Source organism: Prosopis cineraria, unplaced genomic scaffold (assembly GCF_029017545.1).
Source record: "Prosopis cineraria cultivar Desert tree isolate PC_DT_omini unplaced genomic scaffold, ASM2901754v1 PC11, whole genome shotgun sequence".
In the NCBI taxonomy this organism is placed as follows: domain Eukaryota; kingdom Viridiplantae; phylum Streptophyta; class Magnoliopsida; order Fabales; family Fabaceae; genus Prosopis; species Prosopis cineraria.
Genome location: NW_026555342.1, coordinates 14,674,658 through 14,746,746, shown reverse-complemented (window position 1 = coordinate 14,746,746; position 72,089 = coordinate 14,674,658). Strand labels below are relative to the sequence as shown.

The 72,089-nt window shown below is 31.8% G+C and overlaps 6 protein-coding genes across 6 annotated transcripts; 1 reads left to right on the top strand and 5 right to left on the bottom strand.

Annotated features, from left to right (window-relative positions):
• Nucleotides 1-31,521: 31,521 nt before the first annotated feature.
• On the top strand, nt 31,522-33,523 carry LOC129286163 (B3 domain-containing protein Os01g0234100-like). Its single transcript, XM_054922178.1, has 5 exons — nt 31,522-31,595; nt 31,724-31,835; nt 32,354-32,560; nt 32,670-32,763; nt 32,847-33,523. Exons 1-5 carry the CDS (start codon nt 31,522-31,524, stop codon nt 33,521-33,523), a joined length of 1,164 nt encoding a protein of 387 aa, XP_054778153.1.
• A 3,138-nt stretch (nt 33,524-36,661) lies between these two features.
• Nucleotides 36,662-37,978, bottom strand: LOC129287085 (putative F-box protein At1g46840). Its single transcript, XM_054923240.1, has 2 exons — nt 37,816-37,978; nt 36,662-37,626 (listed from the first exon to the last, which is right to left on the bottom strand). The coding sequence occupies exons 1-2, from the start codon at nt 37,882-37,884 to the stop codon at nt 36,784-36,786; spliced, it is 912 nt and encodes a 303-aa protein (XP_054779215.1). The 5' UTR covers nt 37,885-37,978; the 3' UTR covers nt 36,662-36,783.
• Nucleotides 37,979-43,366: 5,388 nt separating this feature from the next.
• LOC129286162 (uncharacterized) lies at nt 43,367-44,857 on the bottom strand. Its single transcript, XM_054922177.1, has 3 exons — nt 44,688-44,857; nt 44,323-44,631; nt 43,367-44,227 (listed from the first exon to the last, which is right to left on the bottom strand). Exons 1-3 carry the CDS (start codon nt 44,855-44,857, stop codon nt 43,576-43,578), a joined length of 1,131 nt encoding a protein of 376 aa, XP_054778152.1. The 3' UTR covers nt 43,367-43,575.
• A 2,145-nt stretch (nt 44,858-47,002) lies between these two features.
• LOC129286585 (putative F-box protein At3g16210) lies at nt 47,003-48,453 on the bottom strand. The gene has a single exon (XM_054922530.1). The coding sequence runs from the start codon at nt 48,416-48,418 to the stop codon at nt 47,156-47,158; it is 1,263 nt and encodes a 420-aa protein (XP_054778505.1). The 5' UTR covers nt 48,419-48,453; the 3' UTR covers nt 47,003-47,155.
• Nucleotides 48,454-52,913: 4,460 nt separating this feature from the next.
• Nucleotides 52,914-53,798, bottom strand: LOC129286160 (probable F-box protein At5g47300). The gene has a single exon (XM_054922176.1). It carries the CDS (start codon nt 53,796-53,798, stop codon nt 52,914-52,916), a length of 885 nt encoding a protein of 294 aa, XP_054778151.1.
• A 2,441-nt stretch (nt 53,799-56,239) lies between these two features.
• On the bottom strand, nt 56,240-59,342 carry LOC129286626 (putative F-box/kelch-repeat protein At1g12870). The gene has a single exon (XM_054922587.1). It carries the CDS (start codon nt 59,216-59,218, stop codon nt 58,019-58,021), a length of 1,200 nt encoding a protein of 399 aa, XP_054778562.1. The 5' UTR covers nt 59,219-59,342; the 3' UTR covers nt 56,240-58,018.
• Between the last annotated feature and the right edge of the window lie 12,747 nt (nt 59,343-72,089).

Here is a 72,089-nt window from a genome sequence, read left to right as displayed (position 1 = left end):
AAAACACTGAACTAGATGAGGAGATAATTAAGCCGACGGCGAGATCAAAGAGGTCAACAGGGAGAAGACGAGGTGAAGAGAAGCGAGGAAGCTAGAGTTGAAGCTCGATGCTGGTCCAATGGCGCTGGTGAAAGTGGAGTTAGTTTGAAGGTGGCTAGGTGGGGCTCGGAGGAGTGAGACGACGATTCAGTTTTAGACTTCAGACTGGAGCGCCGAGATTAGTCTCTCAGATATCCTCCCCATAGAGCCGACGACTGAGAGCAAGACGAAGGAAGAGAGCAGTGCCGAGAGGGAGAAGGTTGGGTCTGAGGGTGTGAGGATGGAGAGCGTCGAGATCAGTCTCTCAGATATCCTCCCCATAGAGCCGACGATCGAGAATGAGACGAAGATATCAGTGCCGAGAGGGAGAGGGCAGCGTCTGAGGGTGTGAGGATGGATAATGATGCAGACGGTCAGGATCGCAACAAGAAATGAACGATGGAGATTTCACCACTAACCAAAACGATGTCGTTTTGAAGAAATGGAGAAGAAATGCACAGAATGGAAGTAGAGACACCCTTTACCCCCATGGAGAAGGCGAGACGTTGGTAGTAGTAGACTGAGTTCCTCAAGAGTGCAGGGAATTAATGTAGAAGGACTACGACTGTAATTGTTAATGTTTTGTGTTTGCTAGTAAGCTCTAGTTAATTGTATCTACCCAAGCTCTCAGCTTACCTTCTTGTATTCAAAAACAAAAATACAAAAATAAAAAGTTGTATCAATTACCAGTAATCCCAAAGCCTCTTTAAGTTAAATTATCATTTTTTTATCAAAAAAGTTAAATCATCATTAATGTATAAGATTTTTCAAATACAATTAGAGTGGTTGGTCCAAAAGAATACAATTAGAGTGGTAGGAGATTCAACTTTTTAATGACTGGAATTTGCCCTGTGATAACAGCATGTCTGCATTGCTCTCAAAGGAGATAGAAAATATGACATCATGAATATCTTGGGAGATTATAAAATGAAGCCAAAAAGCTTTTACTATTGAGATAATAATACATTCTCTCTATTAAAAAATATAAAATATTTTTAACCGAATCTCACTTTCAAATAAAACAGTTACTTATCTTCAACTAATATTATCTTTTTATATTTACCCTTATATAATAGAATGTTTCATTCTAAAATAAATAAATAAAGACACTTTAAAAAAATGCATTGATTTCAAATACTATTAAAAATGCCTTACATTTTTTAACATCTAACTCATCAAAAAATGTCATATTTTTTAAGGAAAGAAGTATAACTTAATCAAATTAATTTGGCATTAGCTTTGATAAATACAGACCAATTTTAACATGTCAAATAAGAAAAGCTACTGCTTTTGCAAACATTTTGTTCCATGAGTGGTTCAAAACTACGCAGATTGGCAACAAGGAAAGTTAACTTCAACTTTTAAGCAAGAATTGGATAGTCCGAAAAATCACGAAAAATATGATAAGCAAGAATTTTTAAGATAATGTTATAGATGTTGAGCTCTTTAAAAGTGATGTTCCACTGTATGCTGAATTCATTAGTTACATAATTCAGAGAATAACAAGCAAGCATGCCTTTTGAACAAAAGAAACCAAACTAAGATCTCGTAAGACAAAGAGACCCCAAAAAATTGAAATAAACCCACGAACTAAAGGAATTTAGTCTCATCTTTCTTCAAATCATGCATAAGGGTGCTTCTGACTGTGATTAGAAAAACATAAACATAACAGTTTTTTTTTTTTTGGCTGCACCAGATATACCACTAAACAATATAATTGTGAACCTCACATGACTCTCCGAAAAACTTTCTGTTTAATTCATCTTCTCCATTAGCAATGAAAAGAAAACGCAAACAACCCAAATTTGCTTCACTTTTATTCCTCGTCATATTATACATAAAACCATTGGCATATTGCATGAAGAAAATTTTCTACTCCATCATCCCCAATTTCACATTCAATGTAATTAACCAGTTTAAAGAAAAACATCTAATTTCTTCCACTCTCCACTGATATTAAACAAAACATAAAAGACAGAAGTTCAAATAAATAACATCTAACAAAAAAGTCACACACTTCAATAAGAATGTTACTAAAACGATGGCATAACATAATAGTTTAAATGCAGAGTTTATAATGGTGACTTCTTTTTAATTTAAGACAATTTGTTTGAAAATTATATCAGAGATAACTTTCTTATTGGAGCGTAGTTAAGTCCCTTTTTCATTGAATGGCCCATCCCTGTTGTGGATTATAAGATATTTTTCAACATCAAAATAGACAACCTATCACTGCAAATGAAATATTTCTTAAAAGCTACATGATAACCGCATTGCTCTCCAAAGGGACAGAAAACATAACATGAATACCCTAGGGAGTTATACAATGAAGCAAAAAAGCTTTTTACTGAGATACATACCTAAATAAAATTAATTTGGCATCAGCTTATATGAAGCAGTAAGATAAATACAGAACATTTAAACAGGTCAAAACAGAAAAGCTACTAATTTTGTAAACATTTGTTCCTTGAGTGGTTCAAAACTATGCACATTGGCAAATCATTGTCAGTAAATGACTTGAAGGCCACATGGAACGTACATAAAAATTAAGTTCTTCCATCATCCACTCAAGCTATAGCATTTTAAATATAAAATTCGTATTCATAGTCATTTAACAAACTCAACAGAGGGTAATCACCAATTCAGCTTCAAACCTCAATATAGTTTATGTTTTATGACAATGGCACTCCAGAAATGCATGCAGGCAAATATTTGCTTCTATTTAAAGTTCACTAAAAGTCCATAATGGGGAATATTAGGAATTCAACAAAAAACTCCGCCTATATTTATAGCCGGTCCCAAGCCCGGGTAAAGGAGGAGGGTTGTGTTAGGCCATCAACAGCCAATGTAAAAATTTGTTGAATCAATCATGAACATGGATAATAGACGTTATAATGTTAATGCTAGGTCGTTGCCCGTAAGTAACGCGCTGCATGGCTCGAGTACAGTGATAAGTGAGTTAGAGCAGCTGCATCGGCGCCCGGATGTAGTGTTAAATGAGCAAGGGCTACCGCGTCATTCTGGACGCACGCGGCTAAAGAAGTTAGTCCATAAGAGCAAAATTAGATTTGGTACTTGGAATGTTGGGACATTAAATTGTAAATCTGTAGAAGTTGTAGGGGTTATGATTCAAAGGAAAATTAATATCCTTTGCTTGCAAGAAACAAAATGGCGTGGAGAAGAAGCTAAGGACATTCAAGGTTTCAAACTTTAGTATACAGGAAAAGTAAGTGCACGCAATGGAGTAAGCATCATTATAGATAAGGAGTGAAAGAAGAACGTTGTAGAAGTTGGCAGAATTAGAGACAGAATTATTTCTTTAAAAATGATAATTGGACGTGAGACTGTTAATATTGTTAGCGCTTATGCGCCGCAAGTCGGAACAGAAGCCAGTCTTAAGGAATTATTTTGGGAGGATCTGGAGGGGTTGATTCGACACATACCACAGAGTGAAAAGATTTTTATTGGAGGAGACTTTAATGGGCATGTCGGGAGAGAAGCTGGTCAGTATGCGAGGGTGCATGGTGGTTTTGGTTTTAGAGAGCTAAACAATGAAAGACAAACTCTTCTTGATTTCTCATTGGCGTATGATTTTAAGATTGCCAACACTTGTTTCAAGAAGAGAGATGAGCATCTCATCACTTACAAAAGTGGAGCCTCAAGGTCACAGATTGATTTTCTTTTGGTTAGGAACACAGATAGAAAACTTTGTAAAAATTATAAGGTGATCCCCGGAGATGCTGTAACGACACAACATAGGGTCCTAGTCCTTGATGTGTGTATTATGAGTAAAACCCAAAAACGTCGACAAGTAGTAACACCAAGGATTAGGTGGTGGCAATTAAAAGGTGAGAAGCAAGATATTTTCAAGCGAAATCTTTTAGATAAAGGAATTTGGGATTCTCAGGGAAGTGCTAACATCATATGGGAGGATATGGCTAAAAAGATACGGGAGGTTGCAAAAGTAGTTTTGGGAGAATCGAAAGGTTCTGGTCCGAGAGATAAGGAGTCTTGGTGGTGGAATAATAGCGTACAGGACAAAATCAAGTATAAGAAGAACTGTTTTAAAGCCATACATTTGTGTAACAATGAGGAAAATTGAGAGAGGTACCGTATGGCTAAGAAGGAAACTAAGAGAGCTGTGGGTGAAGCTCGTTCTAAAGCTTTTGAAGAATTTTATACGAACCTTGAGACGAAGGAAGGAGAGCAAAATATTTATAAGATTGCCAAGAGTAGGGAAAGAAAATCAAGAGATCTAGAACAGGTAAGGTGTATTAAGGATGAAGAGGGAAGAATTTTAGTTACAGATGATGAAATTAAAAATAGATGGGAGACTTATTTTTCTAAACTTTTCAATGATGGAAAGGATTCATCTAGTAACTTGGAGGATTTAGTAACTGGTGAAGGAGAACAAAATTTGTCATTCTATCGAATAATACGTGATAAGGAGGTAAAGGAAGCTCTTAAAAAAATGGCAAATGGTAGAGCCAACGGACCTGATTGTATATCTATCGAAGCGTGAAAATGTTTAGGTGAAGAAGGGGTGAGATGGTTAACTAAGTTATTTAATGTGATTTTACGGTCCAAGAAAATACCTGATGAGTGGAGGAGAAGTACATTAATTCTTATTTATAAAAATAAAGGAGATATTCAGAATTGTACTAATTATAGAGGGATTAAACTCATGAGCCACACAATGAAATTGTAGGAGAAAGTAATTGAGCACAGGTTGAGATTGGAGACAAGTATTTCTAAGAATCACTTTGGTTTTATGCCAGGTAGATCAACTACAGAGGCGATTTATCTACTAAGGGGATTAATGGAAAAGTATCGTTGTAAAGATAAAGATCTACACATGATTTTTATTGATTTAGAAAAAGCTTATGACCGTATACCAAGAGAAGTGCTTTGGAAAGCGTTGGAAAGAAAGGGAGTACGGATTGCTTATATTAAAGCCATACAAGATATGTATGAGGGGGTAAAAACTAGTATAAGAACGCCTAGTGGTCAAACAAAGGATTTTCCTATAAAGATTGGACTACATCAGGGATCATCTCTGAGTCCTTATTTGTTCAACTTGATTTTAAATGTTTTGACAGAACATATTCAAGAGGAAATCCCGAAATGTATGCTCTTCGCGGATGATATAGTTCTTATAGCAGAGACAAGAGAAGAGGTTAATTACAAACTTAAGTTATGAAGGAGGACATTGGAGTCGAAAGGTTTTCGTCTGAGTAGAAGTAAGACGGAATATTTATATTGTAAATTTGGTAAAGGACTATTCGAAAATAATTTGAAAGTGAAATTGGGAGATCAAATTATACCTCAAGTGAAAAAGTTTAGATATTTGGGAGCCATTATTCAAAATGATGGCGAAATCAGTGGAGATATTTCACATAGAATTCAAGCTGGGTGGTTTAATTGAAAAAAAGCTAAAGGAGTTATTTGTGACCGTAAGGTGCTTAATAAACTTAAAGGAAAGTTTTATCGCACTGCTATCAGACCGGCAATGTTATATAGTAGTGAATGCTGGGCTCTAACGGGACAGCAAGAGCATAAAGTTGGAGTAGCAGAGATGAGAATGTTACGATGGATGTGCGGACATACACGTAAAGATAAAATTCGAAATGAGTACATACGCGAAAAAGTGAGAGTGGCACCTATTGAGGAAAAAATGGTAGAAAATCGGTTGAGATGGTTTGGGCATGTACAAAGAAGACCAAGGGAGGCACCAGTGAGAAGAGTGGAACATATAACTTTGAGTCCGACTAAGAGAGGTAGAGGAAGGCCTAAGAGAACACTCTTGGAAGTTGTTGAACGTGATCTCTTAATTAATAATATTCCTAAAAGCTTGATAAATGATAGAGCACAATGGCGTCTTGCAATCCATGTAGCCGACCCCACCTAGTGGGATAAAGGCTTGTTGTTGTTGTTGTTGTTGTTGTTGAAAATGAAACAAAAGGAACGCTTTATTACAAGAGTTGTTATTCACAACTGTTTTTACCTTGCCAATCCTTCAAGAATTGGATATGATTGTCGTTACCCTCAAATCAGTCAATATAGAAGTCTCATAAGGGTTCAAGTCAAAATAATATTAAAAAGAAATACAAGAATGGGAAGTTCAACAAAACTTAAATGTTTTAGATTATGTGGTTTACAATTCATAGTTCAAGAACTTGTTCAATTGAAGATACACAGCAGCTTGTAGCTCGTTTGTAAACCCACATATAGTATCTTTTGAAAAGACACAATGATGCGCTTCATGCCCACAACGGGGGAAAAAAGAAATCAAAACTATTGAAAGAAAAAGAAATTGTGATCGCTTTAATTTGGCAGAGTCATGTTAGTAGTATAATGATATGCATGTGTTCTGATATGATTCTCCTCTCCTATCAAGTCTAAATAAAGACTCAATCAGTCATTATAAGATTCTCCCGCAAATGATTTTCTATCAGGGTTAAAACCAACTATATAGAAATTTATGGGTGATACTGGCAACCAAAACATGTTAAGGCTGCAAAGCGGACCCCAACATCTATCTTTGCACCTTTCATTAGGCCACTGATAATTATGTTTATACAAAGCCTCAGGATTTGTGCATCGTGAATCAAAATATGACGCAAGAAGTTATGAATTCTCGGAAACATTCCACGTCAAGTAGAAAAGATATAATGATAAACAAAAGGCTGAACTAAAAATACAATAAAATCAAAGCAAAACTAAATAAAAAGAGAGAGAGAGAGAGAAACAGATATTTCTGCTGGAATTTCTAATTGGAAAGGTAAGGGAAAAAACCATATGAACTAAGACGCCCTATGCTAACCGGATGGCCACTAATGCTGAATCTAAGATGATTTTTCCAAACCTGATTCGTGTCCTCACCCTCAACGCAGCATAGCTCTGTTTGTCCTCGGACAATCTGGCACAGTCATGTATGTAGTATAGTAATATGCATGTGTTATGATATGATTCTCCTATCAAGTCTAAATAATGTCTCAATTTGTCACTATAAGATTCTTCCGAAACTGATTCACCTTCAGAGTTAAAACCAAACAATATAGAAATTTATGGGTGATACTGGCAACCAAAACATGTCAAGTTAAGGCTGCAAAGCGGTTCCCAACATCTATCTTTGCACTTTGCATTAGGCCGCTGATAAATAAGTTTATACAGAGCCTCAGGATTTGTGCATCGATGAATCAAAATATGATGCAGGAAGTTAAGAAGTCTCGGAAACATTCGACGTCAAGCAGAAAAAATATAAATATAAAACAAAAGGCTGCAATAAAAAATGCAATAAAATCAAAGAAAAATAAATTTAACGAGAAACATACCTTTCTGCTGGAATTTCTAATTGAAAAGGTAACGAAAAAGAATCACAAGAACTATTCGGTAGACTGGGCTTGAAGATTTTGTTTTCTTCTTTTTAATACTTCCGATGAGCCGTGGATTTGAAAAAAATTTGTTAGATCAGGTCTGGCCGCTAATGCTGAATCCAGCGATTTTTTTTGAACCTGATTCATGCCCTCAACGCAGCACAACTCTGTTTCTCCTCGAGAAGGCTACAGGGAACGATCCTTCAACCCTGCTTGGCTTGGAAGGCCGTGAGCGACGAGCGAAAAGCAATTTTATAGCCAGCGAAGGTCGGCGCTTGGAAATGACCGTTGGGATTAGGGTTTACAGAAGAGGAGCGCTTAAGTGCCTGTTTCGATAACGCATATAATCAAGAAGGAATTTCAGTTAAGGGCAACTGTAGAAATTTAATTTTAGGTGAGTTTAAAAAATTTTAAAATTTTAATTCATTTTAAAAAAAATTAAAAAAATTTTAATAATGAAAAAATTAAAATATACTTCACTTGTTATATATAATAATTAATTGTTATATTTATTAATTTATGATTATCACTTATAAACTACATCCAGCCATACAATCAGTAACATTAATTATCAATTTCTTAACTTTACTTATTAATTTATTAACATTAATTATTAATTATAACATCTATTAGTAATTTATAATTGATGTTAGTAAATTACAAAACATGTCAGTAATTTACAAGTAATTTTAAAAAATTAATAAATAAAGTTAGCAAATTAACAAATGATATTGCTACTTATAATCGCATAATTGATGTCAAGTTTTATATAATTATTGATATATCAACTCATGTAATTTAAAATTTATATTCATAAATTAATAAGTACAGTAATAAAATTAACAATTAGTAATTTTGCATAATAAATGAAAGATATTTTAACCCTTTCACAGTCAAAATTCTTTTGACTTTTTTCCTTGGACTAAAATAAAATTTAAATTATTTTCAGACTCACTTAAAATTAAATATCTACCGTGGTTCTTAATTGAAATTGTCCCTATAATCAATTTTAGATGTCAAAGCTATGGTTTTGCAAAAATATATCTAAACACTCCCATTACATGTTAAAATTAATTATAAACTTAAAATCATGTTTTTCCAAGAATATTCAAACACCCATTATACATGCCAAAATTAATTTTGATCCCAAAATTATATTTTTCTTTAAAATATCCAGACACCTCTATATATGTCAAAATTAATTATAAATCCAAAAATATGATTTGTAAAATAATTTATATGATTTTTGGATAAATTTTAAAAAAATTATATTTGAAAATATGAATTAAAAAACAGGTAATAGTAGCTTATTAAATAACCATAGTTTTTAGTTCATAATTAATTTTGACATATATAGGAGTGTTTGGATATTTTTAAAAAAATTATAATTTTGAGTTTATAATTGATTTTAGCATATACAATGGATGTATGGATATTTTTTGAAAAACATGATTTTAGATTTATAATTAATTTTCACATAGAATAAGGATATTTGGATATATTTTCACAAAATCACAGTTTTACTTAATTTTTAATTCTGCTTTCCAATTCTACTTTTCAGTTTTAATTAAAATCACTCTTACTAATTAATTTTATAAATCAATTATTTACCTTATAACATAATCAATTATATTCAAAATCAATTACATTAATTATACTCCAATTGAAATTCAAACACACCTCATTTAGTTAATCTGGTGGTTGCTTGATATTGAAATCACAAATTGTAATTTTTCTTTTCACTCAAAAATAATTTTTTTGTTGTATAAAAATGATTTTTTTAACAAATCATAATTATTAGAATGGAAAAATGACAATAAATTTCTTCCAATTATATAAGTGATAATCTGTTTATTATTTTAAAAACTTATTTTTTAATAATAGAAATTATAATTACCAAATTCTAATTTCTTGTTTAATTCTTACAATTCACAAAATAAAAATTATGATCAAAACTTGTATTTTAATAACAGAAATTCTATTTGATAAATTATAATTTTTTGTTCAACTCTTGTGATTTATATAACAAAATTTGAGCATCATTAAAAAGCATGAGAAATACTGCATTGAATCTATATTACATTGCCAACATAATTTTCAGTTTCACTGTTGAAAGGCATATATTTAAGCATTTAGTTTTAGTCGCATTCTTATAGTTTTGAGTCATCTACAAGCTATGACAAAAACATAAATGCAAATAACTTATCCATATAATTGAAAGAATAATATAAATTTAGTTCTTCATACACAGCGATGCATGATGCTCATAGCCCAAAAAGATCTCCATGTTAAATATGTTCACTGATAAGTCTGAATTCAAGTGATACAAGTCCAAGAAAATTTACTTGTCAACATCAAATTCAAATAGTACAAAGAAACAGAAAAATAAAAAATCAGCATATAGATGGAATTTCAAGTGCTTTTTTAAAAAAAAAAAATAATCAAGCAAACACATCATAAGAAACTCAAAGCAATTCAACAAATAGAAAAGGAGGATACTATGTTTTCATTGAACACCATCAAATATTGAAAGGAAAAAAATTGGAACTGAGAGAAAATATTAATCTTGAGCAGGGTGAGTTGGGCATGGTCTCATATCAAGCTTTAAAGCCAACAAAATAAAGCAACCTGCAAGAGAACCCAAACGTGCAAACATATCAATTAGAAGCTTATTACTATAAGAAACTACGGATAAACCACTCAGAGCTGCCAATTTGCTCTTCCTCCTTTAAACCATCGTTAGCTAGGCTCCCCAAAAGCTAATATCATGAAGACATTTCTATATATAAGGGACAACTAATTGCTCATGACTTGGAAATTGCATGAAGACATTTTGCCCTCCCACCTTTCAATTTTATTGTGCTTTAACCATCTGCATCTCCAGATTCAATTTGATAATCCCTTTTTGTCCCAAACTTAAAAAAATTCTGAACCCTTTGGGATCAAACACACGCAAAGTTGTAAAACAACATTTTTCATTAAAGCCCCTTTCTATGCGCATTCAATTCTTTCGATGTAAATCATGTCATGGTTTATAAATATTTAAAAACACCCCTGCAACTATGTTACAATAAATAATACAAAAGAATCATAATTTAAAATTTTCAACTGGCCACTCAAGATTGTAATGACCATCTTCCCCAATCCAATACACGGATGGCCAGAATAAAATTTGTAAGCTAATATAAACTGGAATTGTAGTGACTATTTTCCAGCAACGTACCAGGGATCTTGACAACCAAAAATCATCACTAAATAAATGATAGCACTTTCACAACCTCTTGTAACATGAATAATTCAACCAAAAGAACCTTCTCCTGTAATTCTCACCCTTTCCTTTTTTCAAATGCTACAAGTGAATTCGAGAGGCCACAACTAAAAGCTTCTATTGACTGTAAAGCAACAGTAATAAGCAAATGCACGATTCTTTTCTAGGTTTGAGCCTACAAAGAAGATACTGAGACATGAAAACTTTATGATAATATCAAAAGTTCAGGGAAAAAACAAGGTTTTTCTTTTATAGAGATATTGATATTAGAGTCGGCAAGGGGCGGCTGGCATTTTCCTTACCTAGCCTGCCAGATGACAAAAAACTGAAAAAATAAAGGGACATGTGGATAGATTAGGCGAGAAAACGAATATTTAACATTCCAACCAGTTCCATTTTGTTCCCATTTTTAATCGAAAACAGAACTGACCACCAAAAATTTTAATTCCTTTGAATGACCAGTACCAAACATCAGTATCTTAACTCAGTTCAAAATTAATGCAACCCAATCCAAAGTTTTACATCACATAACAGCAAAATATGCAACAATACTAATCATCAGGACTTTAAGTGACAGATAATTAAATCCAATATATAATAACAACATCATCTCCTAAGCTAATTCAACATCAAAACTCACATAGTTCAAGCTTTCCCCTAAGCTTTCAGAATGGCAGTGCCTTTGAGAAAGCAATGACATTTTAATATAACCACATTCTTCCTAATCAATATATCACAATTATACACAAAAAACACTTATCAGGTACCTTGTGAACTCTATATTATAAAGAAAATAAGATTTTGTTACAAACATAAATCAGCCATTTATTTCATCAAACCATCTCAATTAAAATCATTTATCAACCACAATCAATCAGACCAAATTCAATGCCAAACCCCTTTTACGAGCTATCCCAATGGTAGCCTACCCTGTACGATATAAGATATTAGTATCAGAAAGTTGTGCAGAGGAGTCAAACAGAACTGTTAATGAAAGATATTGTCGTTTCTTAATGTTTATGCTAATCTCTCTGGTTTCTACAGTATTTATTAGTACCTTTAAACTGCCATAGTGATTACAGTAGCCATAGATTCCAAAGTACTAGAATTTAGGCCATAGTGATTACAGTAGCCATAGCTTCCAAAGTAGTAGAATTTAGGACATGAATTCTTTTATGTGCCGTGTACAACTTGAAACTTAAACTAAACATTATAGCAGGAAAAGTTACAAGTAATAATCTTGTTCTAGCACCTTTTTGGCCAGAGGAGGTACATGCTATAACCTTCTTTCAAATTGTGTTCTCAAGAAAGAACTGGAATGGGAACTCCATTATGTAAATTGCAATTTTCTTTCACTGTCTTCTGGAGACAAGTCAACGATGGACCAATCCACAAGATCTCTCTATAAACGAAATGAAAAGGAAAGAAACTCAAATTTTCTTTGCTTACTTTTATTCCCTCTCATATAATGTAAAAAGATTGATATATAACGTGAACAAGAAGTCCCATATCATCCATGCGAGCAATTCAATTACATATGCATCTCTAAAAGAAAAATGAACAGCTTGATATTATCGATATGTCAAATAAAGCAAGAAATATCTAGTATCGAATGTCTGCATTTACATTCTAGATAAAAACTCTACAGACCATCATGCCTTGTAGATACAAAATGATCTAAACTGTTATCAGATCATTTCTATGAAAAGTGCTAAAATAAAGTAAATCTGCAACTTAGGATTTTGGATCAAGGCTCTTCGATGTAAAAGTTGCCAAGTGGTACAAGGCTTTCTGCATAATTGAAAATACATTGATGAGGGTCTTGACAGTGGATTTCAAACCCCTTAAATTCATCAGTATTTATATTGAACAGAGATAAAATAGTATTTCCTGAACGATTCCACACTTCATATTCAATATCAATAAAAGTGCCATTCATTAGATCAATTATGGAGACCACTTCATTCCTCCAAACAGTCACTGGAGTTATGAGGCTTACATAAGAGCTGCAAGTATATTTCTCAGTCCAACTCCATCTCTCTACAGATTCACCACTACCCTCCTCCATCACCCACAAACTAACAGAAAATGATTCAAATTCTCCGATCATAATATCCCAAAGCATAGCAAGTTTGCTCTCATAAACCACAAGCTTAGGATTACTGGCTTACTGCTATGATAAGAGTCACAGTTTAACTCAGAAACAAGCATTGCAGGCATTGGAATCAATGTAAACACTTCCATTGCTATGTCAAATGAAACTATCACCTTCGCACTAGTTTTAAGCCACACCAAAATAGAGCTCCATTAGCAGTGACAGTTTCAGGAAAATATTCAGGTAAAAGTTTTACGCCACTAACTCCCCCAAATATATTTCCTTCCATAATCCTGTGTTTAAAGAATACACCTCCACTCGATTGACCACATCATTAAACTTAGCATAAGTTCTCACTATCTTGTAATCATGAATAAATGGACTAAACCCAAAACCTAAATGACACCCACCCTCATGAACAGTTCTGGGCACTTGTCTGACCTCTCTTGTCGCTGGATTCCACAATAAAAGGGACCAAGGAAATGTATCACAATCGTCAAATTCAACACAGACCAGGCCATCGATGGAACCGATAATCCTAGCCTGCAAGGAACCAAACGAAGGAGCATTATGGACCTCATGAACTTGCATCCCGCAATCGAGCAAACATAACTGCAGAGGATCAACACCAGAATCTCGTTGGAAAAGAAGAAAAGGGTCTTAATGAGTAGAGTGGTGGAGGTGGTCTGCAATGAAAGATGGGAGCTTGATGAGATTTTTCCAACGTTTGCAAACACATTGAAATCGAATAAAGGACTTCACAGGAAGTCGTTTGAGAATGTTTTTGATGATTTCTTTGGGAAGAAAGAGTTTGTTGCCAGCGTGTGCCATCTCCATCATAGTGCTCGACTGCGAGGAACGGATCTCTCAGAGAAAAGCCTTAGGAGTAGGTTGCACAGTAAATAAAGAATGGTAGGAAGAAGATGCTCGGTCTGAGCATTATGTCACGGATGATATCTCTGTGACCGTGTAAAGACCAATATAATGAACGATCCACTAGTTAACCTCACACAATATGGGTAAAGGAGGCGACATTGACATTGGGTGCGTTCTGCCTTAGTCTTCGGGTTAAGTGCACAACTAGTTGGGGGCTAGTGCCGCCTCCCTGATGAGCCCATGGCAAGGCGAAATCAGTGTGATTTGTATGTGGTAAGGCTTGTCCTAAGGATTATGGGGTCCTCCAGGACGCCGCACGGGCACCGTGTACTGCACCAAACTCTCAGCCCGTGACAGAGTGGTATCAGAGCCAGGTTGTACTTTACTGCTGTGTGCCTGTGGAGTCCCACGTTGGGACTAGTCGATCTCGGCACCACTCCAGAAAGGCCTCCGAGTAGGTGGGTCCAAAATAGTGACTCGGGTGGGAAGGTTGGCCGTGGTCGACTCCACTCCTGTTGGCTCGCGGGTGCGAGTGGGTCCGAAGAGTGCAGGACTCGGATGGCCATTCAGCAGTAAGCTGATGTGTTTGTGGCAATACTGTACGTACGATCTTTGGGCGGAGTTTTTCTCCCCTAGCACGAGGGCGTGCTAGATTGGGTGTGGGAGAATGTCACGGATGATATCTCCGTGACCGTGTAAAGACCAATATAATGAACGATCCGCTAGTTAGCTTCGCACAATATGGGTAAAGGGGGCGACATTGGCATTGGATGCATTCTGACTTAGTCTTCGGGCTAAGTGCACAACTAGTTGGGGGCTAGTGTCGCCTCCCTGATGAGCCCATGGCAGGGCGAAACCAGTGTGATTCGTATGTGGTAAGGCTTGTCCTCAGGATTATGGGATCCTCTAAGACGCCGCACGGGCGCCGTGTGCTGCGCTAGACTCTCAGCCCGTGACAATTAGCTAGTAAAAAAATAAAGACGAAGAGTCATCATGTCATTGTTGTTATTATTATTATAGAATTATTTTAATTTTTAATCTAATTTCTAATCACCAATTAAAAACATTAATGATATTGTTTTTTGGAGAATGACAGATGGTCGAAGAGAACAATTAATTCAACCTAAAAGTTTTAAATCTAAATTATTCATAATAACCTTGCACAATCAATTTTAAAAAATAAATAATGAATTTACATTGTTCAAATTAAATACATGCTCCCAAAACTAGTAATATACATATTTATTAAAAATTATATAAATTTCTATTTTAACAAGTCTAAAGTATTGCTCAATGGTAATCAATTAGGATGAGCACTAAATGTGCTCCATAAGTTCCACATTCCCATCGTTTAGGTGTACGGGTGTGTTTGGCTTACTCTTTTCTATGAAGAAAGCGTAAATAAGTATATGTCTAATTTAAAAGAAATTGCATTAGATTAAAAATTTTCACGAAAACTATAACTATGTTTCCTTTTTTTTATACGGTAAGAGCTCTTTGAGTATGGAGACATACCTTAATCTTAGTGAATTATCGAGGAACCTAACTCACCTAAACTTTAATAAAAGATTAATGGAGGTAAGGAGAGGGGGAGGATAGGAGGAGAGAAGCTAAGTCCCTCAATCTTACAAATCGTTGAATGGTTTATTAAGAATCTTTCACTATCTCTTGGTTAAGTGTTAGAGAATCTAAGCGAGAAAGTGGAGATGCAAGGAAGAGAATTGGCAGAACTTAAGAGATAGAGGATGTGGGAGAATAGTAATTTGGGGCCAAAGAATAATATTCATGCTCATACTAAGAGGCTAGAAAATAATATCAATGCTTACACCAAGAGCCGAATAGGGAAAGGCAGTTTCTCACCCCCTAGACACATAATGACCATGCTTTTAGAGGAGACATTCCATGCCCCAAACAAGAGAGAGCTTCACTTCACCATCCATTACCTATACATGAGAGAGCTTAGTTCAACCCTCTCACATTTGATGGTAACCTTAGACTATCTATAGTGGAAGAGTAGGTGAAGAGGATTGAGACAATTTTCAAGGTAGTGAAGTGCACCATGAATAAGAAGATTCATTTGGCGTTTATGCTCCCAATGAAAGGACCAAGAGACTAGTGGGAGACAACTAAACCCTAAGATAAATCCACACTCACCTAGGATGACTTCAAGGAAAGATTGTTTAGACACTATTTCCTATCTGAGTTGAAGGCAAATAAGGAGCCAGAGTTCCATGCATTTAAGTAAGGGAACCTTCATAAGGATACATTCATTGCAAAGTTTTAGAAGTTATCCAAATACTCCTCTTACTTATAGCACCATAATGATATCAAATGGAAGGTAAAGTGATTATTGGAAAAGGCAAGAGTGAAACTAAGAGAGCAGTTGAACCACCTTAGAATTCGAGATTCTAATGAGATATGTGTGAAGCTATAGATTTTGGCCTATAATAAGAAGGAATCTCAGAGAGAGAAGTTTAGTAAACCCTCAATCTACTCTTAACCCATTGGAGGTATTGTGAAGAAGAACCATCAGGGTTCAAGAAACTCATAGAGCCAAGGAAAGAAGAGGGGCTTGTTTTAGAAGGGTTAAGGTTAAAGGAGCTAACAGAGGGCTACCAAGGGTCGCAAAATGGCTTAGCAGCACATACCCCTACCGCAAATGTAGAGAGTTCACAGCAATAAGCTAAGTATAAGCGTCATTAGCCGTATTGAGTCTGTTATATTTGTGGAAAGCCTAGACATATTGTGAAGTTATGTGGGATAACCAAGACTCGAATGTGAAGAATGTCATTCATTGTTACACTATATCCAACTGTGTGTTTACAATTTCTCAGGACACAATGAACTTCCCAAATGCTATAAAAGGTAATATCAAAATATTTCATCATAATATAGTTGCATTATTTGATTTAGATGCCACTCTTTTATATCTAAAACTTGTGTAAAAAGTTTAGATTTTCTTATTTATACTCTTTTTTAAATATAAATGTATCCACTCCTGTGAGAGCATATGTGAGAATTACTAAGACATGCCTTAACTTAGTGGTTGGGTTTGAGCATAAGAAGATGACTATGGATCTAATTGTCCTACCATTGAAGGGTATATATTTAATTATGGAGTGGATTGAATGTCTATAAATGGTGCTATTCTAGATTACATAGAGAAGAATGTGTCCTTATCTTCTTTGTGTATGACTCTGGTTAAGAGACAAGATTAGGTTTTCTTATCAGTGGCATAAGCTGACCAATATGTAAAGAAGGGTTACCAAGCTTATATAGTCTTCTTTTCCATCTAAGTTGAGGTAGAAAAAGGAGTGAAGAATATTCCTATTATGAAATATTACCCCAATGTATTCCTAGAAGAATTTTATAGTTTACCTTCGAAGTGTGAGGTAGAGTTCTCCATCGAGCTGGTTCCTAATATAAGCCCAATCTCTAAGGCTCCTTGCCAGATGTGCTCCTTAGAGTTGGCCAAGTTGAAGAAGCAAATTGAAGAATTGCTTTATAAGGGTTTCATCCGATCGAGCATTTCATCTTAGGGATCACCAGTTCTATTTATAAAGAAGAAAGATTAAAGCCTTTGATTATGCATTGATTATCGATAGTTGAATAAGGTAACCATTAAGAACAAATATACACTCCCGAGGATTGAAAATTTACTTGATTAGCTTGTGAGGTTAGCGGTGTTTTCAAAGATTGACCTAAGATCAAGGTATCATTAGTTGATGGTCAAAGCAGAGGACATTCCGAAGACCACCTTTTGAACTAAATATAGGCATTATGAATTCATGATAATGCTGTCTAGGCTTACCAACACCCCCGCAATGTTCATGGATTACATGAACAGGCCCATGTAAATCTTGATCTTTAAATAACAAACAAATTATGAAATTTGAGTTATTTTATTGAGGATTTAAAATTAGAAATTTATATTGTTTTAAGGTTTAAACTAAGAAATAAATTATATTCAAGTTTATTTGAGATCAATCATATATTTAGGCATTTAATTATAGAATAAATTAAGCTTAGGGTTATATAAAAGATATTTATTAGTTTAGCTTAAAATATAATTAAGAATAAAATATATAAAACAATAAAGTAATAATATATATATATATATATATTCAAAATAAAAGGGGGAGGAAGACAAACAAAAAGGAGAAAGACAAATCATTGAAAGGTGGTATGTCTCTAAATAAAATAAATAAATAAAAAAATAAAAAAATAAATAAATAAAAATTATGGTTGTAGAACTCACATTCATTCCATTTCCCCCTTTTGTCTTCATTTTTCTCTCCAACTTGCTCCAATTCCACCATTTTTAGGTAAGTTTCAACCATTTTAACTTATTTAGGTTTTCAAAATAACTCTTATTTTCTAAACTTTTTTCATAAATATTTTTCACTCATCAAAAACTATCTAATAACAGTATTATTTTGATGAATGAGCAAATTTTTAGATAAGATAGTTAATATGAAGTTATGATGATCTCAACATAAATGTTAAAGTTGTTGGGGATGTAATAACTACTATAGAACTTTTATTTGAGGTTAAATTTGAAAATTTTAGAGTTAAACTCAAGACCTATATGGTTGAGTTTATATTGGATCTGGGATGCTGAGATGAATTTCTAATTATTAGATCTTTATTTAAGTATAAATAAATATTTCTAACAATATAGAATGATAATTCGAGGCTTGAAGATAATTTTTAAATTTTTAATTTATTTTTGGATGAATTTTTGAAACATCAATTGATGATATTTTAATATTAGGAGTAATATGAGGTTTAAATATAGTTTATTGATGTATGAAAATTTTAGAAAGAAATTTAAAAAAAAAATTAAATGAGGTCCTAACATTGAATTAGTGTTAATATGAGTTTTAGGCCTTAACTTTATAACTCTTTAAATTAAAATTATTTATTAATTTCAATGTGAAATGAATATTTAGTATTACAAAATAATTTTGTAGATTGTGTAGATAAAGAGAGTTGTGAAAGAGGTATTGTAAAGGGAACCATGTTATTCAAGATACAAGGTAATAATTATTAATGTAGAGTAGTGTGTATGTGATTAATTTTGCATTTGTTTTGTTATTTGAAAAATCTTGATTTCTGTTGAGAAGTACTATGTATGTATATTTTTATCTAGAAATAATTGACAACTAGGTTAGATTTATATTTATGAATATTTTGTTAATATTGGCATTGTTGAAAAAATGAGATAAATTGTCTAGTTGATAGAAAGAATGTGCCAAATGATTTTTTCTAATTATTATAAATGCATGACTTGTTAGAGTATATTGAAAATTGTTCGATAGAGGTTTTAGTTTGGTTAAATTACTAAATGGTAAGCCCTCAATAGACCCAATGAGTAATTTGTAGCATGGTTTAACTCACCTTTGGTCAGGTGACTTGGCTTTAAAGCATGGTATAAGGAGGGGTATAAAGTGTAGTCATATAAATTAAATAATTATTCGGTTTGTTTGTAAATAATTGTTTGGATAAGTGTATTTTTTGCTTACTTAGCAATCATATAATTAACTGCTTCACATGCATTATTACATATTAATCTTAGTTGTTGAGACTTTTAAGTATTATTCCCCTTGGTTACTAATTTTTACTAAAACAAGCTCGGCCAAAGAAACACATAAGGCGTGATTTAGTGTATGAGAGATCGTTTTATAATATAGACTCTCTATTTTCATTTGATGATGTATATTTTTCCAACCTAGGAAGGACATATATGTATTTATATATTATTGAGCATATAGACTTTATTTAAGAATTATTATGTCTTATATGTCCAAAGGATTCTATTTATCCTTCTCGATCCTTAATTTGATTTGAATACTATGCCATAAGGATTCCGTCTGTTCCTCATGGCCTTGGTATTTGTGAAGTAATATTGTGATCAAGTGGATCCCTATGTGGTAGTTTGTTTGGGTGGTAACTAATGTTTGGGAAAATGATGTTTGGACTTGAGTTGGGTATGAATTGTAAAAATACAATTTGTAAAGTGTTAGTTACTCAACCATGGTTTTGAAATTGTAATAGGGGTGTGCAATTGAATTACTTAGTGAGTATTCTTTATAAAATGACTTTTTTATTAGGTCAATATGAAGTGATTATTTTCTAAATTATCATGACAGAGTAAATTTATTATGTTCAAATCTTTCTATCATGACAAATCCTTTCTACCATGGTAGACTATTTGTAAAATATTTTTATTATAGGGAAAACTCTTTTTCTACCATGGAAAAAGTTTAAAATTATTAAAATAGTTTATTAAACTATTAATTTGTAAAAAATAAGTTTGGAAATTTAGAGTGTTATGCCCTATCTGACAAGTTCGTGGTGGTTTTTATTGATAACATTTTCATTTATTCTAAGGATGAAGAGGAACATCCCAAATATTTAAAGATTGTTTTGCAACTCTTAAGGGAACATAACCTTTATGCCAAGTTGAGTAAATGTGAGTTTTAGCATGAACTTTTTAGGGAATGCTGTGTTTAAAGATGGTATAGTAGTAGATCCTAGTAAAATTGATGCAGTGATGAAGTGGAAACAACCCAAGTTAATGACAGAGATACAGAGTTTATTAGGTTTGGCTAATTACTACTTCTGATTTATCAAGGGATTTTCACAAATTGTTATGCCTTTGACCAAATTAACTAAGAAGGATACTCCATTTATTTAGATCAACAAGTACAATGCCACTTTTTAAGAGTTGAAAAGAGGTTGACCATTACCCTAATGTTGAATATCCTTAACCCAATAATGTTGTACAACTTTTATACCGATGCTTCTTTTAAGAGTTTGAGATGTGTATTGATGCAAAACAAGCGAGTAATCATATATTCCTCTAGGCAATTAAGATTGCATGAGGAGAACTACCCTATACATAACTTAGAGTTAGCCGTAGCTGTAGTCATGTTTGCCTTGAAGATGTGGAGGCATTATCTGTATGAATCCAAATTCAACATTTTCAATGGTCATGAAAGTCTCAAATATTTGTTTGTCTAGAAGGAACTTAATATAAGGCAACGTTGATGGATGAAATTCTTGAAGGATTATGACTTTGAGCTACATTACCATCTGAGTAAGGCAAATGTTATAGCTAATGAATTGAACAAGAAGATTGTACAAGTTACATGTGTAATGGTCCATAAACATTACCTTTGGAACATTTTTCATGATATTTTGATGGATGTAATTGAGCATAGGATGGTCGCACTCCTAATGGAAAACTTTGAGAGTCATTTTTGGGAAGATATCAGAGTTGTGCAGTGGAACAACGATCATTTGATAGGAATAAGGAAAGGAGTAGAAGCAGATAAGGCCTTAAAATTCTCAATTTTTGATGATAAGGTGTTAAGGTATAAAGGAAGAGTATAAGTGCCTAATGGTTCGAGACTAAGAAATATTCTTTTAAAGGAGGCTCATAGTAGTAAATACACTATCCATCTCGATATGACCAAGTTATACCATGATTTAAAAAAAGGTTAGTGGTGGCTGTGGAGAAATGTGATAGAGTTTGTCTCTAGATGTTTGATTTGCCAAAAAATCAAGATTGAACATTAGAAGCGAGCAAGGATGCTACAACTATTAAATATCCTAAAGTGGAAATGAGATGATATTTCTATAGGTTTCATTATCGGATTACCAATGACACCTTCAGGTAATGACATCATTTGCGTGATCATGGATTGACTTACCAAATTAACTCACTCTTTAGCTGTCAAATTCACCTACCCACCAAAGAAATTTGCTAAAATATACATAAGGAGATAGTCATGCTACATGGTATACCTTTCAAAATCATGTCATATCGTGACCTGAGCTTTACATTGAACTCCTAGGGTATATTATAGAAAGCTGTAGGTACTAGATTCAACTTTACACCAAAATTTACTAGTAAGGATGCTACAACTATTAAATATCCCAAAGTAGAAATAAAATGATATTTCCATAGGTTTTATTATCGAATTACCAATGATACCTTCAAGTAATGACATCATTTCGGTAATCATGGACTGACTTACCAAATTAACTCACTTTTTAGCCATCAAATTCACCTATCCACTAGAGAAATTTGCTAAAACATACATAAGGAGATAGTCATGCTACATGATATACCCTCCAAAATCATGTCAGATTGTGACCTGAGCTTTACATCAAACTCCTAGGATACACTATAGAAAGCTATGGGTACTAGATTAAATTTTAGTACCACATGTCATCCCCAAACCGATGAGAAAATAAAGAGGACAATCCAAACTCTATAGGATATGTTAAGGGCATGTGACATTGAATTATCAAATAATTGGGATAATCACCTACCATTGGTGAAAATTGCATACAATAATAGCTATCATGGGATGACGCATTATGAGGTATTATACAAGCGAAAGCGTGTATCACCTTTATGTTGGACAAAGTTGAGTGAGAGAAATATCATGGGTCCTAACATTGTGGAGCAGACTATACCAAAAATTGCATTAATTAGACAAAGTTACCTTATAGCTTAGAGTCGATAAAAGAGTTATTCCAATAAGAGGAGATGACCATTGGAATTTGAAGTAGGAGATCATGTATTTTTAAGGATTTCTTTAGTAACAGGCATTGGTAAAGCCATTAAGGTAAAGGAGTTGTTGCCTAAATTTATAGGCCCTTATAAGATTTTGAAATATTTGGGCTAGTAGCCTACAGAGTTTCCCTACTGTCATAAATTACGGGTATCTGTATTGTGTTCCATGTGTCCTAATTAAAGAAGTACAACCCAAATCCTTCTCATACTATTCAATTGGAAGAGATGGAACTTAAGGAGAACTTAACCTATATATCCGAACTGAAACATATTAAGGACTTTAAGGACAAGCAATTGCGTAATAAGACCATCCAACTCGTGAAGGTGATTTGGAAGGACGCAGCCCCATGTGATGCAACTTGGGAGATTGAGGAGAATTTAAAGTGGGATTATCTGTACTTGTTTACATAGGTATGTAGTTTTTAAGTTACTAACTCTAAATTTTGAGGACAACATTTCAAAAAGGGGGGAGAGTTGTAATATCCTAATCCTTAGATAATAATAAATTGTGAAATTTGGGTTTTATTAAGAATTTAAAATTAGACATTTATATTATTTTTATGTTTAAATTAAGAAATGAATTTGTATTTAAAATTATTTAGGATTAATCACGTGTTTAGACATTTAATTATAAATTAAATTGGCCCTAAAGCCATAAAAAAGCTTATGAACTTAATTTATATATATATATATATTAAATAAAAAGAGAGAGGGGGGAAGAGCATTGCTTATAAAATCAAGCCAGATCGATCAATCAGAAAAGCAACCCGATTATGTGTCTAGTCTAGTTTCCTATTTCAATGTGGAATTAGCTGACTCGAGTTAACTTAGGTGAACCTATCCAACCCCGCGGCTTAGGCGTTGAATTTTTTAGGCTAGAAAAATAAAAAAACTCAAAACTCAAAACTTTGTCATTTGCTTGTCCCTAGCCACTGCTCTCATCTTATCGTCTGTCATCCCTGAGTAATGAGCTCTCTTCAAGCTTTAGGCTTCTCTCCATTCTTGTGTATGAACTTTTTAAGTCTATGGCTCTTGCTCATCTTCGACCTTCGGTAGCTACTTTCTCTCTCTTCCTACTTGATTTATGTAGAGCTTTTCTCCCCCTTCCTTTGACCTTGTTTTGGTTTTCTTTACATCCTGCTTCATCCTTCCATCAAGGCTTACATAGAGATGAAATGATTGAGGCTAACTACACTCCACTGCTATTGAAAGTTTCGAATCATGAGGGGCCACAATAGTTTTATTAAATTTTTTATTGAAATGAGGTGTCAAATACGTCAGTTCATCCCATCCCCCTATATGCATTTTGTGGCTATCATTACTCCCTATGTACCTCACATATTTCAATTTTTTATTAATTGAAATTATATACTTTATTATTTTAACGTATTTTTGTTAATTTTTAACCTAAAACTTTTTTTATTTCATTTTTAATTCTATATTTATATCTTATTATTATTTTTGTCACTTTAAATTTATTATCATGCAAATTTTTTTATTGTTAATATTATTGTTGTATATTATATGAGATATTAAATCTTGGATATGGATGAGTGTATTGAGGATTAATGAGTTTTTATTTAAATTATATTCTCTAATTTGACTTCTGGTTAAATCCTTAACTCTTGATCTCAACCGGTTCAATGATTAGTTTGATGTTCAGTACTTTAGAGAAGAGACAAAGGACTTTTGGTGGTGAAGAAGAAAAGAAAGAAAAAGGTTGGGGAGTTATGGTGGTAGGACCCTCACTCTTTTTTTTTTTTATAAATATCATATCACTTCCTCCTCTTCTTCGTTTCACTTACCTTCAATATTTAAGCTCATTTTGATACTTAAAATAATCATATTCTCAAAATATTTCTTAAATAATAATAGATTTATAATAGGGGGAATATTTTGTAGAGTAGAGCAAAATTTAAAGATTAGAGTTTTTTATAAGATACTCCTTCTGTTAAAAAAATATAAGATATTTTTAATCAAATTTTACCCCTTAATAAAGTAGTTACCTACTTTTAAACTAATTCTATCTTTTCATATTTATTCCTATTAAACACCCTATAATAAATATGAAGTCATTTATTAATAGGAGCACTTTTGAAAAAAAAAAAAAGCAATGATTACACATCGAAAGACTAAAAATGTCTTATATTTTTTAACATCTAACTCTTCAAAAAATGCATTACATTTTTGAATGGAGGAAGTAGTTAATATAAAATTATAATGATTTTAAAATGCATATTGAGATTGTTGAGTGTGTAATAAATGTTATAGAACATTTTTTTGAGGTTGAAACTCAAATTTAAAAATTGTTGAGTTAAACTCTACACATATATAGTTAAGTTTATATTGGATTTGAGATATTGGGATGATTTTCTTATTATTAAATATTTATTTTAGCATGATTATTTGTGTGTTTGTTTTGTTTCTTGGAAAATCTTGATTTTTGTAAAGAAATAGTATATATGTATATTTTTGTTTAGAAATACTTGCTATATGGGTTAGATTTATATATATGAATATTTTGAAAATATTAGCACTGTTAAAAGCATGAAATAAATTGTATGATTGTGTTTTTCTCTAGTTGATACAAAGAATGTGCCAATTGAGTTTGTTTGGTAGTTATAAATACATGATTTGGCGGGGTGTATTGAAAATGGTTCTATAGGAGTTTTGTCTGGCTGAATTATCACATGGTAAGCCCTTGTTGAACCTAATAAATGACTATTAGCTTGGTCTGATCCACCTTTGGCTAAATGATGTGGTTTCTAGCATGGAGATGGAGGGAAATAAGATAATGTTATGCATTGATTGTTTTTGTATGGTTGGTTGAATATCATATGATTGGATATATGTTATAATATGCCTACTTAGCAATCACATGATTAACTATTTCATGTGCGTTATTACATATTAATCTTAATTACTAGAACTTTTAAATCTCATTCCCCATGGTTATTAACTTTTATAGGATCAAGTTCAACAAGAGAAGCACCTAAGGGATGATTCTATGTATAAGACACTATTTTCTAATGTAGTCTCTCTATTTTGATTTGATGATATATATTCTGCCAACCGAAGGTGAATATATATATATATATATATATTTGTTGATTACCATGTAGACTTAATTTATGAATTATACGATCTTATATGGCAAGGGGATTCTTTTTATCCCTTTTGATCTTTAATTTGATTTGAATATTTGCCATAAAGATTCTGTTTATCCTTTATGGCCTTAATATTTGTGAAATAATATTGTGATCAAATATACTCCTAATTGATATTTTTGTTTGGGTGGTAACTAGTATTTGAAAAGTTTTTGACCCGAGTAGGATACATATGGTAGAATTATTGTTTTGTATAGTGTTAATTGTCCAACCCAGAATTTGTACTTATGACAGGTACACTTGAGGCACATTGTGATCCTTTGATGACAATTTGTCACCCTGTGAGCCATGCTTTTTACTTGTTTGGTGATTTTAGAACTGTCAATAGTTTTCAAACATTGGATTTAAAAAGGAAATCCCAAGAATTAAATATTTATAAAATAAATTGTCTATTAAGTATACTTTTGAGTAATTGTTCTCTTTTCTACCTTGATAAAAGTTTCAAGTTAATGAAGAGGTTTATTAAACTATTAATTTGTAAAAAAAATAAGTTTTGAATGTTTAGATTGTTTAATTAAGAGAGACCATCCAGATTTAACACTTTATTTATATTTTTATTTGTTTAAAAAAATATAAAAATATCTAAAAATTTTAATAAATCCACTTCATCACTAACCTACATAGTACAAATTTAATATAGACAATGAAGATTAATATTAATTTTTTATTTTAATAAATATAATATTAAAAATAAATATATTCTTCTAACATGAACTTTCAAAAAAATATTTTTTAAAAAATATACAAGTTAAAAATTTTAAATTTAAAGTGTCCAAAGTCAGAATAAATTTGAATAGCTAATTTATAAAAATTAATATTAAATGTGAACCAGCTAAATTAAATATTGAATGGATTAGTGTTAAAGAATATTGATTAAAATTATAATTTTTTTACAATTTTTTAATAAATATGAAATAAAAAATATTAAATTTAGACCATTTAAAGCCACTATTCCTTAGTGGATTCCTTCAACAGAGGCAATCCAACTCTTAGAGATCATGGAAATTGTAAATGTGAACTATAAGTACCAAGCTATTGAAAATTGGACTGGTCATTGAACCGATCAAGATTAAAGGTCAGGGGTCAAGAGTTGAATTAGAGGTCAAACCAAATATAATAAAATAAAATAATTTAAAGAAAAATACATTAATTTATAAATTATTATATTAAAGACTTAATTTATCATATAAGGTACCATTAATATTTATGTGAAAGCTAAATATTTAAAAAAAGTAATATATAATTATATTTATATGAAAATTAAACATTTATTCAAACACATCAGCTACCTATTATTAAAGTTAAATAGAGTGACTGTTGCTTAGCCATGCAAGATAAATGGGCGTGGCAGCCGGTTAGATCTTACCAAAGTTCAAGTACCCGAAAGGTATAACAAAAATAAGGTTGTTGATCCATGTATATAGGTTAAGGGAAGAAATAGGGAAAGCATGAGAAAATAGAAAATACTTAAAAATTGATCGTAAGGGCTAAGAAATCATATTTACAGGATAAATATAGTGCGCCAATAAAAAGGTTTAATTGTAGGGTATAACAACAACGTTATAGCTCAGTTGAAAACCGAAAAAAAAAAAAAAGTTGTAGCTCAGTACTATCTTACCTTGTTGATAAGTAACTAAATAGAGACTTGTAAATACAAGTTTCAATACATGTTAATTAGGCAGATAGTAGATACCCGGTGAGAAATGAAAGCAAGACAAACAAATTTATTGTCAATAATGATAAGATTTGAACTAATTAATTTAATTACATAAAGATTGATTTGGTTAATGGTGGGTTCCTTAACCTTCCTCAATTTCCCCAACCTAAAAAATTATATAAATATATTGATAGAAAATTAATCTTAGGCTTAGCTCCTAATATTTTCAATACAAAATAAGACCAATAAAAAGATTCTATCCTGCCTTGATCCTTTAAACGTACGATACATATGATAACTAAAATCTTCTTTAAGGAACAACCACAAACCCTTAATTCTTATTTTAGTGACGAGGCTTGATGATTTCAATATTATAAGAAGCTAAGAATTATGTCTATTTATTATTAATATGCAGTTAAGTACTTTTCATCATATTATTTGATTTAACTGCTTAAAGAAAGAGATTTTATTTACCTCATAATTAAAGTATATTTTTAATCTTTAAATTTTATACGAGGTTTCATATTAATCCCTTAATTTATAAAATATCTTTTCAATCATTTAATCATAACATTGTTAATTTCATCACAAAAAGTTTTTTCATAAAATTTTAAGTATCAATAAAACATTATCAAATGTTGACATAATAATTTTATTTTTAAAAAAATAACAATGATTAGGGGCAAAAAAATAATCATATGAATTAAAGATATAAATATTAGATGATTGAAAGATAATTTATAAAATTAAAAAATTAAATTAAAATTTCATGTAAATTTAAAAGATTAAAAATATATTTAACTTTTACCTCATCATTATTGACAGAAAAAATATGTTTTAAATTATTGTTAATAGTGATAAATATAAAAAATATATATATCAGAAATAGGCAAGCTATAAATAGCTCATTCATCAAATTCTAGGTCTAGTCATTTTTTAATAGAAAGGTCTAGTCATTTTAAATATGGAGGAGTAAGTGCTTCGGAATGGATACACATTGGTGATAGAAGGCCCTATTCCCCTTCCTCATTTGTTTCTAAAAAACTTTACAATTATATTGTCCAAAAATTAATATTGGGCCGAGCCCTCAAATTTCGATACAATCGAGAAATCAAAAACTTTAAATAATTTTATTCTACCCTAATTCTTGAAATTCATCATCACCCTAGCCGCAATCTCCTGCTGCATCCTCCTTAAAAACGCTACAAACCCCTTATTATTATTATTATTTTCTTTTTTCTTTGCTCATATGGCTCAAGAATTGCAGCACTGTAAGCATTTGACTATTTTTCTTATTGATCTTCATATCTTTGTTTATGGATCTTTCTATTAGCTATTGATCATATAAGTAAAATAAAATATTTGAATTTATTTAATCTATATGCAATTTGGGTACCTGATTTCCTCAATTAATTTAACAATTTCTTCATCAATGGAAAGTTTTCATTTTAATTATAAGATGTTTTAGCAAATCTAAATAATCTATGCCATTATGACTAGATATTCAGGTGGGAAATTAGTCGCATGAATGATCACTTATCGACCGCTTATTGAAATATATTTTACAGATCTGATATATGCTACAAAACATCATCACCACTATTTCAAAATTTTTTTGGTAATAACTATTATATTTAATATTGAAAATCTAAAGTCTATATTTTGCACATTCGATATCTTTGCGGCTAGAAACATCAGCACCGCTATTTTTTTCTCAGCAGATTTAGATTGTCCTTATTTTATAAAGACAACCTATATTTTATATTTCAAATATATTTTTTTTAATATAACTATTATATTTTAAAGTTAACAATTAAAATTCTTCTCTATGCTTTAATTATTTTTAAGATGTAAGAAATTGTAGATACAATTCATCTACATGTCTTATTTCAAGTTAGTTCTCATCTATGAAGGTCTTGCTATAAAATTTTAAATATTTGTTATATATATATAAAATTTAGCAAGCTCCTTGTTGGGTTTAGCAAGTCTATCCTTCGTGGATCAAGCTTTAGTCCAAACTCAAGTCCACATTATTGAACAGGCTCATCTAGTTATTAATAAGATGCTAGGGTCCTTGAGTGTAATATTTCCATTTGTTTATGGGAATAGTTTTTCGGAAGAGGCACATTTGAAAAACTTTCCCCATTTGTGAATAGAAGTTATATAAGTGTTGGAGGCTATAGTTAAAGCTAGATGATTCACTCTAAATAGTTGCACTCTAATAATTCTTCATTCTCTCCTTTCTTCTTCTTTGTGGTAATATTGCTGTGAGCCAGAGTCAGAGTTTGTGTAATTCTATTCATCTGTGTAGAGGTATCATTAGGTTTAACAAAGCAATTATGTTTGCAGACTCCATATACTTCCATTGATATCAGAGACATGCCAGGCTTTGATACCAATGTAAAATTTTGGAAGCTTGAAAACATATCTTTGTTGATGATAGAATTTCTTAAGTCTCCTTCTAAATAGAATCTGGGTTATAGTCTCAAACCTCAAATATATCTTCATAATAGATATACTATCCCTTATGTGAGAGAGAGAGAGAGAGAGAGAGAGAAGAGAGTTTTTGGGAGAGGGAGTTATCGGAATGTACATGCCTTCATTTATCATATACCCAATATTACTCATTGTAACCCCATTGAATGACAAAAATAATTATTTAACTCAACCTGGCCTTCACTCACTTAGCCTAATTTATTAAGAGTGTAATCCAACACTTATTTTCTATGTCTCATAAGTAGTTCCATTTGTTACAAATTTTATTATATATAGATATACTGAGTAGATAATTAGATGTGTATCATGTACTGTGTGAAATTTGAAATATGAATGGTTTATGATTTATAAATAATTTAATTTATTAAAAATAAATATAATACTGGGATATTAATACAGATGAGATATTCATAATTAATAAATAGTTACTAAATGTCAATTTTATATATCATGGGATTGACAAAAAAAATTATATCTTAGGTTCTCTCTCCATGCCAAATTATAAAACAATTTGAGGCATACATACATACTTTTTCAAAATAAAACTATAAACTTTTAAAAATATTTTTATACATAAAATCATTTTGCTACAATATCATTTAAATTCTTTCTCCACTTAAAAAGTTATATTGAAAAAGTATTATTAATTAAATCTTATTTTTTTTAAAACTTATATTTTTATATTTTTGGGATAACAAAATTTCTTTAAATCTTATAATTTGGGATGGAGGAAGTAATTTTGACTTGCTATTACAAAGAATGCTATTACAAAAAAGGCTTATGCAGTGCTTTTTTTATTTATTTATTTTCACAATATGCATTTCTTAAATGTTACAAGACTCATTACTATATAATGCTAAAGAACACATATATAATTTGAATTTTGGTTCCATTTACTTTTGTATAAAACATGACCTTACGTCCTCCTTGTTTTCCACCTATATTTTCCAGCCATTTTTAGTCAACAATCCAATATGAAGCCAAGCACTTCAACCGCCCCTGCAACGGTCTCTCTCTTTGATCTCTCTCTCTCTCTCTCTCTCTCTCTCTCTCTCTCTCTCTCTCTCTGGTGTTCTGTTCCAGATTTTTAACTACAGTACATTGCATTTCAGGTCAAGAGAGGTCGAGTGCAAAAGGTAAAGACACACTCTACTGTAATCATAAAAAATTAGCATACAATGTGCTTACTATGTTTTCCATTTTTAGTTTTTTTTGATAATGAAATAGAAATATTGAAAACCCACAAAATGAAAGTTTTGATTTTTCTTGAATTTGTTTGATAAAATTGTAATAATCTAATGTTATGTTGTCCTGATGTAGGTAAACTTGAGTTAATGTTGAAATTCTCAAGTGAATAAAGTCAGATTTAATAACTAATATGCAATAAAGAAGAATGACCTATAAACTTAAGTCTCAATGTTTTGAGTTATGATGTGGTACCTTCTCATGATTTGAGTCCGAATAATCAAAATTAATGCTTAAATTTATGAGTTATTCTTTTTTATTATATGTTAATATTAAACTTAGTTTTATTCAATGTGAGGCTTTTTACATCAGTTCAATTTCACCTAAACTTAGATATCCTAACATTTAATTTATCCTAAGCCCTTAGGTGGATAAATATGTGAGTAATGATAGTAACGTAGTTGATAAGAATCGGAAAAGGGATGGGTAGATTCTTTCCCTAGAAGTGTACTGGCTGTGCAGAAGAAGAAAAATGAAATACAAATCCATAATGAAAGTTTTTTTTTTCCTTGAAACTTTTTTAGAGTATATCTAGGCATGTAAATAATGATATATAGTTATAACAAATTGTCTAGCCAAACTTTTTCCTATTCCATCAAATGTTCGTATATTATACTACAAAAAGGTCAGATAGAGAGTATAAATCATAGTTTAATTTAGATTATATACGTGTATGATTTGTTTTGTTGAGCCAGAGTTGTCATGTTTACAGAAAAAGGATACTAGTAAGAAACCAAGTCCATTGAGGTGAGTCGTCAATTAATTACTTTGCTTTCATTATTTCTATATATTTAATCTCATAACACACACACACACACACACACACACACACACGTGACTCAACATTTTTATTTGTACTCTATGTACATATACAGAATCAAGAGATCAACCTTTTCTCAATCTGAAGCCTTTAACAAGGCAAAAGAAATCCAGCAAAACCTATCCCAAGAGCATCCCAGCGTTATTAAATCCATGCTACCTTCGCACGTATGCAAAGGATTTTGGATGGTAAAATCCTTTACCTTAGGCATTGTTTTTAAGTGTTTGTTACAAAAATACCAAATAAATGGATATTTTTTTGAGGAAAATGATAGTTAAGTCTCAAAAGAGGGGAATCAATAGTAGTTAAGTTATTGGCAAAATTTTGTGAAAAATAAGTTATAAATACCTATTTCAATAATTGTAATTTGAGAGTTTTAATTACAAATAAAATATTTAAATTTTGAATATAACTTTCAGTTTACAATTGAGATTTTTATTAATAACTGTTTGAATTAATATTTACAACTCAGTTTTTAGATAATTTTATCAGGAACTTAACTGTTAATTATTAATTTTTTCTTTTAAGATGTTATTGTCATTCTTCCTATCTTTTCTTTTATAGCTAAATATGAAGTCTTTCAAGACTATTTTCAAATGTAATGTTTTATTCCAAAACCTTATAACAAATGTATGTGAGGTACAGGAATAATACACTTATTAACGCTACATTTTTGTAATGGTAGGGCCTTCCTAAACGTTTTTGTGAGATGCATTTGCCCAAGGCTGATACTATGGTTGTTTTGGAAGACGAGAACGGAAGAGAATATGAAACAAAGTATCTTATAGAAAAGATGGGCTTAAGTGGTGGTTGGAGAGGATTCTCCATAGCTCACAATTTACTTGAAGGAGATGTTTTAGTCTTTCATTTAATCGAGCCTTTGAAGTTCAAGGTATGCATTGGTTTCACTATTATGAGAAAATTAATAACTGAGACTTAAATTTGTCACAATGCTTCGTTGCTCTTGAGTGAAGTTGGTAATTAATCTTTCATGTCCAAAGGTATACATCATAAGGTCTCATAATGGGTCAACTGAAGAAGGTCATGTTCTTAGACTTCCATACTTAGATGGAAGCACGAATCAACGTGATTCTAGTAAGTTTTCTATGATTCTCATTTCTTTGTTTATTTTGATATTTACATGTTTCTAATTGCTTTTTGTAATCTCATCTTTCAAGATGTTCATCAAGAAGGCAATCCAGATGGTGGCAAGATAATATGTGATGCTAGCATGCCACCATCAAATCAATATGAAAATAACGATCTAGATGAAAACTTGGATCTTGAGGTTTTAAATGACAATAGAATCTCAAAATCTCCTGTGACTTTCCAAAATGTCACAAGCATAGAAAATTTTAGTATTGTTGTTAATGGCCTAGTACTTGATTCAGAACTATCTGAACACCTTAAGGCCAAGTACTATAAGCTATGCTGCAGTCAAGAAATGTTTCTTCATGAGAATCTTCTTGAAAATCAGAATTGTCAGCTAGTTGTTGGAATAATTTGCGAAACCATAAATATTGCTGATGCTATTAAAGCCAGCAAGATCACAACCCCTTTAAAAGATTTTGCTGTGTGGCATAAAAGCTTGAAAGGTCTTGAATGGTTTGGCATGAATGTTCGCTTCTTACTTGATAAGTTGGAACAGCTCATGGATTTAGCTTCAAGATTTGAGAGGCATGCAAAGGCAAGAAGTGAACGAGACCAGGCTAAAGAGGAGAAGAAACTTCTTGAACTTAAGCTTAAAAAAGTAAAGGAGACCTTAAACAAACTTGATAGTGAGCTTGACTCACACAATATGAACTTGGAGAGATTGGAGGCTAAGTTTCAGGATTTGGCTGATACTGCATGGTAATACAGTTCATTGATGCTCTCTCATATGTAATTGGTGTTCTTGTATTGTTGATTATCTGATTATCTCTCCGTTGACATGACGAGTATCATGTCTAATGAAAATATTCAAATTATCTCTTGGACAAGGCTGAGCATCTGTTTAGAATGTATTGAAAATGTTGTGCATCCATGAATAGGTTTGAAATTGAATTATCATATTTCAGGGAAAAAAACTCAGCATATTCTTCTATTATTGGTTATTATATAATCGACAACTTTTCTATAACACCATAAACACATTTTTGGCGCGATGTTGGGACTTGAAAGATCCTTAAACTTGGAGGAGAAAAATCCAGATATCACTTATTTGTAAATCTTACTTGTTATTATTCACCTTTTTTGGCTGGTGAGATTGCATCTTATTTGTTTGAAAATAAACAGTAGTGCTGTACAAATAAAATATAACTAGCAAGTCGTAACTTAGCCTCCGAAAGTATGTTTTAGCCTTCACCTCATCATTATTGATAGGGGAAAAAATGTTTCAACCCATTGTTAGTAGTGATAAATATTTAAATGTGTATATATATATACACATAGGCAAGCTATAAATAGCTCATTCATCAAATTTTATGTCTAACCATTTTTTCGGCAGAAAGGTCTAGTCATTTTTAAATATGGAGTAAAGTGTTTAGGAATGACTATACAATAATGATAGAAGGCCTTATCCCCTTCCTCATTTGTTTCACGAAAACTTCACAAGTATATTGTCCAAAATTTAATATTGGTTCAAACCTAAAATTTTTGAAACAATCAAGAAATCTAAACTTGAAATGATTTTACTCTACCTTAATTCTTGAAATTCATCATCACTCTAGCTGCAATCTCACACCATATCCTCCTTTTTTTTTTTGGCCGAAGGAACACTATATTAGAAACATAACACAATTAACAGTACATCAACCAAGGACAACACAAATAGCATAAACAAAACGAAAGCAGCCAAAAAAAAAAAAAGAAGAGAAACCAGCAAAAAGAAACAAGAGGTTCATGCGCTTTCCAAAAGAGAACATCCCAGAGCACACAATGCCACGGTCTAGGGAAAAAATCAAAGGGGGTGGGGCTAAAAAGTCTGGTCCAGAGAGCACACCTCTATCCCTCCTGCAAGAGACACATTTTTTTTTTTTTTGGCTCATATGGCTCAAGAATTGCAACACTGTAAGCATTTGGCTATTTTTCTTATTAATCTTCGTATCTTTGTTTATGGATCTTTATACTAGCTATTGATCATATAAGTAAAATAAAATATTTGAATTTATTTAATAGATCTGCATTTTGGGTACTTGATTTCCTCAATTAACTTAACAATTTTTTATCCTGGAAGGTTTTGATTTTAATTATAAGATGTTTTTAGCAAATCTAAATAATCAATACCATTATATGGCTAGATATTCAAGTAGGAAATTAGTCGCATGAAAGATCAATTATCGACCTCTTATTGAAACGCATTTTACATATCTGATATCTCTGATGCTAGAAAACATCATCACCACTATTTCAAATTTTTTTTAATATAACTCTTATATTTTAATATTGAAAATCTGAATTATATATTTTGCACATTCGATATATCTGCGGTTAGAAACATCAGCACCGCTATTTATTTCTTAGCAGATTTGGATGACACTTATTTTATAAAGACAACCTATATTTTATTTCAAATTTATTTTTTAATATAACTATTATATTTTAAAGTTAACAATTAAAAATCTTGTCTATGCTTTAATTATTTTTAAATTAAAAATGCTAAGATGTAAGAAATTGCAGATACAATTCATCTACATGTTGTCTTATTTCAAGGTAGTTCCCATCTATGAAGGTGTTGCTATAACATTTTAAATGTTTGTTATATGTTATTATGTTATGTAAAATTCACTGAGCTCCTTATTGGGTTTAGCAAGTCTATCGTTGGTTGATCCAGCTTTAACCCAAACCCAAGCCCACATTCAGACTTTGGAAATATTCTACACTTTCATAAATTTTCTCTCAAGTGCATTTGCTGTGAGCACAATCTCAGTTTCAGTAACTCAATCATCCGCGTAGAGAACCCAACTGGTGCAAAAGTAGGTGTATGATTCCTCCTCAACTCATACATTGTCATATGACAATCATTTCTAATATATCTTATTCATTTTTCCCTTGATTGATTAATAATTTTCCCTATAACAATTATTGTATTAGTTAAACCCTATGTGCTACAGTGGAGCAGATAAATGGATCATGGAGGTGAAGTGGTGGAGTAGTGAAAGAGCATGTGGGAATGTGGGACCAGAAAAACTAATAATGATTTGATAGTAAAATAAATGATGAAAATAAATCAATAAAAATAGGTATATGTAAAATAATAATTATTTCTTTGTATTATATTGACTTAAAAGCATGCATGTTTGATTTTATGTCCTATTGGAGGAAATTTTCCTTTCAATCTATGATTTTATAAATTGAATATAATGAAAAAATATTTACTAGACGAATGTTTCCTCTTGTATTCATAAAACATATATGCTTATAACACTAGGCATTTGGACAATAAAAAAAATATTTTTAATCTCATAATATGTAAGTCCATTGAAGGTGTGTGTAAAATAACAATAAAGGATATAAGTTTTTTTCTTGTCTTCATTAGTTGCCATCTATTTCATAGTTACCTTGAGGGAAAGGACATTCTCTCATGAGTGAAAACCTTGTGTTCGGTAGGCACAGTTGAAAATTGAAATGATGAGAAAATTTTAAAATGTTCAAAAAACTAAGAGAAATTGATTTATAAATAAATAGCTTGGGGTGCACAATTACTCATTAAAAATAAGTCTATTTAATTCACTCCTACACTAGAGATAAAATGAAAAAAGCAAGCATCTTGACTGGTATAATGGTATATGACTTGAACATCATTTTTTTTAAATAATCCACAAACTAACAACTAAATAAAGATAGAAGATTGAAGTGAATTTGATATGCTCATCTAGCGAATAGTGATAGTTTATCATAATTTTGACTTGCTTATAATCGCATAGTTTTGACCGTTGCTTTATCTATTCTCCCCCCCCCCCCAAAAAAAAAAAGGATAGATAATTGAATAACATGATATCATAAATGGGCTAAATAAAGCTAAAAATTTTCAGGCATGGAACATACTGCATTTATCGTTCTAGAAACATCTCCAAAATAGAACAAGTGCTCAAACTAAGTAAAACTTATCTGCATCGTAAAAAATAAAATAAAGATTCAAGATTGAGGTGATTGTTCTTCAGCATGGATGTTGCTAATTGATACGAGACTTTCTGCATAATCGAAAACAAAATGACTGTGATCAGGTCTGCAGAGATCAATCATCTGAAATTCATTAGTAGTGGGGTTTATCAAAACAGTTTTTGCACTATCGTTCTCCACTTTACCAATGTAGCAGACAATTCCATTCCTCCAAAAAGCCATTGGAATTAACAAACACGATGAATAGGGACTGCAATAAGTATATCTTTTAGTCCAAGATGAACCAGTACTCTCCTCCATCACCCACAATTCAATCAAAGGAGGCCCAGTCAAAGGAGGATAAAGTATAGCAAGTTTATTCTCATACACTATAAAACTAGTTCCATACTTAGAGTTTGGAGTGGGCATTGGAATCAATGTAAATACTTCCATGACAATGTCAAATGAAACTATCAAACGACAATCATTTTTTGTCCCAAGCCAAAAGATGGCTCCATTAAATCTGAAACCATCACTTGTGCAAATACGTACACCTTTAAGGTTCCCAGATTTTACTTCCTTCCAAGACCCTGTGCTTACCGAAAAAACTTGCACTCCATAAACACCATCAAACTGACAAGCATGAAGTCTCACTATCCTGTAATCATTAACAATTGGGTGGAACCCAAATCCATCACAGATTAAATCCACACGCCCAAAAAAATTAAGAGGCTTGGGTATCGATATCACCTCTCTTGTGGCTGGATTCCATAATAAACAGGACAAATCAAAGAGTCTGATACAGAGCAAGCCATTGCAGGAACCAACGACCCTAAATTCGGCCTTCCAAGGTACGTTCTGGAATTGAAGGACTCGCATCTCGCGATCGAGCAAATACAAGGGCAAAGGCTCAGGTTGGCATGAGATATACCAATGGGTACCACAAATGAAAAGAAGAATAGGGTTTTGATGAGTGGAGTGGTGAAGGTGGTCCGCAACGAAATATGAGGTTTTGATGATATCTTTCCAACGCTTGCAAACACAATGAAATCGAATTAGGGATTTTACCGGAAGTCGTTTGAGAATGTTTGTGATGATTTCTTCGGGAAGATACAGTGTTTCGCCGTCCTGTGCCATCTGCTACATCAGGCTCGACTGGTAAGAATGTATCTCACGGAAGAAAGCGGGAAGCGGACGACGATCAGCGATTTGAGAGACAGAGAAATTGAGAATACAATTGTGTCGCTCTCCCCCACGTCAATAAATCGATATTTAATACTCCCTTTATTTAAAAATATAAAAAAAATTTAAAAAATAAAAAGTTTTTTAAAATATAATTATTTTTTTAAGTGATAATGACTTTATATTTATTATAAGATATTTAATAGAGGTGAAGATGAAAAGATAAGGTTAGTTTAAAAATAAGTAACTACTTAAGAATGAAATTTGGTTAAAAAAGTCTCATATTTTTAAACAGAAAGAGTATTTGTTATTTTACATTTCCTTTTCTGAAGGGTATTTTTTAAATTTGTTCAATAAATTGATTTTTTTGGCCCATATAGATCATTAACAATCAACCCATAATCAATCATCAAGATAATTAAAGATCAAAATCATGAATGTCTGACTATTTTTGTATTTGATTAAATGTATAATGTAACTGTTATAATAATAATAATAATAATAATAATATTTTAAAGTTTAATTTCCTATCAAATTTCCATTCACTAATGTCAAATGTCATTTATTAATAATTTAAATTTAAATGCATCATTTTGTATCATACAAACTATAGTTTATTATTTTTATAGAAGATTCATGAATTTATTATTTTTACATTTTTAACTTATAAAATTATATTAATTCTCTTATAAATTTAAATTAAATATAAATTTGATTAAACTCATGGATTAACTTTTCAAGTTTATTAATAAGAAAATATTTATGAGTAATAAAAAAATCTTTGTTGAAAATAATATTAATTTTAATTTAGATACTTCACACATAATAATGGGCAACTTTTTGTTTACCGTACTATTTACACCGTTATTAATGTTATTGTTCAAACATTAACTTATTTTTAAATTGAGAATCCACGTTTCCTAATTTATTTAAGAATATTAAATATATAAAAATAAATATTTATATAACTTACATTATATGTTAATTTACTTCACAATATTTGTCGTATGCATTATGATATTTCTTTTAATTTTAATTTGTTATTATATTAAACGATAAAGTTTATCGTCCGCCTCATTCCATTTTGTGAGCTACATCACTTGTATTATTCAAACATGATCCTAACTCTAATATGTTTTTTATAATTATGAATATGGTGATGCAAATATATTTAAGAAAAACGATGCAAACTCTCCAATAAGTTTTGAGCATTTCAAAAGGTCTCTTATTTGCAAAATTTTGTATTGGCTCGATAATCAAGTTCTTGTTAGAGCTTTGGTTTCATCAACTTGCTGCAGCTCCGGTAAATTTGTCTTTGTGGCCAGTAAATATTACCCTTCTCTCTTTGTGTTAGTCAATGTGGGTGATATTTTGCTCATAGGAAACTATTAGTGTATATCTCTCAATGTAAATGGATCCTAGATTTGTTTGACCGATCCGGTGTGGTGTCTGTTAAAGGTTCTGCTATACACCATGTCACAAATTAAGCTGTCAAAAGGTGAAACAGAACTATGTCTAATCCAATATGCCACAATCACAATAACATGGAAGGCTGTTAGTTAAGTGCATTCTTCGCTATCTTAGTGGGACTAAACACTCAAGTAACTCTCACTACCTACTATGATGCTAATTTGGCAAGTGACATAGATGACAGGAGATCAAACATCAAGATTTTGTGTTTATTTAGGACCTAATCATGTTATGGATCGCCACGAAAGCAACCAGTTGTTGCTCGATCAAATTCAGAGACGAAATATAAGAAAGTAGCTCTTGTAGTTGTAGAGTTCATGTGGCAGCAATCACCTTCTCAGAGCAATTTCAGTGCCACAACATTTTTATGATAACACTCAAGTACAAATGTACAATCACACGAAGCATATAAAACTTGACCCCTTTTTAAAATTAAACCTGACACCTGAGTAACTTAGTTTATAAAAAAAATAATAAAACATATGATATTTTATCTTATAATAAAAAATGGAGGAAGTAATTGAGATATGCTTGATTCAACTAGTCAAGAGAGTTGTATTAATCTATTATAGAATCTTGAGTTTGAGTCTTGGATTATGCAGTCATGTTAAATAAAAATATCAAAAGCATTTTCAAAGTATTCGTGAGGTCATCGTTGATAATAACAGTCCCACATAATAAGAGTATAGATTAGTCTAGATGAAAGGCGGTAATAACCTCAAGTTTCTTAGGATACCAAGAATAAAAAAAAATGGAGGAAGAAGTATATCTATGATATCTTGGCTATGTTGCTCCTCACCCTTCATGCACTACTGCAAAATCTTCACCGTTCAAATAAGAGATGGATAGCTCATATTTAATATTTTGCAAAAATATTATACAGATCGATGCTAAACCTTAATAAATATATAAAACTAAACAATAAAAGTTTAACCGGAAATTAGGAGCCATGGAAAATTTGAAGAGCAGAGGTAGATGAGAAAAATAAAGTAAGATATCAGATTGCAAATTACAACTCCACATTACTGTATAAGAATAATTAGCAAAGAACATCATCATAATAAAATTTGGTGCCTTTAATTTAATGTTCATCATGAAACTCTTAAAATCTACAAAAGATGGTAAATTTAAATAAAAAGCCTAGCTTTAGCTGGTGTTTTATTACGCCAGAGCAGTGACAAATTCAAGAGGGGCCATCAGGGCTGTGCCCCCCATGCTAAAAGATTTCATTTATAATTAGGTAACATTTTATTTATGAAAAATGTTAAAATTAATCGCAGCCCCACTTTTTGATAAAATTTCAGCTATGGCCCCCCACACAATGATTTCTGGATTGGCCCCTACACTAGGGTCTTGAATATGTCTCATGGATTTCATTTAGTGCAAACTAACAATGAACTTCAGTATTCCCAGTAAGAATGCAAATTGAATTTCATATTTCTGATGAAATTTAATCTCATGCCTCATCTAATCATGCATTGCAGTTCCTCTTAGCATGGTTGGAGGAGAATAAGATAACACAAACTTCATCTGGTGAACTTCACAGAAGAGTCTGAGAAAATACTGTTCTAATCCGTCTCTGAAAGACAAATGAACAACTTAATGCTATAAATAGAGGTCAAAGAAAACTAAAACATCTGGTATTACACACTTGCATTCATTGTTCTAGATAACATCTCTAACAGCCATCCGAGATTATAGTTACAGAACAATCTAAACTACTTTGGATTCTACCTCTAAATAAAGTACTTGAACAAAGTCAATCTGCAATGTCATGATTAAGATTTAGAATCAAGGTTTTAAACCGTCGATGTTGTTCATTGGCACAAGGCTTTCAGCATAATTAAAAATCTCATGTTGTTCATTGACATCCAAGCTTTTTTTTTTTTTTGTTTGTCATCTCATCCAACATGTGTTGGCCCAAAAAAAAAAAAAAACAATGGGGACCTTGTGTGTTCCGACTTTCTACCTCCCGGCTCCCACAGTCCATTTTGCTGAAAAAAGTAATTTTTTTAATAAAAAATTGATTATTATTAATGTCAAAAATCATTCATTATTAAACTAAAAACTAAATTATACAAAACCTCACCAACTTTGGCAAAGTTGCACATAATTCCTTGCACTTTTGAACATTTTTTTTAAAATTAAAAAGGCAAACATTAACGACATGAAATTACAAACAAGATTCAACCCATGACCTCTCATTTATAAGAAAATTTGCATGCCACTAAATTATAAGATCATTGGCAAACATTTAAAATTGACATCTTTATTTTTTAAAAAAAAAGAACCCTTGCCGTTAATTTCTCTCTTATCGTACTAATAGAGTTTGTTATATTATATTAATGAGATACACATAAAAAAAATAATTTAATTTAATTATTTTTAATACAACTAGAGGAGGAATTGCATAAACTTTAAAAAAAAAAAATGCAACACTAATAACAGAAAAAATAGGGATAAAATTTTTTTTAAAATTTAGACAAGTTTTGTATATTTTAACCTCTAAGCTACTCCAGCATTCCTTCTATTATTATTATTATTATTATTATTATTATTATTATTATTATTATTATTATTTTTGGCCAGACATTCCTTCTATTTTATTTTAGGCCAATTGCAGAAACATTTTTTAATGTTAAAACCTATATAACTTAATAAATTAACCTTCTTTATTTTATTAAATTCTAAAAAAATGGTCAGAAAATATCATTAACAATGATTTTTGAGAGCTCAAACTTCCTAAAATGTACGTTTAATATTGCAAAACATGTAGATAATCTAAAATAATGCTCGTGGTCAACTCGACAAGAGAAAACAGAACACACACGAAAATGGAGTACGATTAAGCCTGTTTGTTAGGGTTTTTTTTTTTTTTTTGTTTTTGTTTTTGCCCCCCTTTTAGAAATCAACTATTGTTTCCAGCGTCATACAAGTGAGAAACATAACGTTAAGGGAAATAAAAATAGGACATTGATGATAACGAATAAAATTTTCAATTTTACGTTAAGGGTAAAATCTTAAGCAAAACGCCAATAGAAGGAATCATCCAATATTTGTTCTAACAAGAATAATTATCTCCTACAATCTCTGGCTCTCCAGAAAAATCTTTATTGTTCAAATAAAAGTTGGATAGTTTATAGGTAATATTTTGCAAAAATATTTTAGAGATGCTAAATGTCAAATAAATATATAGACCAAAACAATTAAAGTTCAGCATGAAATTAGTAACAAGAATTTTAAGAGAAGAGAAAGCTGAGAAAATAGAGTAAGATGTGGGATTGACAAATTACAACTCGACATATCAAAGTACAATTAGCAAAGGACATGATCTTGATAAAACTTGGATTCTTAAAATATATTTCCTCCATTCAAAAATATAAAATATTTTTAACTGAATCTCATTTCACTTGTTTTTAAACTAACATTATTTTTTTATATTTATTCCTAATTAATAGAGTGTTTTATTTAAAAAAAAATATAAAGCAATCTATTTAACAGGGACACTTGTAGAAAAAAAGTAATAACTGCACTTTAAAAGATTAAAAATACTTTACATTTTTTAATACTAAACCTCTTCAAAAATATCTTACATTTTTTAACGGAGGGAGTACAAAAAATGGCAGATTTAAATAAAAACTTAAAAAGCCTAGCTTTAGCCATGGTGTCTATTCTAACAAGTTAAGAGTTTTTATCACACTAGAGTCTAGAATATGTCACAAAGATTTCATCTAGTGCAGTGCAACAATCAACTTCAGTATTCCCAGAAAGAAAGCAAATTGAACGCATCATGTTTATGAAAACATTTACCATATCATCCAAAAAGGTTACTGGATTTTAATCGCATCCTTCATCTAATCATGCAATATTGCAGTTCCTCTTAGGATATGATCGGAACAAAAGAAGATAACACAAACTTTGTATGGTGAACTTCACAGAAAAGTCTAAGCAAATCCTGTTCTAATCCATCTTTGAAAGAGAAATGAACAGCTTGATAGTTATATATAGGTCAAAGAAAGAAAAAACATCTGGTGTTACATACTTGCATCCATCGTCTAAGAAGACATCCCCAAAAGACATCCAGGATTATAGGTCTAGAATGATCTAAACTGTTATGTATTCAGTTCTACCAAAACGTACTTCAACGAAGTAAATCTGCGATGTAATAATTAAGATTTAGAATCGAGGTTCTTCAATGTAGATGTTGCTCGCCGGCACAAGGCTCTCAACATAATTAAAAACCTCATGATTATTGCCATATCTGCTGGAAGCAAAAACCTTAAATTCATTAGAAGTGAGATCAAGCAAATATACACCAGCTTTTTGTTCATGATCCTCCTCTTCATGTCGAGCTTCCCTCATAAGGCTTTCAGAAACATCAGAGACAGAGACAATTTTATCCCTCCAAATGGTCCCTGGACCTAAACAGTATGGATAAGGGCCACTAGAGAATTTCTTAATCCAACTCCATCTCTCCTCAGATGTACCTATTATACCCTCCTCCATCACCCACAAATCAATCAAAGTATCTCCAGGGTTTCCATCACTAGAGTAATAAAGTAAGGCAAGTTTGTTCTCATACACAGTAAGCTTAGCAACTGTACTAATTGTTAAAGGAGGTGGTGGTATCAATGTAAAATCTTCCATTGCTATATCAAATGAAACTACCAAAAAAATCTCATCCCCACGATCAAATGCCTCACCTCGCTTTACTGTAAACCAAGAGATAGCTCCATTAGCAGTGACACCATCACTGAGAAAACTTATATTCTCTAAGTTCGTGATTTCTATTCCTTCCACGAACCTGTGCTTAATGAATAAACTTCCACTTCACTAACCACATCACCAAGCTCCGCATAAGTTATCACTATCTTGTAATCGTTAACAATTGGACTGAACCCAAATCCCAAAACACACTCAAACATAAAATCATTGATAGTTCTACTTCTAGGCGCTCGTCTAACCTCTCTAATCGCAGGATTCCACAATAAAACAGTAGGAGGAAATATACCACGATGATCAATTTGAACACAGAGCAAGCCATTGCTAGAGCCGATGATCCTAGAAGACTTGAAGGAATCAATCAAAGGTCCGTTCTGAACGTCGCTGAGTTGCATGTCGCGATCGAGCAAATATAAAGTCAAGGTACCATCAGTGAGAACCCGTTGCAAAATAAGAGAAGGCTTGTTATGGCTAGAATGCTGGAGGTGGTCGACGATGAAAGAACGGGTTCTGATGATATTTTTCCAATGCTTACACACACATTGAAATCGGATTAGGGACTTTACTGGAAGTCGACAGAGAATGTCTGTGATGATTTCTTCAGGAAGAAATGGTTGTCGCCATCCATCTCCATCCGCTTCATAGCGCTCGCCGGAGGTGCAACTCTCTCCGGAGAAAACCTCCTCTTTGCATTTTCCATTTTACTTACGAACGCGTCGCGCGCAGATCTTTCCATTTTCTCGAAAAATAATATTTTTATATCAAATTTTCGGTGGCCAATATCTACAAATCGTTAATTAAAGTATTAAAAATTTACTTATTACATATGTATTTGATATAATAATAAAAAGTGATTGATATTTAATTATTTTAATATTTTATGATATTTTTATGAATCTCTATTTATAAAAAATAATTTATTATCTAATTATTTTCAAATGTTATAATTTATAATATTTTTGTATATCTCCACATTTTATGACATTTTTTTATCATATCAGATTATTGTGAGAAATCACTCAAAGTAATTTATTGAAATAATCAGAAATATTTTTTTCATACTTTAATTATTTTTAAAAATTTAAACAAATATTATAAAATTTAATAAAACAACTTTTAAAAAAATAAATAATTTTTCATTTTAAAATGCTTAAATAAACGGTTGCTAAATATTCAATCGGTTAAAGCCATATTGTATATCTAATGCTTAATAATTAAGGATACAATACAATATAAAATATTGTTTGTTATTAATTACTAATTATTAATTCAGATATCTCTCTTATTTTTTTATATGAAGTTAAAACCACTCAGGTAAAGTATGCATCGAATGGTTGGTCAAAAAAACAAGTAGGGATCAAATACAATGGTATGACATTGAATTTTGTCATAATAGTTGAACCATGCTTTTAATCACATCAGAATCTCAAATACCTTGTATAACAAGGTTTTGTATATACTGAAGAGAAAATTGGACGATACTCAGAGATGTGAGAGATATTACGGGGAAAAAGGGCTAAAAATGATCAATAATCTTAAATACACCAGCTCAAATCTGAGCATCATAAAATCAACTCACAAAACGAACTACTAGCCGTACCAGCCCCTCATAATGATCAGGAAAAAAAAAAAATTATGGTAAAAGAGAACTAGTTGGCCTTTAATCATGAAAGAAAATGGAAAATGCAGAATCATTTATCAGAATTTATCAACAGTTCTTTGATTTGTAGCAACTTGGTAAAGATGTAAACATATTAAAGATGTAAACATATCTTGGCAGAATCACTTATCAGATTCATGAAGTCTGATAACCAAATATCTGTAACCGTGAGAATAGCTTCAAAGTCCATCAAATCACATTCAAAGAAAAGATCAAGCAACAGGAAAGAAGTATTACAGAGACAAGAGCCTGCCTTAAGTTGTTAAACGCGAGACTGAGCAGGTAGGTATAACAGAAAAAGGGAGCTACAAAATATGTGTTTGCAGCATATGTTCAAAAGCATTTGATAAGAAAGCAAGCAATTGAAATTTTGAAAGACAAAAACCATAAACTTTTGCTTAGGCGTGAAAAAATCTTAAACTGAAGCAGGGTAAAAGATGGGAACACACAAACATCTGCCAAAAGGGGTGACAACATTAATTAGGTCTGAAAAAACAGTTGGGCCCCAAGAAAACATATTAAAGAATGTGAAAGGAAAGGAAAAACACAATTATTGATCCCTACAAATTTTATCTGGTTTTGTTTTCAATCCCTGTAATTTTTTCAATCCCTATGGTATTAACAAGTTTGGGTGACATTTGTTATTCAGGCCCTTACAGTTTTAGTGTTTTCATTATTTTTAGTTCCTATAAGGACCGAAAACATTGAAAAAGAGCTATAAGAACTAAAAACAAAATCTGATAAAATTATAGAGATCAATGATTGTGTTTCCCCAAGAATAAATGTCTAAAAAAATGGTAGAAGCAAACAAATCACATAGCAAAGCCGTATTGCTTACTTTGATTACTGTAATACTGTTCACAAGCTATGTTGTTCAGATCGACTTCCTACATAGTTCTTATTTTAAGTTGATGATGATATGATGCCTTTTAGGTGATAACAGTAGCAAGCAAGACTTAAATCTTAGTCACCACGTGGGTAATCATGTTTCTGCTGCTTAAATGCCATTTCCCTGGGTCTTCCGCGAAGTAAGATCCACAATCCTGACTATAAATCCACACCCATAGTACCTTGCTTGAACTAAAAAGTAAAAACCTACTTACACAAGCCACTTACTTTTATTCCTTTTCATATTAAATAAAATGATTCGAGTCCAGATTGTCCATTGTATATGCATTTTTTAAAGAAAAGTGAACAACCTGGTATCATAGACAAGTCAAATAAATTAAGGAACATCTGATATTGAATTTCTGCATTTATCACTCTAGATAAAAGTCTCCATAAAGGACATCAATCCTAACAGGTACAAAACAATCTAAATTGTAATCATTTCCACCAAAAGTACTAAAACAAAGTAAACCAGCAATGTAATAATCAAGGCTCTTCAACATGGTAGTTGCCAACTGGTACAAGACTTTCCACATAATTGAAAATGAGATGATCGTGGCGACATCTGCGGACAGAAAAGATCCGGAATTTTTTAGTATTTAGATTGGTCAGAGATAGATGAGTTTTTGGTTCATAATCCTCTGCTTCAGGTTCAGTTTCCCTAATCAGTCTAGATCCAACCATAAAGCTACTAAATCCAGGCCTATCAACATTGCAGACAATTTCATTCCTCCAAATGGTTGCTGGATTTAAACTGTACATAAATTGGCTACAACTATATTTCTTAGCCCAACTACATCTCTCCCCAGATACACCATTCCTCTCCTCCATCACCCACAAATCAATCACATATTCAAAGTCTCCAACCATATTGTTAGAAAGCACAGCAAGTTTGTTATCATAAACAGTAAGCTTGGCACTTGAATTAGAGTTTAAAGCAGGCCATGGTATTAACGTAAACACTTCAGTTGCTATATCAAATGAAACTATGAAATCAATATCAACTCTTCTACCCTGCTCCACACCTAGCTTTGACCCATACCAAAACATTGCTCCATCAGCATTGACTGTTTCCCATGGTTTTGCACCCTCTAAAATGTTTCTAAAATCAAAGTCCTTCCATGACCCAGTGACAGTTTCTGAAAATAGTTTTACACCCCCTAAGTTTCCAAAATCTATGTCCTTCCATGACCCTGTGCTTAATGAAAACACTTCAACCCAATCAATCGCACCACCAAAGTTTGCATAGGATCTCACTATTTTGTAATCATCAACAACAGGACTGTATCCAAATCCTAAACGGCAATCACCCACAAAATCATTAATAGTTCTGGGCACTTGTCTGACCTCTCTAATCGCTGGATTCCACAGCAAAAGGGAAGGAGGATAGATACCATTCCTATCGATCTGAACACAGAGTAAGCCATTACTGGAACCGATGATGGTAGCACCCAACAAGGACCCAATCAATGGAGCATTCGGAAATTCACAGACTTTCATCTCGCAATCGAGCAGATATAAGTTCAAAGGATTGGCTCTACCGTTCCGTTGGAAAAGAAGATAAGGGTTTCGATTTCTGGAGTGGTGGAGGTGGTCTGCGATGAAAGATGGGTTTTTGAAGAGATTTTTCCAATGTTTGCAGACACATCGAAATCGAATTATAGATTTTGCAGGAAGTCGTATGAGAACGTTTCTGATGATTTCTTGAGGAAGAAATGGTAGTTCTGCATCCATCACCCCCTGCTTCATCGTATGGCCAATTAGGGATTGCAGAATGGAATCTATCGTCTCTAGTCTATGATTGATGAAGAAGACGGTCGCGTTGCGGGTCCCGCTTGTATTATTCCATTTTACTGAAATTTATTTTATTTTATTTAATGGACCAACTTCTTTTCTTTTCTTTTCTTTTCTGTTTGATAAAATAAAGTCAGCACGACTAAGCAAGTGGGCACTACAATCCGTGCATCCATCCTCCCTTTCTCGATGACCTTAGCTAATTCCATAGGTGCTTAGTGGATTGCATGGAATTCCATCACTGCAGATAGACCCATCTATGCAAGAAAATTCGCTGCTTGGTTCTTCGAAAGAGGAGTAAGCTGGAGTTAAACCTCCCAATCACGTATCAAAAGCTGCTGAACTGATTCGATAGCTCCATAACAGTCAGAATTAGTTGTTGCCTCAAACACAATCAAGGCCTCAGCTGAATCAAATTCTAGAATTAGGCCTCGAATACCATCATCCCATGCCCTCTTCAGAGCATGGAAACAGGCCAAAACTTCTGCAGAGAAATTGTCACCTGCCGCCATTCTGTTAATGAATCCCATTAAGAACTCATTGCTCGAGTTTCGAAGCAATCTACCACAAGCTACAATATTTTCGAGGACAGAGAAAGCACCATCCATGTTCAGCATTGTCCACCCCTCGATCAAGAGAAGGGACCCATTTTTAGTCTCCAATATCTTCTCGAGCTCCAAAGGCTCTTAACTGCTTCAGCTTGGGTTGAGCTTCCATAATGCTCTCCGACGTCCAAGGGTGTTAGATTCCCATAGAATACATACTCCTTCCCTTTCTATAAATATATCACACAGTTTAAAAAAAATTAGTCAAGTATAATAATTATATTTGAAAAAAAAAATAAGTAAACTAAAATGTTTTATATTAATCAATATAACCATACATTAATTGTTTCTGTAAATTATGAAAGGTGATTTAAAAAATATATAATAAATATTTATTAAAATAATTAATTTTGCTTATAAAAATATCCAAGTCAAAAGTAATAGTTTTTTTAATAAAAAAAAAAACAGAGGCAGTACAAGTTTGAACACCTCCATGACCTCCAAATGATGATAAATGCCATTCCCCAGTGCCTAATATCCGTATGCTCCTTATGGGAGATATTCTCACATTCCAGCTAATCCTATCCTTTACGTTCAAGTTACAAAGGCCATTCCACTTGGAAGGATGGATCAGTTATTTCCACATAGATTTCTTCTGGTCGCATTCTCTTAGAGCATGGTGGACATCCTCTGCTTCCTGTTTACGGAAAACACAAGTCTCGCCACTAGTGATTCCTTTCTTACTATGAGCAATATTAGTCAACAGACAATCCCTGTATGCAAGCCAAGCAAACATCTTGCATCCTTTAATGGGTCAATTTCTATATATTACATTGTTTTTTTTTATTCTTCACATGTCTCCTCTTATCCAAGATAAATTTGTTAATATTAAACATGGACATCTCTTCTTTAACATGGTTGGTCTTGTATATTGCATTATTGCAAAATGTTTTAAATATTTAAATACCTAATGCAAATGTATATTTTTTAAAAAAAAATTATCACTAATAATTATTCTTTTATTAAAAACAATTATATATATTTAAAACGAGATCGAACACTAAATGTAAACACCTCTTTTAATAAAAATCTAAACTTTAATTTGTTACATTATGAGAAACTAATCCTTTTCATTAGACCTAATTTTATTGGTGTATTTTTCTTTTCTTTTTTAAGTTAAATTGTGTGTCCATTAATTTTGACCCATGTGTTCGGCCTCATGACTATATAAGGCTAAGTTTTAACAATAATTTTCTTCATACAAAAAACTTATCCCACTTACTTCAGAGCTAATTTGTCATCACTAATTTAAGGAAAAATTCTTCCATATGCATGATGCATCACATTAGTTATATATTATTTAATAAAAATATGTCATGTCAAATTTATTTAATATTATATGTTATTTCTTATTTGGGTTGTCTAATTTTAATTTTTTAAATTAAAAATGATTAGATTAAAAAGCTTAGGTGGGGTGAAGTGATGGTGTAGTATGTAGGTGAAAGTTAAGAATTTAAGAGGATAACCCTTAAGTAATGCTTAAATTCTTTAATTGATGACTAGTCTCATGGTTGTTAGTTGTGGGGATTCAATAAAAAGCTGAAAAATAATGTCATAACCATTTGTTAGCATTTTTAAACAATTGAATTAATAGTATATTAAGGTTAAGACCCAATCCGATTGAATTAAATTAGTAGTAAAAAATACTCATGAGAGCTTTCCCTCCAATATGATCCTACCCAACTTGACCTAAAAATAATAGGTAACTATATTAAAAAACGTTATTATTAATTAAAAATTTATAATTTACAAATTTTAAAATTAGATGTTAAAATTTATGTAGACTTTTTTTTATCTTTATCAATAATTAAATATTAGGTTAATGATTATTTTTGTCCCTCAACTTTACCCGAAAGGTCACTAAGTATTATAAATTCAACTATAGGGTAATTCTATCCCCTCAACATTAAAGATTCTCTCTTTCATCACTCTAACATTTAAAACATTTGATGTTCATTAGTCATCAATGAGTCTTATTATTTTTAATAGTTATAGGATCAAGGAGCATTTTTGTCCCTTAACTTTTATTCAAATGCCTCAACTCAAATATTTTATAATAAAAAATATTTAAAATATAATGTGAGACCCACTAACTATTAATTAATGGTGAGAAAACAACAAGGTAATGAAGGAGGGAGTTCTTAATATTGAGAGATATAATTAATTTATAGTTAAATTTATAGCCTCCAATGACTCTTCGGATAAAGTTGAAGGGTAAAAATAATGCTTAATCCTTAAATATTTTAGAATATTATTTTTGTACAGCTGATAATAATTTTATATTTTATTTTAATTGATGAGATATTTTCCAATTAATAGATCTCGATAATTTTTTAATAAAAAGACCAATTATATTGATAACGTAAAAAAAGGAAAAGAAAGTAAACCAAATTTTGTACAAATTTGAAATCATAGATCTTGTAATATATATATATATATATATGAGATAATAATTTTTATAACAAATTTTACGCAAATTTGAAATCATAGATGAAAAACTTAATTTGTTGACAACGTATTTGTATTGGAGGCCAACAATGTTCAACCACGTCACCATACAAATGTGGAGGCCTAGCTCTAATTGTGCTTTGAACTCAACTTTTATATAGATAGACATATACATTTTTTATTAAAAAATATAAAATATTTTTAATCAAATCTTACCCTTCAATAAAGTAATTATTTATTTTTAAAGTAACCCTATATCTTTTTATATTTAACTTTATTAAGCACCATATAATAAATATAAAACCATTTATCAATAGGAATGCTTTTAAAAAAAGACAATAATTACACCTTAAAAGATTAAAAATACCTTATATTTTTTAATATTCAACTCCTCAAAAAATATCTTATATTTTTAAATGAAGGAAATAAAAAAAAAAGAGACATTGTTGACATTATAAGCCGGATCAAACCCGTGTCTTTTTATTTATACGAGAGTTTATGGATCATTAGCAATAACATGAATGTTTGGATTTGTCTCCTCTTGCCACTCTTCACACTCCAGTTAAATAATAATAATAATAATAATAATATAATTGATGGTTCTTTCCTTGGAGAATTATTTTTGAACAAAAAAAACTATATTAAAAAAAGTAAAAAGTACATAAGAAGCGTAAAATTCCACTTGAAGGCATCTATAATTAGGGGAGCCAGAGAAGGGGAAACACGTGGAAGAAAACAAAAAAAAAAAAAGTAAAGTGAGGAAAAACTCGAAGAAAGGAGAAGATATCTGAACTGATTAAAAGCTCCTCTATAGTATCCTTCCAGCATTATTTGAGATCTGCATCCTATTTTATGTAAAAGAAAAGAAACATAAAAAATAGATGAATAGAATAATAGAAAAAGATATAATAAGCAAGAAACATAAAGGTATTACCGGCTATAATAATGCCTAATAAGAATTAAATAGGAAAAATTTCAGTGAGAACTTCTTGACCAAACTTAATACTAATAAAAATCCTAAAAATTATGAAATTTTACTGTATATGTGGAAGATTGAAATGAAATTAAAAAATTTACTGAAATGACTTTGTTGATTCTGTTGAAGTTAGGCATATGAATAATTCATGTAAAAAAATTAATAATTAATGTATGAAAAATGAACAAATAATATAAGTGAAATTTGGAATATTCATACATAACACCATTATGAATATGAATAAGTGAATTTATATATAAGAACTCCAGAGGTGGTAAAAAGGGAGTGTGTTAGAGGGTGACAGAAGTGGGAAACTTGAAATTTCAGAATTTTAGAGTTTTAACTGAAATTATGTATGGTCAAGGTATCCTCACTGAAATTTTTCCAATTGAATATATTAAATAAAAACATTACCATAAATTTAGAAACCTGGTCTTGTATTATACCAATAAAAAAGACGACGTAGCTTCTTCCACCGAAGACATCGATAGAATAAAACTCGGTAATCATGTGGTCGAAGGGGAGAACGTAGAGCAAGTCTATCATAGGAACTCAAATGATATGATCCGATGAGGTGAGACCTTGGTCCTGCGACCTCAAAAGCAGGAATTGGTAACAATGAAAAGATTTCCTTGACTATGTCAAATGAAACTAGCATATCATAATTTATTTCATTCCTATCTTCCCTTTCTTGTTTCCATGCAAACCAATACATTAATCCATTATGCATAGTTACTGTTCTTAAACTAATCCTTAGGCCCTCTAGAACATTCCCAGGCTTTATCTCCTTCCACGAATCTGTGCTCAATGAATACACTTCCACTCGATCATTCTCAGGAACGTAAATTCTCACTATCTTGTAATCGTTGATCTTTGAACTAAAACCAAACCCTACGCACGAGTGTCGTCCTTTGAAATTCGTAGCACTGGTTTGGGGCACTTTTTGTACCTTTCTAATTCTTCGATTCCATAGCAAAAGGGGATTATTAGGAGAAATCATGTCACAATCTGCGAATTCAAGACAAAACAAGTCTTTGCGAGAATAAAAGACATTTACGGGAGACAAGGAATTGATACTGTGCCTGCCGAAATCCGAGGACAGACTAGAGAATGTAAGATTCATCGTATATCCAAGACGATGAAATTCTTGATTCTGGGATAGGAAATATGTGATGAAATGTTGAGTCTTGAAGAGATTTTTCCAGTGTTTGCATACACATCGACATTGGATTAGGATTTTCACGGGAAGCCTACAAAGAATGTTGATGATGATATCGTCAGGAAGAAGCAGCTCGTCGTCTGCCATTACTAGGGGCTGCATGTTATATTGCAGGCTTGACATACGCATTATATATCATTGTCTCAAAAACCAAAGGTAAAATACACCCAAAAAAAAAAAACAAATATTTCAACGAATGACAGATTTGATCGACTCTATACATGCAAACTACTAGCTATAATCTTGAAAATAACGATCAAGCAGATAATAGAACAAAGACTAAGTCCAATTTTAAATTATTTTGAATTCAAACAACTATCACCTATCAATCCGTTCAAGATTTAGATTTGGTGAATGGTTAGGAGAGAAATTTTTAAATAGATTGGATGTGTCACATCATTTATATTCTGTCCAATAAAAATATGACATTAAAAAATTATTAAATATAAATTTATTTTAATATTAATAATAGTAGAGAGAGAAAATTAAATATACATTTTGTTATAAAAAATCAATTATAATAATGTCACACAAAATTTTATTCATATGACTTATAGCATTTTAATTGGACATATTATAAATGATGTAGCGCACTTAATCTATTTAAGAATTTCTTTGACCAATAAGTGACTCATATGATATGATAACAACAATTCGATCTAATCGAACGGACATTGAGAGATTTTTCATCATCATATAATACTTGGAAAATTCCAAATTCAAATGCTTGACGAAAAATTTATATGTGAGGATTGTTTTGACCGTGGACCGATGAATACATTACATGCCCAGAAAACATATTGTACATCCAAAAAACTTAACCTATTCATTTTATAGCTAATTTCTAATCACTAATTTAAATTAATTGTTGAGTTCTGAATCTCATATACTATTTATTATTATTAATTTTGATAACATTGGTTCTTATAATTATTTTTAATTATTATCATATTAGGGGTATAAAATTTGAAGTGTTCAATATTAACTACTTTTTGTGAGTGATACAAATTAATGAAGATTGGTATGATTAACTTAATTAAAAATTGTTAACCATTTAAAATTAGTCATGCTAAGGTCGTGTTTAACAAAAAGATCAAAAATTAGATTGACAAAAAGTCATTTCTTATGTTATTGGACGACCAGTAAGTTTTTTTCTTGAGTTTTGAAGGATAGAAATGATTTCTGAATTTAAGGTTTTTATCAAAAATTAAGACATGTCCCCCATCATTGCTAAATTGTTTGGTATTTTCAAAGGTCTTAAGTTATGTCGGCAAAAAAAAAAAAGGGTATAGGATTGTAGAGGTTTTTTGTAATAATACATAGGTTGTCTCAACAATTACAAGAGACAATCATGATTATCACTCCTTTCAAAGTATCATCAATTCTATAAATTTGATTTTATATAGAAGTTGGACTATAAACTTTAACTTTTTGCATATGGATGATAATAGAATGGTTGAGTATCTTGCTAAATTAGTCAATAAATTATTTAATGATTTTAATATTCTTGATACCCCGCCCATAAGTTGATTAAGGGTGGCTGGTTTGTTTTTATTTTTGTTGGTTGGTCTCTTATAATATTTTCACGTTCTTTTGAATGAGCATTACATGTTCATATTAAAAAGAGAGAACCAAAAAAAAAAAAAAAGTTCTCCATTGACCACTCCTCCGATTCCTTTTAATAATTTATCTTTCAAGTTGCAAGACTCAATAATAATCAACCCACTATAATGCATGCGTTAATTGATTTTAAACTACATGAATTTTTTTTAAAGCAAAGTTTAATAAGATTGAACATAGATTTAAATTTTCATAAATTTAATGATTATTTTATTCTGTGAACCTTGTAAATATCTTGACAAATAAATTTTATTGACTTCTCCTTCAATTTGCAAGAAAAACAGTAATCTACACATAGGAGGTCAAAGTTGCAGCACAATGGCCTAATATGAATCTATATATAGAAGGTCTAAAGGTGGTGAGAAGGGAGTGTGTTGGAGGGTGCCAGAGGTTGGATGTTTGAAATTCAGCCTTGAAAGGATCTTCCTTTAGCTGCAATGGTATACGTAGATGTCTACTTTATCAAGTATTCTCTAATCAGCAATGCAAAGAAATATGGGAAGACAAATACAATGAACACATTTTTATATGCACAAGCATACGGATCTATAAATGTGAGTGGAAAAGTTGGTTTAATAACTTTGTAGGAATCAATAAGCTGCTTGTGGCCTACGGGGGAAATGGAGGGAAGTTCAACTATGGCAATGTTAGGTGTGAAAACATAGCAATTGTGAATGGTAATGAAAATTTTGTGACATCTTACAAATGATAGAGCACAATGACATCATATAATTCATATAACCAATCTCATTTAGTGAGATAAGACTTGTTATCGTTATTTTTGTAAAATGCAATCAACTCAAGTGAGTTGGGAGAGTTCATGATACATTGGCGACTAACAAAGTCATTTTTGATCAGATCTCAAGAGGGGCTTTCTCAGATCCACCCCTCCCCTTGAACAAGGCATGTTGCAGAAATTATAAAGCGACTGTGAATTGATAATCTTGCACAATTGTTACAATGTTCCTAGGCAGGAAACAAAACAAAGCATCAATGGGAGACTGACAAAGGTCATGACCAGATAATTAAACTGTACATACTTAACAAACTTAGTTACAACTAGTCAACTAACTAACTAATATAATGACAGAATAAGTAGCTTTAGAGTAAGCGATGAAATAAGCAGTAAATAATCAAGCCAACGCAAGCCATTGTCCTGGTCTGTTGAGTTAACCTATACAGAATTAGAAATAAGTGGCAAATGCAGAAATTACAATTTTGGGAAGCTCAACGTGTAATCATATACAGCAATCTCAATCAGAAACCGACACACAGAACAATAGGATAGAAACACAATAAACATCGATAAATAAATTACAAGATTATCACTTTATGGAATCAAATGCTGCTTCATACAAAGATGCAAGTTTTATGTGGACACAGTGCATGAAAAATATAGAGAAAAATAGATGCGGAACAAAGGCTGATATATTGCGGAGCTGACAGGCGTTATATATTGGCTTGAAAACCAAATGTAAAATACCAGAAAGTACCTCAACAAATGACAGATTTCACGACTACAAACAACTACCTATGGTCTTGAAAAATAAGGATCAAGCAGATAACAGAACAAAGACTAAGTCTAATTTTAAATTACATTGAATTTGAATTAACCTTCAATAAATGTCACTATCGTCTTTCAATATTTTCACTTTGCCCACAAATACCTACTTCCGCTGAAGACTATAGCAGATTAACAGTTCATGTACACACAAACAACTAAAGTTTCAAAATTTGCAATTCAATCCATGACAACAAGCTTAGGCATATTTATGTTTATGAATGAACAAAATTTCAAAGCATATTGTGGTGTCATAACGAAATTTGACAGATAAAACTAACAATGTCCACTTCCAATGGAAGGTTCAACATCTAATCAAAGATTGCAGCTTAAAATATCAAAAAGGTAATATGAGAGGGAAAAAAACTTGAACTCAACCAAAGCAAGAGGAAAATGCATTCATTATTCCAAAATGGAAGACAGCAGAAATACAAAAGGCAAAGTAAGCAAATAGAACAACTGATAAGAGAGAAAAAGGGGGGAGAAGAAAGGAGGAAGAAAGAGACTATTCCATTGATAAAATGATCAAAGAGACAGGGCACAGCACATATACCCTAAACCTAAACACGTGTAAGGTCCTACACTGTCAATACTTTTCTAACATTCAGCAACAGATAAAGAGGCAGTAATAAAATCATGCATAAAGACAAGAAAGCCCTTAAATAAAGCAGTAACATATAACAACAACTATATCAATTGTGAATAATTCAAATAACATCATCAAGCAAGGAAATTGAAAATCATTACCAGATAACCTCAATCACCTTTGGCTGACGAAGATAAATCTGGAGTGGAAGGAGCAGAGGGAAGGAAAATTAGAAAGAAAGATACTTTTAATTTAGAGCAATGAGCGAGGGACATAGGCATCAATTAATTTCTTTGACTCTCATACAAGATAATAAAATCAGTGATATATTTTTAACTAAAAAGAAAAATTGGTATATTAATGGATAACAAGTCCCAAATCACAGGCACATCTGATGTTAAATATCTGCATTTATCATTAGAGATAACATCTTCAAAAGCCATCAAATATTGTAGGTACAAAATGATCTAAACTGTTATTCCTTTTCACTAAAAGTACTTGAACAAAATAAATCTGCAATGTAACAGTTGAGATATAACATCAGCGGAAGTTGCAAATCGAGACAAGGCTTTCTGCATAATTGTATGTGCTATGAGCATCGACCCATCTGGGAATATCAAACCCCTTAGTTTCATTAGTAGAGATATTCAACAGATATAGATCATTTCTGCCTTCATCTTCATCCTCTTCAGAAGAAGATTTGCAGACAATTTCATTCCTCCAAATAGCCATCGGATATAATGAAGAGGGACTGCCAGTATATAATTTAGTCCAATTCCATCCCTCCCCGAATGCATTTGGACCCTTCTCCATCACCCACAATTCAATCAAACTTGACATGCCGTCATCATTGTCGTGACCATCATCTTCCCAAATGTCAAAAAGTATAGCAAGCCTGTCCTGATAAACAGCAAGCTTTTCTTCTGCATTATGGTCCAAATCAGGCCTCGGCATCAATGTAAAGACTTCCTTTGCTATGTCAAATGAAACTATCACCTCAGTATCACCTTCACCCTCCCTAATATCATCTTCAGACTCCTCAATATCGTCTTCATGTTCCTCAATATCATATTCATCCTTATCCAAACCTAGCTTTAATCCAGACCAAAATATAGCACCATTAGCCGTGACAGTTTCAGAATGAAGTTTCACCCCCTTTAAGTTCCCAATATTGATTCCCCTCCATGACCCTCTCCTTAATGAAAACACTTCCACCCTATTAACCGAATCATCAAACTCTGAATAAGTTCTCACTATCTTGTAATCATCAACAATTGGACTATATCCAAATCCTACCATGCAATCATCAGAGTCAATATATTTTCTGGTTCTAGGCACATGTCTAAACTCTCTATTCGCAGGATTCCACAATAAAAGGGAAGGAGGAGATACATTACAACGATGTATTTCAACACAGAGCACGCCATTGCAGGATCCCACGATCCCAGTAGTAGCACCCTTCAACGAATTGATCAAGAGGGCGTTCTGAAATTCACGGTCTTGCAGTTGCAGCCCGCAATCGAGCAAACGCACGCTCATTGAACTCTGTTGGAAAAGAAGACAAGGGTTTTGAAGACTGGAGTAGTGAAGGTGGTCTGCTACGAAATATCGGCTGTTGATTACATTTTTCCAATGTTTACACACGCTCTGAAATCGGATCAGGGATTTCACAGGAAGTCGTTTGAGAATGTTTAAAACGATTTCTTCGGGAAGAAATGAGGCATCACTGTCCATTTTCATCTGATTCGTGTCGCCGGCAGGCAACAAGAGATCTGCGAGAGTCAGAGACAGAGAGCCGTCGCAGCCTCGCACCCGACAAAGCCGTTACCCATTAGGGATTATATTGTGTGACCCTGATAAGGGTAATGTCAACTAATTTTTCCATTTTCAATTTTAAAGAGTAATACTGCGTACCTGGAGCCCGTATTAAAAAATGGACTCTCCTACCAGTTTTATTCTTTTATTGAAATTAAGTGATTATAATCAAGCATTGTATTGAGATTAAAAGCATGCAAACAATTTATTACAATTAAGCTCATTTTGTTTGTAATCATTTTATATTTTAATATACTGACTTTCGTTCAAAAAAAAAACTAAAAAGAGGTAAGGTAAACAAAAAAAAAAAAGTTGATATGCATGTCTGACCAAATTATATTTGAAAGAGCAGTTCTCCCAAAACATTCTCTACATTTACATGCACTTAAACATGAAACCTCTTACATTTACTTGTATGCCTCACATGTTTGCTTCACCAAAGTTAAAAAAAAAAAAAAAAAAGGTTAGTTGGTTTTACAATGTGAGCTTGTTTAGTTTATTTTAAAAATGGACTCTCTCTCTCTCTCTCAACCTAACATATTTTTGATGCGTTTTCTTCATCTTCATTTTTGCATGCAAAAGATTTTTTTTATTGCAAATAATAACTAATAGTTAAAAATTATTAGTAAATATGAGAATATATTGATAATTATGAAAAATATTTCATAAAAATAGTTCAAATTTATTCCAAACCTAAACCAAACCACTTAAAAACCAAATCAATTCGATTAAGGGAAAAAAACTGAATGAATCCCAAAATATAGTGAATCAATTGGTTTGTTTTAACTTGTTTTTTTTTTTTTTCAAAACCAAATCAAATCAAACCAAATTTGTAATAAACACCCTTAGACTACTTTGCTTATAGCAAGTTTTGTTGTTAGTCCCTTGATTTTTTTTTTCCCCCATTACTCTTAGTTATTTAAGTTTCATCTATCTACAATGTCAGTTTTTATCACCATTTACAAATTAAATCTATTTATGTGTACATAACTCTATTAATTTTGCCATTGGATCAGTAAAATTATTATTCATTGGATATTACATAAACAAAATAAATACTAACCTTTTTATAAATAGATACTAACCTTTTTATCCTGGCCATTACGTCTTTTTAAACATTTTAATTTAATGTCTTGCATGTTTTTTTTTAATTTCTATTCATTTTTAATACATCTCATCATAATTTTAATAAAAGAATATGAGAAGTAATGAAGTTTATATTCATGTTAGTCATTACTAAGTTCTTAACTTCTTATGATCATATTTAAAAAATATAAAAACTAACATTACATATAAATGAAACTTAAAGAAATAGAAAAAAATATAGAAATTAATACTTAAAAAAAACCTAAAAATATAGGGACCAACAATTATATATTCTCATTTTAAATACATGCATATTAAATATAAAATCTAAATCCAAGTTCAGGGCGCTAAGTGGAATATTGGAAATGGCTAAGTGTTGAATTTTTTTGGAGACCAATGGCTATTACCGGCGGTCAAACTCAAGGAGGTATGCTTAAGGCCTCACAAGTGAGGAAAAATAGAGCAAAGTATCAGATTGGGCAAAGATCTTTGGAAGAAATGGCGTGTCGCCCTTCATTCTCGTCTGCTTCAGCTTCGTGATGCTTGGCTTGAACGGATTTCTAAGCGGAAAGCCATCGCCATCAACAAAACTATTATATCGGGATTTCAGATTACGATAAATCAGAGTCCATATTAAAAGAAGCACGACCCTTATTGCCTCAAAAATCATTCACCAAGAACTTCACTAAAGGAGATGGAGCAGAAGTCAACCAATTTGGCTGAAACATCTCCTTTGCACCACAAGCTGCCAAAAAATCTGCAGCATGATTTCCTTGTCCAGAAACCAAGGAAAATGAGACATCAATCAATGACTTTTTCAAATCAACAAGTTCCTGTATCAGCTCTTTGCATTGCCACTCACATTTCGCTTTCTCATGAGCATGCACCAACCTGCAAAGAATCTCACAATCAACTTCAAAACAAACATGCATGTTAGGAAAACTATTTCTTAACAACATAGCTTCTCTGAGAGCTAAACCTTCAGCCATAGAAGTTGACTTCGCAGACACACCACAGCTCGATCCACCTACAAACTCACCCCTCCAATTCCTGCAAACCACTCCTACCCCAGCTACACCTTTTTGAGCAATAAAAGATCCATCAGAGTTAATCTTGATACATCCTTCACTAGGTCTTACCCAAACACCATGTCTGATCAATTTCTTCTCAAAACATTTTTTACTGCTATTGCTCTTCCTCTCCTTCAAATGCCCAAATTCCTCAAATTGAGCATTAACAAGCTTGACAGTTTTGACAGCATCCACCTTCTCACCTTTAAAAACCCAATTACACCTACATTTCCAAATCCACGAGCACATTAATGCTACTGTGGACTTACCATGTTTCACTCTTCTCATATGAAATCTGTCAAAACTGATATTAATAACCAAACCAACACTTCTCAGTCCATGGATAAAAAAACAGTAAATGCTCAATTGTTTCTGACTCAATACCACAAACAAGGCAAACTGGGTCAATAGCACATTTCCTTCGATACAAAGCATCCTTAGTTGCCACAGCCCCATTTCCAATCCTCCATAGAAAATGCTGCACTTTTGGAGGAACAACCACTTTCCAAATCCCCTTCCAAAATTCAGAAGAAATCTGGTAAGAAGAATTCGGGTCCTTCTTAAGGACAATCCCTTTATCCGCTTTTTCCACAGCATATCCAGATTTTGCGGTATACAAACCATCCTTACAAGCCAGCCAAACCAAGCAATCCAACTTCAAACCAGCAGGAATTGGGATCTTTAAAATCATCTCCTTCTCTATCTGCGAATCTTCCCTTCAGTTGGATCAAGGTTCCATCTGCCATTATGTATCAAACAAGACACACTGAGCTTTTTCTCTTCCTCATTTCTGCATATATAACTCAGCTTTAAACCTTCTAATTAAGGGATCCAATTCTCCTCCCATATCCTTATCCTCCTACCATCCCCAACTTTCCAACAAGATTTTTTCAATAATAACTCCCTACCAGTCAAAATACTGGACCAATACTATGATGCCCTATTTCCTTGTTTAGCCTGCAAAAAACTAGACTTTGGAAAATATATACTTTTCAAAAATTTTCACCACATATCATCAGGATTCTGAAGGAGACCCCAAGCTATCTTGGCCAATAAAGCTTGATTAAAGCACAACAAATCCCTAAAACCCATTCCTCCTACAGCCTTCGAATCTATCATAGTGGACCAATTTTTCCAATGAATTCCACCTCCCTCTTTATTCTGGCCCCACCAAAACCCAGCAACCAAGCTGTCAATCTCTTTACAAACCTTTGTAGGAAAAGCAAAGCAAGTCATCGGATAGGTGGGAATTGAATTCGCCACACCTTTAATTAAGATTTCCCTTCCTGCAAAGGATAGAAGTTTCTTTTTCCAACCTTGAAGCTTCAGACCAACCTTGTCTCAAACAAAGGCAAGAGCAGCAGCCTTTGACCTCCTCCAAACCACTGGTAAACCAAGATACTTACTAGGTTGATCAGAAAATTTTATCCCCAATAGATTTGTAATTTCAGTCCTGATTTCAAGGGGTATTAGCAGAAAAATAGAGGCAAGATTTTTCAAAATTCACCACTTCCCTTGATGCATGACACTATATTTCAAGAATCTTCTTAAGAATCAAGCAACTATCCCTCTCTGCCTTCATAAAACATAAAGCATCATCTACAAAAAAACAATGCGATAGCACAGGGCCACTTCTTGCCAACTCAATACCCCTTAAGTCTTTATTATTGATATGATACTGAACCATTAATGACAAAACCTCGACCACAAAAACTAACAAATAGGGAGACAATGGGTCGCCCTGCCTCACGCCTCTTTCAGGCACAAATGCATCCACTTTTCTCCCAGAACTAAAAGTTTGAAATGTGCAAAAGTAACACAGTTGATGATCCAATTAACCCATCCTTCACAGAATCCCATAGCCAACAACAGCCTTCAAAAGATCCCATTCAACTCTATTATATGCTTTATTCAAATCAGTTTTTAAAGCAAACTCCCAATTCGACCCTTTATTCTTGTTCTTAAGATAATGAAAAGCTTCATGTGTAATAACCACATTATCTTGAATCAACCTTGCTGTAAAAAACGCTTTTGGACTCAGAAATGAGTCTATCAATAATCCCTTTCAGTCTGTTAGTTAAGAGTTTTGCTACTATTTTATATATTGAGCTCAATCGACAAAGATTTGTTCTTTTATCAGAGGATGACAACAAAGTTCTAAAAAGTTAAATCAGTAATAGTGAAATTTTTAATAAATTTTTTTATAAATATCAATTCAAACAGTTATGAATAAAAATTTGAGTTACAAACTAATTGTTATATTCAAAATTTAAATATTGTACTTGCAGTTAAATTTTTTAAATTTTCAATTGTTTGAATTAATATTTATAATTGATTTTTCAAAAAAAAATTGTCTCATTAATTTTTTCTTATGGGATTTAACTTTCATTCTCTCTCTCTTTTTTTTTTAATTATTCGAGTTATCCTCTAAACATTTGCAAAGTCCTGTTATTTTTCAGATGTGGTGTCTTGTTTCATTACTCAGCGTAGAGGTCTTCTTTCTTGATCCATATTTGTGTGTTTGACACTTCAAATATTTTGATTTTCCACGTATCAGATGCATGTTATTAAATAATGTAAGGCAAAGTCTTTTTATTATTCGATTTATATGAGAAAAAGTAAATAAAATAAACAGGTAGTAAAAGGGAAAAGAAAGAACACTGGGAACTCAGGCATAGCAAAAAAGGAAGTGTGGACAAAAAAAAGGCACAGCAAAAAAAAAAAAGCTTTATTTTTTTTATGATAAATAACACATTGAAATACAGAATGCAGGGTAAACAACATTTTCTTTTGGCCTGGAAGAGGAAACTAATTGAAGAACTACCTTTGTTTTTTTTTTTTTATATACAAAAAAATATACCTTTGTTTCCACCCGTATATGTCTTCACTAAAAGTTGATGTATAACAAGGGCAACAAACAAAATGAAAGTATAACTAATCATAATGGAACTCTTAAAATCTATAAAAGTTGATGTTATAAATCTCATCTTCACTCTACTACAAAAAAATGATTTATATATGTATGTATGTATGTGTGTACATATGTATGTTGCATGTATAGTAATTATTTTTGTCAATACATAATAATTTTTAAATGCTATATATTTTAGCTATACATTTCCCAAGAAAATATATAACAAGTTTTAATTATTATATAATGTTGAAGTTTATATAACGGCTATTTATAAAACCACTATATAATCAACTTTTTTTAACAAAAAAAAAAATAGGGCTATATTTGTTACAATCCCTTACAATTTCAAAACAAACAATTTCCCATTAACAAACATCCAGCAGCAGAATTCTAAAAGAACAGAAAATTAGTTTGCATTAAACCAATTTCAAAATCTAACTTTTATTTCCACATAATTACTTCTAAAATCTATTTACAATTATTTCAAAATTCAAATTGTCAAACATGCCTATACAATAAACTATATACAAGAAAAAAAATTTATCTTGTACTCATTGTATTGATACTTTCATTAAAAGTTTCATGTTATGAAAAAGGTTACCTATGAAAAGTTCTAACCGACAAGAGATCAAGTAAAATGTCATGAAATGAAGCCACCGAGGACAGCAAGTCTCATAGGATAGCATTGTCATGAATACCATTCAATAGGCTAGTCTATTGGAATACGTGTAAACTTATTGCATGTTAAGTTGGCCAAAATTAGCCAAAGAAACTATATTTATTTGCCTAAGTAAAGAAGCTAGTAATCCTAAAGAGCAAGAGCAATGATCAATCATCTTTGTTTGCAATGATCAATGATCAATCCCTTACAATTTCAAAATCTAACTTTTATTTCCATATAATTACTTCTAAAATCTATTTATAATTATTTCAAAATTCAAATTGTCAAACATGCCTATACAAGAAACTATATACAAGAAAAAAAATTTATCTTGTACTCATGGCATTGATACTTTCATTAAAAGTTTCATGTTATGAAAAATGTTACCTATGAAAAGTTCTAACCGACAAGAGGCCAAGTAAAATGTCATAAAATGAAGCCATCAAGGACAGCAGGTTTTAGATAGGATAGCATTATCATGAGTATCATTCAATAGGCTAGTCTATTGGGATATGTGTAAACTTATTGCATGTTAAGTTGGCCAAAATTAGCCAAAGAAACTATATTTATTTGCCTAAGTAAAGAAGCTAGTAATCCTAAAGAGCAAGAGCAATGATCAATCATCTTTGTTTGTCTAAGTGACTAATGTTACATAGGAATGAATTTATAGAACTAAGCAACCGAAAGAAGGGGAGTATGAATATCAATACAAAAGCACTTAAACAAATAGGAACCAACAATTATTTTTTTAAAAGAATTTTAAATATAAGATTTTAAATATAGAACTTTAAATATAAGGGAAAATTAATTTGCAAATCCCTCTGGTTTTCCTCAACTAATTAGGTCTATATAATTTATTTTGTTAAAATCAACCTCTTATAATTTAAGTGATTAAATACATTAGCTCTTGAATAACCTAATTATACAAATATTGAGCTATAAAAATATGTAATTAATTCTAAACTTATATAATCTTTAATAAAAAATAAAAGTTCTTAATATCATTTTTTTAAAAGAAAAAATTTAAGAATTTTAACACTTAATGAATAAAATATTTAATCAACCAAACTATAAGACTTTAATTAAAACAAAATAAACAACAAGGACTTTATTCGAAATCGAGAAAAATTAGAAAGACTTGTAAATTAATTTTCTCTAAAATCCAAAACCACTTACTCAAATGATGCCTAACTAATTCACCATTGGTCCAAAGAGCGCACACCGGCTCCTAAAAAATACAAAACTGCTCACACAATTCAATATATTTAATTCATTTATTAAAAAAAAACATTTCTCCACAACAAATGAAATAAAAAAGGCAACAAACTCAAAAATTTGCTTCTTATTTTTGTCCCCCCTCTCAAAGGATACAAAACCAAGAAGGTATAGCACCGATATATCACATGAAAAAGTCCCAGATGATCATACGCCAGCAATTATAATATATATCCATTTTTTAAAAGAAAGCTAAACAACTTGATTGGGTAGGTAGATCTAATAAAACTACTTACACAGAGGACTAAGCAGTTTCAATAAATCAATGCCAAAGCATGAAAATGCCCACACAAATAACTAAATTTCAAAAATTTCCCATCCCACCCATAGGTGGCATAGCATTCCTATATGTACAGATAGATACATGAATGAACGAACGAAAGTTCAAAGCAAATTGTGACATCATAATGAAATCTAACAGATAAAGCCAACAATGTCCACTTCCAATGAAAGGTTCCACTTCTAATAATGTTGAACTCAACCAAAGAAAAATGGAAAATGCATTCATTAATCCAAAATAGAAGAAAGAAAAAACACAGAATGCAGGGTAAACAAATAGAAGAACAAAATCCATAACTAGATAACTCCAATAAGTTGTGGATATTTCAAGTAACCAGATCAAGCAAGAAAACCCAAAACCATAACTGGATAACCCCATCACTTATAGGGGGAGAAAGAGAGAACCCAAGCATTCATTACTTTTCTGGCCTCTCAATCTCATACAATATAGTAAACTAGTGGTATATTTTTCACATAAAAAAAAGCATTGGCATATTAATAAACAAGACCCAAATTATAGGCACATCTGGTGTTAAGTATCTGCATTCATCATTCTAGATATCCCTACATAATATCAAACACTATAGGTATAGAATGATCTAAAATATTAGAGATTCCATTCCACCAACAATGTGAATCTACAATGTAATAATTTAAAGATCTAGGATCAAGATTCTTCAATGCTGTTGTTACCACCTGATACAAAGCTTTCCACATAATTGTAAATACTATAGGAATATTTGAGATTGACAAAACTCTTAACTTCCTTGGTGGTGAGATTCATCAGATATAGAGCATTCCTTCCTGTTTCATGATCCTCTTCTCTGCAGACAATTTCGCAATTCCAAATAGTCATTGGCTCTAACCTGCACGACAAAGGGCTGCTGGTATATCTTTTATTCCAGCTCCATCTCTCCCCAGATGCACATGCACCCTCATCCAACACCCACAAATCAATCAAATCATATCTTTGATCATCATCTTCCCAAATGCCACAAAGTATAGCAAGTTTGTTCTCATAAACAATAAACTTCACATCTGCATTATAATCAAAATCAGGCTTTGGTATCAAAGTGAACGAATTATCTTCAACTTCTAATAAAGTAATTAATTGTTTTCAAGTTAGCATTATATTTTCATATTTAACCTTATTTAATAAGATGTTTCATTTTAAAATAAATATAAAGTGATTTATTTATTATGGATACTTTTGAAAAAGAAACACATTAATTATACCTCAAAATACTAAAAATGCTTTATATTTTTTAATATCCAACCCCTCAAAAAATACTTTATATTTTTTAACAAAGGGAGTATGTTATTACAATTTTAATTTTGGTATAATATTATTTTAACTATTTAAATTATTATTTTTTAAAAAATATTATTTTTAAATTAAATTATCTTGCATCCCCTAACTCTAAGTTCTAGCTCTGTATTTGACGGCTGAACAACCCTAAAAACAATAATGATATTGCTAATATTTTTAATATTTTATTTATATATGTATTTAAAAATTATTTTTATTTAATTATTACTCCCTCCACCCTTATATATAATGTTCCTTTTAATAGCTTATTTTGTCCTTTAATATAAAGGGTGTCATGATATTTTTAAATAATTAGACAACTAGACAATTTGCCCTTATCTTGAACAATAGAGGAGATATTGTTTTTATACAACTACCCATTATTCATGGGCTAAGTCATTACATTGGTGGCAAAACTTTCCTGACAAGTATTTAACATAATTGCATACTTAATATTCAAACTCAAGATCATTGGTTAAGTTAACGCAACCCCTTACCAGTTAATCTAAAATGAAAGAAATATTAGTTGTGTGTTTTACGTACCATTACTACCACCATGAGATTAATTGTGACATTATTAGAGACAAAATTAAAAAATTATTGTGATTTTATATGATTTTAATTACATAAAAAACCTTTATTAATCTGCGAGATTTAATTAAAAATATTTTATATATAGTGACGAACAAAGTATAGCTCAAGTTTGACCATTGATCTAACTTGATTAAATCATGATCCAACTAATCATTGTTATTTATCGCCACTAGATTTGATTTTTAAAACATTAGCAGAAAGCTAACGAAGTTTACCCCACAATTTCACTTTTCTTGTCTGCATTGCTGTTTGCTCGAGTGTAAATGGATGTTTACTTGCTTTATGGTTATGTTATAAAACGTTTTGAAGTGTCAATTTAGTGTGAAATAAATGTGTACCATTGATCAATGCTTATATCCTTTGCTATGATGTTTGTTATTGAAAGCTGAAGAGGTTCAAATTCCAAAATCATCCAATGTTTGCCTTAACAATAACATTTATTTTCAAGCTGCCAGAAATATAAAATAATAATGTATTTATTTAAAATTTTGCAACCCTCTAAATGACATTACTTCATTAAGAATAAGAATATATAATTATCAAGGAACATAGCCACGGTAGAATTTGGAGCACTTGCCCCCTCCAAAAAAGAAAAAAAAAAACAAAAGTAGAGTTTGGAGTTTACAACGTTAATAATGAATCCCTTAAAATCTACTAAAAAATCCATATTCTTAAATAAATATTTCATGTTAAAAAAAAAATACCCAATCCTTGAAAAAAGTATAAGACATTCTTTTTGAGGTTAAATGTTAAAAATATAAGATATTTTTAGTTTTTTAATGTATAATTGATGAATTTTTTTAAAAAAAATACCCTTAAATAAATCAATGAATCATTTACCTTTTAAGTGAGACACTTCATTAAACAATGACAAATATGACATAATGCTATTAGTTTAAAGATAATTAATTAATTTATTTGGGTGTAATTCAATTTAAAATATTACACACACACACACACATATATATTTTAAGAGAGGGAGTTAATGAATTAATAACTCATGAATCAATATTTCTCTTTCCAAACTAGATGCATATACTTGTTATAAATTTATATTGATTTGAGTAACCAAATAATGGCATGCCAGGTAAAAATGAAAACCGAATTACCTATATATTTGTAAGGGTAGAGTTTTTATTAAACAAATCACAAATGATGTAACACACCTAGCCTCTCTAAGAATTTCTCTATAGGTGGAAAAGGGATAAAAATCTTATTTAATAAATATATTCAAATTTAAAAGGACCTAAATACCCATGCCTTTTAAAAAAAAAAAAAAAATCCCCATCGTCTTCTTGCAAGTCGCAACCGTCAGCTTCTCAACTTAATGCACACAACGGTGGAGAAATCCTGCATATCCAAAGGCACAACTCATCCCAACTCCTTGCGTACATATGGATCATAACGTCACCATTAATTGTGAATTAATATAACATTTCATTGACTCAATCTTAAAAAAAAAAAAGAATTACGTTTAATTTGGACAAAAAAAACCCAAGATGCTGATGGAGATCCAAGAAACATAATAGATGGGGTTTGAAGAAGGGAGTGGCAATGGCAAAGATATGAGGGAGATGTCGTCACTGATTTGCCATGAAATCCTGAAGCTCTGGCTTTCAAGTAAAAAATAGTCATCGCAACATTGCACCCGGAAAATGAGGAAGTGACAGATATTAGTTTCGCACTGTCCCAGGGTTGTCATCGTCATTGTTGTCCTCTTCATCATCGTTGGCATCAATGGAAGTTGTAAGTGGAAAGTGAAGGAGAGAAAGGAGGAAGATAGAGTGAGGAAGGAAGGAGAGGAAAGCTAGAGAAGAAGGGAAAGAAGACGAAGCAGGAGAGGTTGGTCGTCGACTTGTTGGCAAAAGTGGAAGGAGGTCGAAGATGATGTCAATCAGGTAGAAGGAAAAAGAGAGGTCGATGGTTGAATCTTCTTGGAAAGGAGTCAAGAGACAAAAGTGTCATCTTACCTACAGTTCCATGAGAGTTGCCTAGTTCCACCCTTTGATGGAACCCAATTCCATCGATTCCTATAGAAGTGACTTCCACAAGAAAGCTTGTTCTTGGCTAAATGTACTAAAATTTCAATTCCACTTCAGTGGAAGGGAAAAGGAAAGTAAAGGTGGAAATGAAAGTAAAACTAATGTTTAAAAATATGTTTGGTATGCAGGAGGAAATGAGGTAAAAAATTTATTCAATATTATGTTTATATTTTAAAAAGACTAAAATACCCCTAAAATTAAAACCTCATGACCACCGCCGTCTACCAATCTCAAACCACTGCTCATGACTATTATTGGAGTACAAATCAAATGAAGAATCAAATGTAGAAATAAAAAAGAACACAAGAAGGCAAAGAAATCGAAGGCAAGAAGACAAGAACACAAATCAAAGTAAGAAATCGAAGGCTGTGATTCACAAATTGGAGCCTCCACTGCTCAATGTTGCTGCCGTCAAATGTTCATACTATCAAAGGAAGAAATTGATAGTGCCTCCTATGCCATTGGAGAATCATCATTGCCATCACTCTCTTTATTGAACCTTCTCCTTTTGCATGGGCATCGCGACTGTGAGAGCTTTATTTCTAACATCAGAAGCCATGGACCTTTTTGCTGCTTCCTATTGTTGATATTATACTCAACTTATATATTTTCATGCTATCATTGTTAACAGAGAATCGCCATCGCTGCCATCGTCACTATTGGGCGAACGCCATCACTGATAGGGCGTCAGTCATAGTGAGCAGTCAGTAAGAAAGGAGAAGGAGAAGGTAGCAGCACAGGAATCCAATGGAGACATGAAACTCACTTCCATGGGATAAGCCAAGGAACCCACTTCCACCGTTTTTAATGGAATTGAGTTCCATAGAAAACTAGCCTCCAATGTATCAAACACACAAAAATACTGGCTCTACTTTCACTTTCACTTTCACTTCCACTTGCTCTCCCTTCTCCCCAACTCCATGCTACCAAATGAGCCATTAGGGTTCTTCTAAGCATGACTAGGAAGAGCATTAGATATCAAAGACTTTGTATGGTGAAACTAGACAGAACACTCTAAACAAATACTGATTCTAGTTCAGCAATGATCCAAAGAGCACACACCAGCACCTAATAAGATAGAAATCTGCTTGCACAAATCAATGTATTTAATTCATTTATTAAAGAAAACTAATCATTTCTCCACAACAAAAGAAATGTAAAGGCACAAGATTTGCTTCTCTTATTTTTGTCCCCTCTCTCAAAGGATATAAAACCAAGACGATATAACACCAATATAATGGACAAGTCCCAGATGATCACACACCAGCAATTACAACACACACACACACACACACATATCCAATTTTTAAAGAAAACTACACAACTTGATATGGTAGATAGGTCTAATAAAACTAACTTCCACTGGAGACCAAAGCAGTTTCAATAAATCAATGCCAAAGCATGAAAATGCCCACACAAATAACTTAATTTCAAAAATTTCCAATCCCATCCCTAAGTTTAGGCGCAGCATTACATGAATGAACGAACAAAACTTCAAATCAAATTGTGACATCATAATGAAATCTAACAGATAAAGCTAAGAATGTCCACTTCCAAGTTCCAATG

Bases quoted from the DNA above. Each gene is read 5' to 3' on its own strand.
- LOC129286163 (XM_054922178.1), top strand. From the start codon at position 31,522: ATGATTTGTTTTGTTGAGCCAGAGTTGTCATGTTTACAGAAAAAGGAT. The intron at 31,596-31,723 runs GTGAGTCGTCAA...GTACATATACAG, and splicing joins AAGAAACCAAGTCCATTGAG to AATCAAGAGATCAACCTTTT. The intron at 31,836-32,353 runs GTATGCAAAGGA...TTGTAATGGTAG, and splicing joins AATCCATGCTACCTTCGCAC to GGCCTTCCTAAACGTTTTTG.
- LOC129287085 (XM_054923240.1), bottom strand. From the start codon at position 37,884: ATGGCACAGGACGGCGAAACACTGTATCTTCCCGAAGAAATCATCACA. The intron at 37,627-37,815 runs GTAAAATCCCTA...CTCGATCGCGAG, and splicing joins ACATTCTCAAACGACTTCCG to ATGCGAGTCCTTCAATTCCA.
- LOC129286162 (XM_054922177.1), bottom strand. From the start codon at position 44,857: ATGGAAAGATCTGCGCGCGACGCGTTCGTAAGTAAAATGGAAAATGCA. The intron at 44,632-44,687 runs GTAAAGTCCCTA...AAATATCATCAG, and splicing joins ACATTCTCTGTCGACTTCCA to AACCCGTTCTTTCATCGTCG. The intron at 44,228-44,322 runs GTTTGAGTGTGT...TGGTTAGTGAAG, and splicing joins AGAACTATCAATGATTTTAT to TGGAAGTTTATTCATTAAGC.
- LOC129286585 (XM_054922530.1), bottom strand. From the start codon at position 48,418: ATGAAGCAGGGGGTGATGGATGCAGAACTACCATTTCTTCCTCAAGAA.
- LOC129286160 (XM_054922176.1), bottom strand. From the start codon at position 53,798: ATGGCAGACGACGAGCTGCTTCTTCCTGACGATATCATCATCAACATT.
- LOC129286626 (XM_054922587.1), bottom strand. From the start codon at position 59,218: ATGAAAATGGACAGTGATGCCTCATTTCTTCCCGAAGAAATCGTTTTA.